At 47.4% G+C, this 66,737-nt stretch overlaps 1 protein-coding gene across 2 annotated transcripts; it reads right to left on the bottom strand.

The window, feature by feature from the left end:
- Positions 1–26,215: 26,215 nt before the first annotated feature.
- Positions 26,216–55,638, bottom strand: LOC147111294 (mitochondrial carnitine/acylcarnitine carrier protein-like). Of its 2 annotated transcripts, XM_086002055.1 has the most exons (10): positions 55,537–55,638; positions 55,257–55,417; positions 50,202–50,294; positions 45,801–45,928; positions 41,263–41,353; positions 40,123–40,240; positions 35,298–35,370; positions 33,958–34,067; positions 33,177–33,301; positions 26,216–30,301 (listed from the first exon to the last, which is right to left on the bottom strand). In XM_086002055.1, exons 2-10 carry the CDS (start codon positions 55,407–55,409, stop codon positions 30,239–30,241), a joined length of 954 nt encoding a protein of 317 aa, XP_085858181.1. In that variant the 5' UTR covers positions 55,410–55,417; positions 55,537–55,638; the 3' UTR covers positions 26,216–30,238. The 2 variants fall into 2 exon arrangements, with proteins under 2 accessions (XP_085858181.1, XP_085858180.1); XM_086002054.1 differs by lacking the exon at positions 55,537–55,638 and having other exon boundaries at positions 55,257–55,529.
- Between the last annotated feature and the right edge of the window lie 11,099 nt (positions 55,639–66,737).

The raw sequence follows: 66,737 nt of genomic DNA, 5'->3' as shown, positions 1-66,737 counted from the left end.
GAAGAGTTGTACTTCCTCCACCAGTGGATCAGTCTTGTGGCCTCTCACATGTCTGCGCAACAACACAGGGCCCGTGGTCGTCAACCATGTGGATAACATTACTCCATTAGTCGCTTTTCTTGGAAAACTAAACATCCTTTCATGAGGGGTGGCATTCATCGCTGTACACAAAAGAGACCATATGGAATGCAGCACGTCTGGCAGGACATCCTGCCAGTGAGAGGTCGGCAGGCCTCGCGATTTCAGAGACAGTACGATAGCTTTCCACACTGTCGCATTTTCTTTCTCGACCTGCCCATTACCACAAGGGTTATAGCTGGTAGTTCTACTCGTTGCAATCCCTTTCGATAGCAAAAACTGTCGCAATTCTTCGCTCATAAAGGAAGAACCCCTATCACTATGTATATAGTTAGGCATGCCAAACAAGGAAAACAGTTGGCAGAGGCATTTAATTACAGCAGCACTAGTCACATCCGGACAGGGGATAACAAAAGGGAACCGAGAGTACTCGTCTATAATATTAAGAAAATAGACATTACGGTCGCTCGATGGAAGGGGACCTTTAAAATCGAGACTCAAACACTCAAATGGTCAAGTTGCTTTAATAAGATGAGCTGGCTCAGAGGGCTTATAGGAGCGGGGTTTGCATTCAGCACAAACACGACAGGTTCTGGTCATTGTCTGGACCTCCTCAATAGAGTAGGGTAGATTGTGGGACTTAATGAAGTGGTTCATTCTGGTAACCCCAGGGTGGCAGAGTGCGTCGTGGAGACTTTGAAGCTTATCTATACCTAGACTAGCACATACTCCTCATGACAAAGCATCCGATGGCTCATTAAATACTCCAGGCCTGTACTGAATGTCATAGTCATATGTTGACAGTTCTATTCGCCATCTTAAAATCTTATCATTTTTGATCTTGCCTCTCTGCCTAGTGTTGAACATAAAGGCCACGGATCGCTGGTCAGTAATGAGCGTAAAACGTTGGCCAGCGAGATAATGTCTCCAATACCTGACTGCTTCGATAATCGCCTGTGCCTCCTTTTCCACTGAAGAATGTCGAACTTCTGGTCCTTGCAATGTATGAGAGAAGAAAGCTACTGGTCTACCAGCTTGGTTAAGAGTTGCTGCCAACTCAAAATCAGATGCATCACTTTCCACTTGAAAAGGGATCTTCTCATCCACGGCACATACCACTGCCTTCTCAATGTCCCGTTTGATATTAAGGAAAGCCTCCTGAGCTTCCGCCGATAGCGGAAAAGACGTCGACTTAATAAGAGGTCGGACTTTATCTGAGTAGTTAGCCACCCACTGGGCATAGTACGAGAAGAATCCCAGACACCTTCTTAAAGCTTTTACAGTGTGAGGTAAAGGTAATTCCTTAAGTGGGCGTAATCTTTCAGGATCTGGCCCGATTACCCCATTCTCCACAACGCAACCAAGAATACACAAACGTGTAGTATTGAAGGTACACTTGTTTTCGTTGCAGGTCAGGTTTAACCTCTTTGCAGTCTCTAGGAACTTTGCGAGATTTTGATCATGCTCCCGTTGGTCGCGCCCACAGATAGTAACATTGTCCAAGTACGGGAATGTTGCTTCCAACGCGTATTCATCCACTATACGATCCATCTCCCGTTGGAAGACGGATACCCCATTCGTCACTCCAAAGGGCACCCTAAGGAATTGGTACAGGCGCCCATTAGCTTCGAAGGCCATATAAGGTCGGTCTTCTATTTTAGTGGGGAGTTAATGGTAGGCAGACTTTAAATCAATGGTGGAGAACACGCGGTACTGAGCTATCTGGTTCACCATCTCAGAAATACGAGGCAAAGGATAGGCGTCTAATTGGGTATACAAGTTTATAGTCTGGCTATAATCGACCACAAGTCTTTTCTTTTCATTAGTTTTAACCACCACCACCTGGGCACGCCATGGGCTATTACTGTGTTCGATGATTCCCTCCCGTTGAAGCCTTTCCACTTCCTCTTTTATAAATGTTTTATCTTCTGAACTATACCGTCGACTCTTAGTCACTATAGGTCTACAATTAGGAGCAAGGTTCGCGAACAAAGAAGGCGGACTTACTTTTAAAGTAGAAAGACCGCAGACTGTGAGTGGAGGCTGAGATCCACCATACTTAAGGGTAACGCTCTCATGCTGACACTGGAAGTCCAAGCCTAAAATTAAGTTCACACACAACTGAGGTAATATGAGGAGTTTAAAGTCCTTATACTCCGTACCCTTAACGGTCAATGTGACTTTACAATATCCAGTTACCTCCGAAGTAAGGGACTTGGACGCCATCACAATTTCACTTCGAGTAGGATACACCTTCAATGAACAGGAGTTAACAAGGTTGGGGTGTATAAAACTTTCAGTACTGCCACAGTCTATCAAACACCCAGTAGGACGACCATTAATCTTGATGTCCATCATAGATTTCGACAAGGAACACGGTATGGTCTGGTCAACCGTAGCCGAGGCTAGAGTAAAATGATAGGCGGCAGCAGAGAAGACATCGGGTACAGGATTATCCTTACACACTTTACTAAAATGTCCCTGTTTCTTACATTTAAAACAGGTAGCCTCTCTGGCTGGGCATCTTTGCCTGGGGTGTTTAGATTGGCCACAAAAATAACACTTAGGCCCATGGGGTACAGCCACAACAATAGGATTAGGTGGAGGCTCCATTGGTGTTATGGATGCCTCCATACTCGGAACACACGAGGCTGAGAGAGATGCATGGGCTGATGCATACACTTCTAAATTCTTCTGGGCTACATCTAACGATCGAGCAGTAGCGATGACCGTTTTTAAAACTAACTAACGAGTCGTTCTCGAGGAGTCTCTGTCTAATATAATTAGATCGGAGGCCAGATATGAAAGAATCGCGGATGGCTTCTTCCTGATACACTATGGCAGAGACAGCCTTGTAGTTGCAATCCTTAGCCAAAGCCTTAAGGTCCTGCAGGAAATCATCCAGAGATTCCTCGGGTAATTGCCTGCGAGTAGACAAAAGATACCTGGCGTATACTTCGTTAACCGACTTAAGGTACTGGGCCTTAAGGGCTGCGAGGGGCTCTTCATATGTAGTAATATCTTCAATTATCGAGTAAGTTTGATGACTTACCAAGTTGGTTAGAAGACCCAACTTGTTAACCGTCGAATCGACCGATGCGATGAAGTGTTCAAAACATCGAAGCCAATGCGTAAATTTCTTCGACGCGTCTGCCAAATGGGGATCGATATCCAGATGCTCTGGTTTCAAAAATCGATCCATCTTCCAAAAGTTGTTACTTAATAAAATTGATGTGCCAAATAACTGCCTGAATCCATGAGGTTAAAGCTTAAAACTAAAGGCTTTTATTAAGTAAGAACATGGCATCAAGTTAACACAGTTCATCACCGACCCAGCCCTTGGTAGAACATTCCAGAAGAGGGGCGGGGCTAAGGAGGAGCATTAGTGGTTACACCGGTGGAACATTCCAGACATTAGCAAGTACAACAACAACAACAACAATACAAATGCCATCACAGCCCTCTAGTTCTAGACTCTCCAGCCAGGGGAAACAATCTCTCAGCATCTACCCTGTCAATCCCCCTTCAGAATCTTATATCTTTCAATGAGATCACAAATGAAATGAAAGGCCAGGCCTTGTAAGGCATTCTATTCCCAAGCCCATGTCCTTCCAATCCTGCCATGTGATACTCCAGCAACTAGGTGGGAAAGGACACATGAACATTGGCTGACACACAATGCAAGAATCAATTTTTTTGGTAAGTTAGTTTTTTTTTCCCTCTTTCCTCAATTTAATCACTCTAAGACCATACTCCGTATTACTGATAAAGGAGCCTACAGCTCGCAGGCTGCAAGGAGCTAAACTAGAATGCATTCCTCGGAATCCTATCACTCTTAGTCGAGCCTTCTCTGCTGCCACCACCTCCATACAGTGCAGCTTAGATTGAGAACCTTCACATGGGCTATCTCAGGCACAAATGACAACACAGTAGTGGAATATCAGCGCACCGGGTACATGTTGGCTGCCACCTCGCTACACGCCGTGGCCTTTCTGAAAGGTAAGAGGCAAATTGAGTAAATGAGGAAAGGAACATCTTGCGCGAGGCATACAGAGTGTGAGGTGCTGAAGTGAAAGGACACAGGAGAGAGGTGGTGAGAGTTAGAGAGAAACAACTAGAGATTAATTTGGAAACATGAAGGAAGAGTGATGTGTGAGTCATATCTGGCTGGAGTCAAACCTAGCACAAATGAATGGTTGTTGGAGGCCAATTATCTCAGCCCCAGGACATTGCTGTAGGAGTACGTAAGGGCAGTGTCCTAGACCCAAACATCTTCAGCTGCTTCATCAATGACCTTCACTCCATCATAAGGTTAGAAGTGGGGATGTTCACTGATGATTGCACAGTGTTCAGTTACATTCCCAACTCCTCAGATAATGAACCAGTCTGTCCCGCATGCAGCAAGACCTGGACAACAGGCTGAGGCCCTTGCCATCCATGAACTTATCGTGGATGATTGCATTGACATCATGGCCCTGACGGAAACTTGGCTGAGGAGTGATGACACTTTACCCTTAAATGAAGCCTCCCTGCCTGGCTATACCTTCCGCCACTTGCCCCGCCCAGACCGCCGTGGTGGCGGTGTGGCTCTCATTACCAAATCACACCTTGGTCTGTCCCCCTACCCCTCTGGCACTTTATCCTCCTTTGAGCATCTCACCTTATTCCACCCCTCTCACCTCTCATTTAACATTCTCGTTCTCTACCGCCCACCCAAGTACCATAAAATGTTATTATTGAGATATCTTCACTGCTTTCTTCCTTCAGCCTCTGCACTGAATGACTTCTTATCCTCAGTGATTTCAACCTCCATCTCAATTCATCATGCTCTCTCTCCTCTGAGTTCACTAGCCTCCCATCCTCCCTTAATCTCTCCCTCCATGTAAACTCCCCAACCCATCTTCACGGCCACTCCCTTGACCTTGCCTTCTCTCGTGGCCTCACTGTTCCCATCGTGTCAATCGCAGATAAGGCCATCTCTGACCACTTCCTCGTATAGCTCTCCACCCACATCCCCCTTCCCACCCCTCCACCCCCCACCCCCATCCCCACCCCCTGCCAACCCAACTCTTTTCCAACTCTCTTACAACTGCACTTATGAAATCCCAACTGTCCAACCTTTGGCCTTCCATTCACCACGACATTTCTGCAGCTACCAATCTGCTCAACCACACCCTCACCAGCACCTTGATGCCCTAGTCCCTATTAAAACATTTACCCTCTCTCACCCTGGCCATTCCCCCTGGTACGGCCCTCATCTTCACTCCCTTAAATCCAAGGGACGCAGACTTGAACAGATATGGCGGACAACTGATTTAGCCATTCACCACCAGATCTGGCTGGACCACATAAAGCATTATCGGGTCCTGCTCTCATCTGCCAACATTGCTCACTATTCCAGAATGATTCTGGAATGCAAAGATAAACCCCGGCTTATACTCTCCACTCCAACCGTCTTCTTAAACCCCTTTCTCCTGTCTCCTCCACCTCCTGCCTCTGCCACTTCCCTTCCTTCCCCTAGCCCACCAGGCAAACTTTCTCTAAGGTTCCCCCCACCCTAGCCCTGAACTCACATCTTTCTCCGGTTTATCTCTGATCTCCCCTCATCATGTCCATGAGACCCACTTCCTGCTCCCTCGCCCTATTCCCACCAAACTGCTGACCACCCAACTTCCTTTTCTGACTCCCATGTTAGCTGACATTGTTAACGGTTCTCTCTCCTCAGGTACTGTCCCCCTCTCCCTCAAATTTGCCGTCATCACCCCTCTCCTCAAAAAACCAACTCTTGATCCGTCCGTCCTTGCAACTACCGCCCCATCTCCAACCTCCCTTTTCTCTCCAAAGTCCTTGAACGTGTTGTCACCTCCCAAATCCATGCCCATCTTTCCCGGAACTCCATGTTTGAATCCCTCCAATCAGGTTTATGCCCCTGCCACAGTACCGAAATAGCTCTCATCAAATCTCTCTATGGCCTCGCCCCTCCCTATCTCTGTAATCTCCTCCAGTCCCACAACCCCCCGAGGTATCTGCGCTCCTCTAATTCTGCCCTCTTGAGCATCCCTGATTATAATCACTCAACCATTGGTGGCCGTGCCTTCTGTTGCCTGGGCCCTAAGCTCTGGAATTCCCTCCCTAAACCTCTTCGCCTGTCTACCTCTCTTTCCTCCTTTAAGACGCTTCTTAAAACCTACCTCTTTGACCAAGCTTTTGGTCATCTGCCCTAATTTCTCATTATATGGATCAGTGTCAAATTTTTTGTCTTATAATACTCTTGCGAAGCGTCTTGGGACATTTTACTATATTAAAGGCGCTATATAAATACAAGTTGTACTTGTTGATAAGTGGCAAGTAACATTCGGACCACACAAGTGCCAGGCAATGACCATCTCCAACAAGAGAGAGTCCAGCCACCTCCCCTTGACATTCAATGAGATTACAATCGCCGTATCCCCCACCATCAACATCCTGGAGGTCACCATTAATCAGAACTTTAACTGGACCAGCCACATAAATACTGTGGCAACAAGAGCAGGTCAGAGGCTGGGTATTCTGCAGCGAGTCTCTCACCTCCTGACTCCCTAAAGCCTTTCCACCATCTACAAGACACAAGTCAGGGGTGTGATGGAATACTCTCCACTTGCCTGGATGAATGCAGCTCCAACAACACTCAAGAAGCTCGACACCATCCAGGACAAAGCAGCCCGCTTGATTGGCACCCCATCCACCACCTTAAACATTCACTCCCTCCACCACCGGCGTACCGTGGCTGCAGTGTATACCACATACAAGATGCACTGCAGCAACTCATCAAGGCTTCTTTGACATCACCTCCCAAACCCAGGACCTCTTCCAATCAGAAGGACAAGGGTAGTAGGCACATGAGAACACCATCACCTCGACGTTTCCTTCCTAGTTACACACCATCCTGGCTCAGAAATATATCGTCATTCCTTCATAGTCCCTGGGTCAAAACCTGGAACTCCCTCCCTAACATAGAAACATAGAAGATAGGTGCAGGAGTAGGCCATTCGGCCCTTCGAGCCTGCTCCGCCATTCAATGAGATCATGGCTGATCATCCAAATTCAGTACCCTGTCCCTGCCTTCTCCCCATATCCCTTGATCCCTTTAGCCTTAAGAAATATATCCAACTCTTTTTTGAATATATTTAATGAACTGGCCTCCACCGCCCTCTGTGGCAGAGAATTCCACAGGTTCACCACTCTCTGGGTGAAGAAATTCCTCCTCATTTCAGTCCTAAATGGCTTACCCCTTATCGTTAGACTATGACCCCTGGTTCTGGACTCCCCGGCCATCATAAACATCCTTCCTGCATCTAGTCTGTCCAGGCCTGACAGAATTTTATACGTTTCGATGAGATCCCCTCTCAATCTTCTAAACTCCAGTGAGTATAAGCCCAATCGACACAATCTCTCCTCATACGTCATTCCTGCCATCCCAGGTATCAGCCTGGTGAATCTTCGCTGCACTCCTTCCATGGCAAGAACGTCCTTCCTCAGGTAAGGCGACCAAAACTGCACATAATACTCAAGGTGCGGTCTCACCAAGGCCCTGTACAACTGTAGCAAGACATCCTTGTTCCTGTACTCGAACCCTCTTGCTACGAAGGCCAACATACCATTTGCCTTCTTAACCGCCTGCTGCACCTGCATGCTTACCTTCAGCGACTGGTGCACAAGAACACCCAGGTCTCTTTGCACTTCCCCTTCTCCCAATCTATTGCCATTCAAATAATAATCTGCCTTCCTGTTTTTGCCACCAAAGTGGATAACCTCACATTTATCCATATTATAGTGCATTTGCCATGTTTCTGCCCAATCACCCAATCTGTCCAAATCGTACTGGAGTTTCACGACATCCTCCTCACAGCTTACCCTGCCACCCAGCTTTGTGTCGTCTGCAAATTTGGAGATATTGCATCCAATTCCTTCGTCCAGATCATTAATATATATTGTGAACAGCTGGGGTCCTAGGACCGATCCCTGCGGTACCCCACTAGTCACTGCCTGCCACTCGGAAAAAGACCCGTTTATTCCAACTCTTTGCTTTCTGTCCGCCAACCAGTTCTCTATCCAAGTCAATACCTTGCCCCCAATCCCATGTGCCTTAATTTTGCATGCTAATCTCTTATGTGGGACCTTATCGAAAGCCTTCTGAAAGTCCAAATACACCACATCCACTGGTTCTCCCTTATCTATTTTACACTACGGGAGAGGCCTCACCACATGGACTGCAGCGGTTCAAGAAGGAGGCCCGCCACAGCCTTCTCGAGGCCAATTCGGGATGAGCAATAAATGCTGACCTCACCAGTGACACCCACATCCCAGGAACGAATAAAAAAAACACAGAAAGTGGGAGACAGAGTAAAAGATAGAACCACAGAGTGAGACAGAACAGAGAAACTTTGTTTTATAATTTTGAAAACAAGGACTTGCATTTCTATCGCGCCTTTCACGTCTCAGGACGTCTTAAAGCACTTTACACAACCAATAAAGTACTTTTTGAAGCGTGGTCACTGTTGTAATGTAGGAAACACGGCAGCCAATTTGTACACAGCAAGCTCCCACAAACTGCAATGTGGGAATGACCAGATAATCTGAAAATGTTGATTGAGGAATAAATATTGGCTCCAGGACACCGGGGATAACTCCCCGCTCTTCTTCGAAATAGTGGCCGTGGGGTCTTTTACGTCCACCTGAGAGAGCAGACGGGGCCTCGGTTTAACGTCTCATCCGAAAGACGGCACCTCCGACAGCGCAGCACTCCCTCAGCACCGCACTGGGAGTGTCAGCCTGGATTTTTGTGCTCGAGTCTCTGAAATTTTGTCAGTAAGCAACTCGCGTAGCAGCTCAACTTGTATTGATTATCTCGTTAACAAGCAAATATAAGACACCTGGCAAATTTGCAAGGGATGTCATGACATAATATGAAAAATACGTTACATCCTATGTGTTCACCTGGATCTTATTTATTTCTCTGGGTTTTAGAGGTTGGGAAGCTGTCTGCCTGAGTGTTTTCTTGTAGATCTTTGCTGGCACCTAGTGGCACCGTTGAACTCCAAGGTTACAATTCCTGAGTCATAAGAACCTGAAGCTCGTCCACATTCCGAATAAATAAGTCACAGGCCTGCAGCTTCATTCTGATCAGCATGCCTTGTGTCTCTGACAATTGTCAGAACTTAATGGGCCTTTCCCCCTGCCCCCTGGGTTTTACTGGGAGCCCAACTATTACGATGCTGGTCTGCACAGCTGAATGCGGCAGTGTAAATGAATTGTACAGCTCAGGGTCTCGATCTCTGCTACTGAAAGCCTCTCCAACAGGGAGCCCATTTTACAAAGCTCTCAGCGGGTCCACAGGAATGTCCAAGATGCACATGTTCCCAGCTGCCCTATGTTGTCAGCTATGTCCTCAAAAAAAACAACCCTTCACCCCTCTGTCCTTGTAAACTACCGCCCCCATCTCCAACCTCCCTTTCCTCTCCAAAGTCCTTGAACGTGTTGTCGCCTCCCAAATCCGTGCCCATCTTTCCCGGAACCCCATGTTTGAATCCCTCCAATCAGGTTTCCGCCCCTGCCACAGTACCGAAACGGCTCTCATCAAAGTCACAAATAACACCCTTTGTGACTGTGACAAAGGTAAACTATCCCCCCTCGTCCTTCTCGACCTGTCTGCAGCCTTTGACACGGTTGACCACTCCATCCTCCTCCAACGCCTCTCCACCGGCGTCCAGCTGGGTGGGACTGCACTCGCCTGGTTCCATTCTTATCTATCTAATCGTAGCCAGAGAATCACCTGCAATGGCTTCTCTTCCCACTACTGCATCGTTACCTCTGGAGTCCCCCAAGGACCAATCCTTGGCCCCCTCCTATTTCTGATCTACCTCTCGGCGACATCATCCGAAAACATAGCGTCAGTTTCCACGTGTACACTGACGACACCCAGCTCGACCTCACAACCACTTCTCTCGACCCCTCCACTGTCTCTAAATTGTCAGACTGCTTGTCCGACATCCAGTTCTGGATGAGCAGAAATTTTCTCCAATTAAATATTGGGAAGACTGAAGCCATTGTTTTCGGTCCCCGCCACCAACTCCGTTCCCTAGCCACTGACTCCATCCCTCTCCCTAACATCTGTCTGAGGCTGAACCACACTGTTCGCAACCTTGGTGTCATATTTGACTCTGAAATGAGCTTCCGACCACATATCCGCAGCATAACTAAGACCGCCTATTTCCACCTCCATAACATTGCCCGTCTCCACCCTTGCCTCAGCTCATCCGCTGCTGAAACCCTCATCCATGCCTTTGTTACCTCTAGACGTGACTATTCCAAGGCACTCCTGGCTGGCCTCCCACATTCAACCCTGTGTAAACGAGTTAATCTAAAACTCGGCTGCCCGGGACCTAACTCGCACCAAGTCCTGTTCACCCATCACCCCTGTGCTCGCTGACCTACATTGGCTCCCGGTTAAGCAGCGCCTCGATTTCAAAATTCTCATCCTTATTTTCAAATCCCTCCATGGCCTCGCCCCTCCCTATCTCTGTAACCTCCTTCAGCCCTACAACCGCCGCCCCCCCCCCTCCCCCGCCACACTGAGATATCTGCGCTCCTCTAATTCTGCCCTTGAGGATCCCTGATTATAATCGCTCAACCAGTGGTGGCCGTGCCTTCTGCTGCCTCGGCCCTAAGCTCTGGAATTCCCTGCCTAAACCTCTCCGCCTCGCTACCACTCTTTCCTCCTTTAAGACGCTCCTTAAAACCTACCTCTTTGACCAAGCTTTTGGTCACCTGTCCTAATATCTCCTTATGTGGCTCGGTGTCAAATTTTGTTCAATAACACTCCTGTGAAGTGCCTTGGGATGTTTGACTACGCTATATAAATACAAGTTGTTGTTGTTGAAGAGAAGGCCAATTGGGAAGTGAATCCTAAACAATTCTCGCCGGCATTAGGGTTGTTGGCCAACCCTCCAGGATTGCCCTGGTGTCTCCAGGAATTAAAGGCTAATCTCCAGGACACACCGCCAGGAGCAAAAACCCGGGAGAAAAATCAGAGGGACCGTAAAAAATTGTGTTTTTGAAAAAAAATTCTTTGAACGTTTTTGTTTACTAGTAATAAAAATATTGGACATGGGGAATAAAGGCTGTTCGGCTGACAGTCAAGAATCATCTAATTGGGTAGAGAAGAGTCTATTTGCGTTCCAATTGGCTGTGGGAAGGCGGGGCACCATGGGAATGGACGTGTCTGTCACGGGGCCGTGCATTCACGGGGCCGTTATGCTAGGGTTACGGTAGTGGACCCAAGCGCAGGAAACCTATCCAAGGACTCGAGACCAGGTAGAACTCGAAAGATGCTTCACTTGACACTCGAAAACACAGAAACTCAAGCACGCCAGAGACACAGCAAGAGCTGTTACTTGCAGGCAGGCAAACCCAGGACTGAGCAAAGAGGACAGGAAACAGGAAGCTTAAATACAGGCCAGAGTGGTCACGTGACATAATTATTCAAATGAGACAGGAGACAAATACTTTAACAACACACAGGTGAGGCCAGAAGGCAGAGAAACAAGACAAGGACAAAACTGAACAACTTTATTAACTAGCCTAATTACTCTGATGAGGTCAATTACTCAAGAAACAGGTGAGGAGAGGGGCCCAGAAGGCACGGCAGCAGTGCACCGAGGCCTCAAAAACCGCCCTCAGGCGGCGAGCAGAGGGAAGTGCCGCTGCAGCCGTTACAGTGTCGGGCGACCAATGGTGGGAGTGTGGGGAGCGGGGTGGCTGGAGGCAGGCACTCATGTGATGAATCCTCCAGGGAATGGCGACCCTACCCAGCAGGCGCCCTCTCCTCCCCAGCGAGGAGAACCGGGTCAAGGTCAGAGGTTGGAGCGAATCAAGAGAGCTTTACCAAAATAACGTATCTTTTTGTAAATAAAATGTCAGGCAGCCTTAACCGTTTGCATGGAACAATTTAACTTGTTGTTCCTTTTTTCAAAAACGAATTTGTTCCATTTTGCACTCATCGGGGTACAGGTCCTGTGGCTGAGAAACGGAAGACACTTTGCAGGCAATACCAGCATCACAGAGACCTAGGTCAGCAGGCGCACAGAGCAGCACCTGGGCACGCCAATATGTTGCGTCACCAATACATGGCAACCTCAGTGTTTGCAACAACAACTTGCATTTATATAGCACCTTTAGCATAGTAAAACGTCCCAAGGTGCTTCACAGGAGCGTTTATCAAACAAAATTTGACACCGAGCCACATACAGAGATATTAGGATTGGTGACCAAAAGCTTGGTCAAAGAGGTATTAGTTACAAGGAGCGTCTTAAAAGAGGAGAGAGGTAGAGAGGTTTCGGGAGGGAATTCCAGAGTTTAGGGCCCAGGCAGCTGAAGGCATGGCCACCAATGGTGGCGCGCTTAAAATCGGGGATGCTCAAGAGGCCAGAATTGGAGGAGCGCCGATTTCTTGGAAGGTTGTAGGGCTGGAGGAGGTTACAGAGATAGGGAGGGGCGAGGCCATGGAGGGATTTGAAAGCAACGATAAGTATTTTAAAATTGAGGGCGTTGACAGCCAATGTAGGTCAGTGAGCACAGGGGCGATGGGTGAACGGGAATGTTTGCAGTTTTGACCAAGTGTCACCGTACGCTGACAACAATCAGCGTCTGTAGCACAGCCTCTTCCACGTTCTGCGGTTGCCGCGGAATCCCCTGCAGTTCTGCTCTGTGCCTGTGCACGTTAGAGTTTGCGTTCATGGGTCCCACCATACCTTGCAGCACCAGAAGCTGTTAACAGGAGCTCAGTAATTTGAGATGGCAATTGTTGTTTCAAACACCCAACTTAGAAATAAAGTATTTTGCTATTGTATTAGTGTTTGGTTCACTGCCACCTCTCTTCTAGGAATGCCCACCTTGAAGAAGTTCTGCTCTTCTCTCCGACGTGATTTCCATTTGTCTCTTCAACCTTGTTCATCTTCATTGCTTTCAGTTTCCCTTCTTGTGTTTGATCAGGTAAGTTCTGATGAAGGGCCCCAGACCTGAAACGTTAACTCTGTTTCTCTCTCCATGGATGCTGCCTGGCCTGCTGAGTATTTCCAGCATTTTCTGTTGTTATTTCAGATTTCCAGCATCCGCAGTATTTTGCTATTGTGTTAGAAATAAAGTACTTGGATATGGCTGGATGCCATTTTGGCATGAGCCAGTGCGGAAGCCATATGTTTGGGTGGTCATGTTCAAGTTCTGTGCGTGTGCCAATGATATTGCTGCTACATTCTGGCAGGAGCCAGGCAATGTGACCCACATGGACTTTTTGTTAGCAAGCACTGGCACACAGTCACACTACAAGAAGCACTGAGAGTCAGTGTAAAATGCTGATGATTGGAAGGTATGGAACCAGGGATGAGGGACTCCAGTTATTCGGAGAGACTGGAGAAAATGGGATTCTTCTCCTTATTGCAGAGAAGATTAAGGGGAGATTTAACAGAGATGTTCGAGTGCCCTTCATATCTTTACAGTGTCCGAGTTTTCCTCTCTACAGCTACCTGATATTCTTTGGAATTTGCCCTCTTGGTCACTCCTTGCTGCCTTTTCTCTATTCTAAGACAGCTGCACATTTCCTTATTCTACAGACATGGACACATACCAAATTCCACAAATACAGGTAGACTATCCTTTATCCGAAAACCTCGGGACCAGCCGAGTTTCGGATAAAGGAGAATTTCGGAAGGTGGGTCGGCGGGGGTCCGCGGGGGGGTCGTGCGCACGACTTACGCTGACGCTCAGCGTGTCAGTCGGGGTCGGCGGGGGTCGGGGCCGGCGGGGTCCGCGGGGGGGTCGGCGGTTGTCGGGGCCGGCGGGGTCTGCGGGGGGGACGGCGGTTGTCGGGGCCGGCGGGGTCTGCGGGGGGGACGGCGGTTGTCGGGGCTGGCGGGGTCCGCGGGGGGGGTCGGCGGTTGTCGGGGCTGGCGGGGTCGGCGGTTGTCGGGGGGTCGTGCGCACGACTTACCCTTTATCCGAACTTCCAAAACTGGAACCCTCTAAAAACCGAAGGTTTTTTCGTTCGTACGCACGACTTACGCTGAACGAAAAAACCTTCGGTTTTTAGAGGGTTTCGGTTTTCGGAAGTCCGGATAAAGGGTAGTCTACCTGTACAAGTGTGATCTGGGTAAACAGTTACTGGCAAATGTAGATGCTGAAGTTCTTAGAGTCTTACAGCACAGAAGGAGGCCATTCGGCCCATCGTGCCTGTGCCGGCCCTTTGAAAGAGCGATCTAATTTGTCCCACTCCCCCCTGCTCTTTCTCCCTAGCCCTGCAAATTTTTCCTTTTTATGGATCTATCCAATTCCATTTTGAAAGTTACTATTGAATCTGCTTCCGCCACCTTTTCAGGCCGTGCGTTCCAGATCAGAACTTGCTGATTAAAATTAATTCCCTTCATCTTCCCTCTGGTTCTTTTGGCAATTATCTTAAAGTTCTGACGAAAGGTCATCGACCTGAGACATTAACTCTGTCTCTCTCCCCGCAGATGCTGCCTGACCTGCCGAGTGTCTCCAGCACTTTGTTTTCATTTATTATCTTGAATCTGTGTCCTCGTTACCGACCCTCCCACCAGTGGAGACAGTTTCTCCCCATGTAACATAGAAGATAGGAGCAGGAGTAGGCCATTTGGCCCCTCGAGCCTGCTCCGCCATTCAATGCGATCATGGCTGATCATCCAAATTCAGTACCCGGTCCCTGCTTTCTCCCCATAACCCTTGATCCCTTTAGCCTTAAGAAATATATCTAACTCCTTCTTGAATATATTTAATGAATTGGCCTCTACTGCCTTCTGTGGTAGAGAATTCCACAGGTTCACCACTCTCTGGGTGAAGAAATTCCTCCTCATCTCAGTCCTAAATGGCTTACCCCTTATCCTTAGACTGTGGCCCCTGGTTCTGGACTCCCCAGCCATCAGGAACATCCTTCCTGCATCCAGTCTATCTAGTCCTGTTAGTATTTTATAAGTTTCAATGTACTCGAGCAAAACGCCATATAATTTTTGAACACCTCTATAAAACCTCCCCTTAACCTTCTCTGCACAAAGGAGAACAATCCCAGCGTTTCCAATCTCTCCACATAACTGAAATCCCTCATCCCTGGTTCCATGCCATCCAATTGTCAGCATTTCACACTGACTCTCAGGGCTTGTAGTGTGACTGCATACCAGTGCTTGCTAACCAAAAGTCAAAGCGGGTCCCGTTGCCCGACTCCGGCCAGAATGTTGCAGCAACTACGGGGGTGATTTTGCCAGCCCTGGAGAGGCGGGTATGGAGGCGGGACTGCTGGGAGAATGGCAGAATCTGGGGGCGGGTACCCATCCCGCCCCCAACCCGCCTCCGTGCCATCTTTCCAGGAGGTGGGTACCCGACCTGCGCCGGGACCCGTCTGCTGGAGGCGGGAAGGGGATTACAGCCACTTAACTGCCTGGTAACAGGTAGTTAACCGGCACTTAAGAGGATTATCCCCATTTTTCCAGCAGAGGCGCGGGCTTCCCGACGTCGGGAAACCCCGCCAGGGTCACCGAGGCGAGCAGAGGGTCTGTGGGGGTGAGGGGGGTCCAAAAGTGCGAGTGTGGAGAGGTAAGTATGTGAGGTGAGTGAAAAGTCTTAGAAAAATTTTCCTTACCTTTGTTTCTTCCTGCAGGCTTCAATCGTTGAGGATCCGGAGGCTCCGGTATCTCCACGGCAGAGATGACGGAATGGCTGCTGCATTCTCCGATGCAACAACCATCTGATTTCTGCTCAGAAAATAGGTTTGGTGAGTCTTGAGTACAAGAACTCACCAAAGAACAGAGAATTGTCAGTGTTTGACAGCTTCTCAAAGCTGGCAAACAATGACAATTCATCTGTCAAAAATGTTTGACAGATGAAACGCCATACACTGACGTTCTCTGTAATCGGCTTCTCCTTAATTGGCCTGCTGAGCCCGCTGGACGGGCTTAACAAGGTCAATCAAGGGAAAATAGTGTGGGTTGGCCACAAGTTGATGGAGGCGGGTCTGAAACCAGACAAGCAGCAGTCCCGCCTCCAACGCGCCCCCCCCCCCCATTGGCAAAAATCACCCCCATCATTTGCGCATGCACAGAACCTGAGCACGTGTGTGGTGCACGCATGGCCACCCAAACAGATGGCTCCCGCGTGATGAAGCGACCATGAAAGCTGCCAGATTGGAGGGAAAACCCAACTGGTTCACTGACGTGTTTCAGGGAAGGTGAACCAGCCACCCCTGCCCAGTCGGGGCTACACGTGACTCCGGTTTGTGATGGAATGGCACCCAGCAGTGTCCAAGTGCTTCAAGCCTGATCGTATAAATTGAGCGCCTAAGTGGTGTAAAATATAGCAAGGGAGATATGCAGCAGAGATTAATGTAAAACATACCGGGGGTGAGGGGGGGGGGGAGTTCTTCAATTTGTTATTTGGGATATGGGCAATGCTGGCAAGTTGTCCTGAGGGCATTAAGAGTCAACTACATAGAATGGGATTGGAGTCACGTGTAGGCCCTGACTGGCTCGGGGTGGCCGGTTCCCTTCCCCGAGGCAGGAGTAGTGCCGGATGACCGGACTGTTGCTAATGTTATTCAAGAAAGGGGAGAGGGATAAACCAGGAAACTACAGGCCAGTCAGCCTAACATCGGTGGTGGCAAAGTTATTGGAAACCATTATCAGAGGCAAAAGAAACTTTCATTTGGAAAGGCATGAGTTAATTAAGGAGAATAATTTGTGTAGAGTGTTCATTATTTTGTATTGTTACGTGAAGATAACTTGTACTGATTGAAGTGAATGAATTTGCGTACAGGCAACTCTCATAAAATATTAAGACGCTCTGACTGATTACGGGAGCTACTGGCACCACTGAACCGGAGAAGGTATCTGCAGCAAACCCATATTTGTAACACATCTTGAGAAGCAAGGGTCTTGCATTAAAGGAAACACTGGAAATTCTGGGTCTGAAGGGATAAATGTAATTTTTTTTTATAAAGAAATACTTTGAAAAGCTTGGCATGGTGATAGAGGGGAGAAATGGCTGAGATTAGTGAGGTTGGGTTTGGATTACTTTCAAAACAGCTGGAGTATTGTGTCCAATTCTGGGCACCACACTTTAGGAAGGACATGAAGGCTTTGGAGAGGGTAGAGAAGAGATTTACTAGAATGGTTCCAGGGATGAGGGATTACAGTTACGTGGATAGACTGGAGAAGCTGGGGTTGTTCACCTTGGAGCAGAGAAGCTAAGAGGAGATTTGATAGAGATGTTTAAAATCATGAAGGGTTCAGATAGAGTAAATAAAGAATGGCTGAAGGGTCGATAACTGGAGGGCACAGATTTAAGGTGATTGGCAAAAGAACCAGAGGCATCATGAGGAAAACTTTTTTTACACAAGTGGTTAGGATTTGGAATGCGCTGCCTGATAGGGCGGTGGATACAGATTCAATAGTAGCCTTCAAAAGGGAATTGGATAAATACTTGAAGGAGAAAAAATTTGGAGGAAATGGGGGAAAGAGCGGGGGAGTGGGACTAACTGGATTGCTCTTCGAAAAAGCCGGTGCAGACTCAATGGGCCGAATGGCCTCCTTCTGTGCTGTACTATTCTATAACCAGCATGGATTTGTTAAAGGTAAATCGTGTCTGACTAACTTGATTGAATTATTTGATGAGGTAACAGAGAAGGTTGATCAAGATGGTGCAGATGTATATATGGACTTTTGGAAGGCATTCGACAAAGTGCCACAGGAGGCTTATTAAGAAGGGGAAAGTGGTGGCATGGATACAAAATTGGTTCAGTGACAGGAAGCAACAGGTGGTGGTGGATGGATGTTTTTCAGGCTGAGGTGGTTTGCAGTGGTGTTCCCCAAGGGTCAGTTTTGGGTCCATTATTCGCTGCAATTTTTATAAATGACCTAAACTCGGGTGTAGTGACCAGCATTATAAAGTTTGCATATGATACGAAACTTGGCAAAGTAGTAGATCATGATGAGGATAGTTATAGGCTTCAGGATGACACAGACAGGATGGTGAAATAGGCAGAAGCAGGGGAGGTGGAGTTCAATGTGGCGAAGTGTGAAGTGATGCACTTTGGGAGGACCAATATGGAAAGGCAGTGTACTATAAATGGCACGATTTTGAAATGTGTAGATGAGCAGAGAGAGTCCTTGGTGTCTGTATACACAAATCCTTAAAGGTGGCAGGGCAAGTTGATAAGGTGGTTGAAAAAGGTTTGTAAATATCACAGATCACAGAAATCACAGAAACCCCACAGTGCAGATAGAGGCCATTTCGGCCCATCGAGCCTGCACCGACACATATCCCACCCTATCCCCGTAACCCCACGTATTTAATCCCCCTAACACTAAGGGTCAATTTATCATAGCCAATCAACCTAACCCGCACATCTTTGGACTGTGGGAGGAAACCGGAGCACCCGGAGGAAACCCACGCAAACACGGGGAGAATGTGCAAACTCCACACAGACAAATAGAGGAATAGAATATAGAAGAATAGAATATAGAAGAGATCATGATAGAACTTTATAAATCACTGGTTTTCAGGGCACCACACTTCACCAAAGATGTAAAGGCCTCAGAAAGGGGAGAGAGGAGGTTTACCAGGATGTGACCAGGGGTGAGGGACTTCAGTTATGAGGAGAGGTTGGAAAAGTTAGGATTGTTCTCCTTGGAACAGAGAAGGTCAAGAGGTGAACTAGTCGAGGTTTTCAAGATGATGAGAGGTTTTGATAGAGTAGAGAGAGAAAAATTATTCCCTCTGGTGAATGGATCAATCACCAGAGGTCATAGATTCAAAATCATTGGCAAAAGGTCTAGAAGGGAGATGAGGAGACATTTTTTCACTCAAAGATTTGTCAGACTCTAGAACACTACCTGGAAGCTGATTCCATTAATAATTTTAAAAGGGAGTTGGACGGGTTCTTGAGGATGAGCAACTTGCAGGGTTACGGACAAGAAGCGGGGATGTGGGGCCAAGCACGACTGCTCTTTCAAAGAGCCCAATGGCCCCCTTCTGTGCTATAAGTTTCGATGATTCTATGAAACACATCAGTGAACCGGTTGGGTTTTTCCGACAATCTGGCAGCTTTCATCTTCACTTTTTGGAACCAGCCCCTGAATTACCAGATTTGTTGAATTCCATTTTGCTGTGTTGGGATTTGAAATCACCATCCCTGGGTTGCTAGGGTACTGTGCCTATAGAGCAATGGAAGATGCACAGAGAGGTGATACAAATCAATTGGCAGCATTTGACTGCTGCTTTCGGCGGTGGTGGGGAGAGGCATGGCAATGGTTGGAACATGTGTAATAGCTGCCTTTTATGAGGCTGGTAAAGATGATTTTGTATTGGAGGCATGCATACCCGCATTGCTCCTGAGCAGTTGTGGCTTTTAGTGACAAGGGATTCTTGCGAGCTTGAAAACTACCAAAGAACCTGTGACATCGGCAGCTTTTAAGGTGCCTGTTGTGGTGTATATGTTGGACGCTACAGCGGTTGGATTGTGCTCCCGAGGAATATGTAGGGTAGGTTGTCGTTTTATACGAGATTGTAGAATGTCCGTAAGGCTGATGGAAGACCCACTAAGCTGCTTTCATCGCAACTACGGGAGAAGCTGGCTTGTACAGTCCAGGCCCAGGAGACTCACCGAACCCATCTCTCTCACAAGAGGGGTCAGGCGAAATTATCCGCGGTCACCCACTCCACGCGATATCTTAACAAGGGATGCTCGCGGAGTGTCTGTTCTAAGAATTTCTTAATCGCACTCCTTTCCACAGCTGATATTAATGGCCTGGAAGTTCCAGGGCCTGTGACCGCGTACGCGGCCGTAAGTGCACCGCAAGTTCCGAGTTTCCGCGTGCGATGCGCGAAAACCCGGAACTTGCGATCTGTCAAGTTTCAGCTCGACAGATCCACCGCATCCCCGGGAAATGGACATTCGCTGGTGGAGTTGGGCCATTTGTCCAACTACTGCCCAGTGAATGCCCGTGAAACTCTTGCTTAGGGCAAAAGGAGTAGTGCCGGATGACCGGACTGTTGCTAATGTTATTCAAGAAAGGGGAGAGGGATAAACCAGGAAACTACAGGCCAGTCAGCCTAACATCGGTGGTGGCAAAGTTATTGGAAACCATTATCAGAGGCAAAAGAAACTTTCATTTGGAAAGGCATGAGTTAATTAAGGAGAATAATTTGTGTAGAGTGTTCATTATTTTGTATTGTTACGTGAAGATAACTTGTACTGATTGAAGTGAATGAATTTGCGTACAGGCAACTCTCATAAAATATTAAGACGCTCTGACTGATTACGGGAGCTACTGGCACCACTGAACCGGAGAAGGTATCTGCAGCAAACCCATATTTGTAACACATCTTGAGAAGCAAGGGTCTTGCATTAAAGGAAACACTGGAAATTCTGGGTCTGAAGGGATAAATGTAATTTTTTTTTATAAAGAAATACTTTGAAAAGCTTGGCATGGTGATAGAGGGGAGAAATGGCTGAGATTAGTGAGGTTGGGTTTGGATTACTTTCAAAACAGCTGGAGTATTGTGTCCAATTCTGGGCACCACACTTTAGGAAGGACATGAAGGCTTTGGAGAGGGTAGAGAAGAGATTTACTAGAATGGTTCCAGGGATGAGGGATTACAGTTACGTGGATAGACTGGAGAAGCTGGGGTTGTTCACCTTGGAGCAGAGAAGCTAAGAGGAGATTTGATAGAGATGTTTAAAATCATGAAGGGTTCAGATAGAGTAAATAAAGAATGGCTGAAGGGTCGATAACTGGAGGGCACAGATTTAAGGTGATTGGCAAAAGAACCAGAGGCATCATGAGGAAAACTTTTTTTACACAAGTGGTTAGGATTTGGAATGCGCTGCCTGATAGGGCGGTGGATACAGATTCAATAGTAGCCTTCAAAAGGGAATTGGATAAATACTTGAAGGAGAAAAAATTTGGAGGAAATGGGGGAAAGAGCGGGGGAGTGGGACTAACTGGATTGCTCTTCGAAAAAGCCGGTGCAGACTCAATGGGCCGAATGGCCTCCTTCTGTGCTGTACTATTCTATAACCAGCATGGATTTGTTAAAGGTAAATCGTGTCTGACTAACTTGATTGAATTATTTGATGAGGTAACAGAGAAGGTTGATCAAGATGGTGCAGATGTATATATGGACTTTTGGAAGGCATTCGACAAAGTGCCACAGGAGGCTTATTAAGAAGGGGAAAGTGGTGGCATGGATACAAAATTGGTTCAGTGACAGGAAGCAACAGGTGGTGGTGGATGGATGTTTTTCAGGCTGAGGTGGTTTGCAGTGGTGTTCCCCAAGGGTCAGTTTTGGGTCCATTATTCGCTGCAATTTTTATAAATGACCTAAACTCGGGTGTAGTGACCAGCATTATAAAGTTTGCATATGATACGAAACTTGGCAAAGTAGTAGATCATGATGAGGATAGTTATAGGCTTCAGGATGACACAGACAGGATGGTGAAATAGGCAGAAGCAGGGGAGGTGGAGTTCAATGTGGCGAAGTGTGAAGTGATGCACTTTGGGAGGACCAATATGGAAAGGCAGTGTACTATAAATGGCACGATTTTGAAATGTGTAGATGAGCAGAGAGAGTCCTTGGTGTCTGTATACACAAATCCTTAAAGGTGGCAGGGCAAGTTGATAAGGTGGTTGAAAAAGGTTTGTAAATATCACAGATCACAGAAATCACAGAAACCCCACAGTGCAGATAGAGGCCATTTCGGCCCATCGAGCCTGCACCGACACATATCCCACCCTATCCCCGTAACCCCACGTATTTAATCCCCCTAACACTAAGGGTCAATTTATCATAGCCAATCAACCTAACCCGCACATCTTTGGACTGTGGGAGGAAACCGGAGCACCCGGAGGAAACCCACGCAAACACGGGGAGAATGTGCAAACTCCACACAGACAAATAGAGGAATAGAATATAGAAGAATAGAATATAGAAGAGATCATGATAGAACTTTATAAATCACTGGTTTTCAGGGCACCACACTTCACCAAAGATGTAAAGGCCTCAGAAAGGGGAGAGAGGAGGTTTACCAGGATGTGACCAGGGGTGAGGGACTTCAGTTATGAGGAGAGGTTGGAAAAGTTAGGATTGTTCTCCTTGGAACAGAGAAGGTCAAGAGGTGAACTAGTCGAGGTTTTCAAGATGATGAGAGGTTTTGATAGAGTAGAGAGAGAAAAATTATTCCCTCTGGTGAATGGATCAATCACCAGAGGTCATAGATTCAAAATCATTGGCAAAAGGTCTAGAAGGGAGATGAGGAGACATTTTTTCACTCAAAGATTTGTCAGACTCTAGAACACTACCTGGAAGCTGATTCCATTAATAATTTTAAAAGGGAGTTGGACGGGTTCTTGAGGATGAGCAACTTGCAGGGTTACGGACAAGAAGCGGGGATGTGGGGCCAAGCACGACTGCTCTTTCAAAGAGCCCAATGGCCCCCTTCTGTGCTATAAGTTTCGATGATTCTATGAAACACATCAGTGAACCGGTTGGGTTTTTCCGACAATCTGGCAGCTTTCATCTTCACTTTTTGGAACCAGCCCCTGAATTACCAGATTTGTTGAATTCCATTTTGCTGTGTTGGGATTTGAAATCACCATCCCTGGGTTGCTAGGGTACTGTGCCTATAGAGCAATGGAAGATGCACAGAGAGGTGATACAAATCAATTGGCAGCATTTGACTGCTGCTTTCGGCGGTGGTGGGGAGAGGCATGGCAATGGTTGGAACATGTGTAATAGCTGCCTTTTATGAGGCTGGTAAAGATGATTTTGTATTGGAGGCATGCATACCCGCATTGCTCCTGAGCAGTTGTGGCTTTTAGTGACAAGGGATTCTTGCGAGCTTGAAAACTACCAAAGAACCTGTGACATCGGCAGCTTTTAAGGTGCCTGTTGTGGTGTATATGTTGGACGCTACAGCGGTTGGATTGTGCTCCCGAGGAATATGTAGGGTAGGTTGTCGTTTTATACGAGATTGTAGAATGTCCGTAAGGCTGATGGAAGACCCACTAAGCTGCTTTCATCGCAACTACGGGAGAAGCTGGCTTGTACAGTCCAGGCCCAGGAGACTCACCGAACCCATCTCTCTCACAAGAGGGGTCAGGCGAAATTATCCGCGGTCACCCACTCCACGCGATATCTTAACAAGGGATGCTCGCGGAGTGTCTGTTCTAAGAATTTCTTAATCGCACTCCTTTCCACAGCTGATATTAATGGCCTGGAAGTTCCAGGGCCTGTGACCGCGTACGCGGCCGTAAGTGCACCGCAAGTTCCGAGTTTCCGCGTGCGATGCGCGAAAACCCGGAACTTGCGATCTGTCAAGTTTCAGCTCGACAGATCCACCGCATCCCCGGGAAATGGACATTCGCTGGTGGAGTTGGGCCATTTGTCCAACTACTGCCCAGTGAATGCCCGTGAAACTCTTGCTTAGGGCAAAAGTGTTTAAATAAATATTAAAATAATTTTTTAAAATTATTTAAACATATAAAAAACGTTAAAATTATTTTTAGCCCCTTTAAAAAATTTAATGTTTTAAATATTTAATTGCATTTTAATTAATTTTGACCATGTAATGATTTATTTTTATTTAACTGGTGTGTAATTGTGTTTTTTGGGAGATTCCTATTTATGCTTGTAGGGATTCTGTACGTAAATGGAATCTCCATAAGCAGAATGGGGATCCCCCCTTTTGATTGGTTGGTTAGCCCAGCCCACGTGATCCCAGGGGCGCTTGCAAACCGCCTGCGCCCCGGGATACGTGAGCCTTTACGTTTGCGTACACACCGAGGCCCAGGACCGCAAGTGTTCGAACCTCCGGGTGGGTTCGGACTTTTCTTGCGGTTCCGAAGCATTCGCCGGCAGGAAGCCTCCGACCGCAAATTCAGGTCCAATGTGTTGTTGATGGACTCACCTGGGGACCTAGTGCACTCCACTCACCATCACCATTGGCTTAAAAGCAGAACTACAGCAGACTCTAAAATGCTGGAAAATGCACCAAAAAAGTGTCAAAAATCAGTATTTCAAGGGCAGGAGGGTGGCATGCTGCAGACATTCTCCAAAGAAATGTACCCTTCCCCCTTCAGAAATTTGTAGGTCACAATTTTCCTATAATACTACTAAAGATTGGGTATGTTTGCAACTTTACTTCCAGACTTATGTTTCACTTGGATCTCTAGCCTAAAAATTAGACAGACCTTGCAGGAGTGAAATTAGGAAACACTTCTACACACAAAGGGTAGAAGAAGTTTGGAACTCTCTTCCGCAAACAGCAATTGATGCTAGATCAATTGTTAATTTTAAATCGGAGATTGATAGATTTTTGTTAACCAAAGGTATTAAGGGATATGGGCCAAAGGCGGATATATGGAGTTAGGTCACAGATCAGCCATGATCTGATTGGAATGGTGAAGCAGGCTCGAGGGGCTGAATGGCCTTCTCCTGTTCCTATGTTCAGTGTAATTACATACTTTTGCATATCATAGGTAAGGACTTCAGTTACATGGATAGACTGGAGAAGCTAGGGTTGCTCTCCTTAGAGCAGAGAAGGTTGAGAGGAGATTTAAGAGGAGTTCAAAATCATGAGGGGGTCTAGACAGAGAGTAGCTAGAAACTGTTCCCAGTGACGGAAGGGTCGAGAACCAGAAGACACAGATTTAAGGTGATTGGCAGAACCAAAGGTGACATGAGGGAAAACTTTTTTACTCAGCGAGTGGTCATGATCTGGAATGTACTGCCTGAAAGGTTGGTGGAAGCAGACTCAATCGTGGCTTTCAAAAGGGAATTGGTTAAGTATCTGAAGGAAAAATTTTGCAGGTCTATGGGGAAAGGGTGGGGGAGTGGAACTAGCTGAAGTGCTCTTGCAGAGAGCTGGCACGGGCTCGATGGACTGAATAGCCTCCTTCTGTGCTGTAACGATTCTATATTATTTGGTTTTGATTTTCAGACAAAAACTGAATCCTGGAACGCAATCCCCAACACATTGTTTTTATTAGGTGGGACTTTTACCAAAGGAAGTTATTCAGTTACCTTAAAGCATTAGCGTCATAGACTTGTATTCAGGAATGTTTTTGAATTGAGTTACATTTTTGAGCTGGAAGAGTTCCTGCGAGTGTACTTTGTCTGAAGTTATAGAAGGTAGCTGGGACCAGCATGATTAATGTTATCAGTTACTCCTGGAACTTGTTTGATCGCCTTTGGGGGTCAGAGAGGAGTTTCCCAGAGTTTTTTTTCCCAAATGGGTTTATGGTCATTGCCTCTCCGATAAGATTGCAAGGCTGGGGAGTTGGGTTGAACACACACAGGCTGGCTCTGGCTGGTGGGACCAGTTGGCCTTTTCCTGTCCCCTCTTTCCCATCTGCACATATAACCCATCGATGCATTTTCAGACAGGACCAAGATAAGGAGTTCCTGTAAATGTCCATATCCAGTTTATTAACACAGCTAAACAAAATGACATAACGGTTTATAACTAGCAGAGGTTTTGATGAAAAATATCTATCCAAGAGTGAGGACTTGAAGACTATCCTCGTTGGGGTTATGTTTAATTGGCTCCAACATGACATTCATGGTGATGGGAGGTTGGAATTGGGTCAATGATCTGGAGTGAGACAGGTCTGCAGTATTGCAGGATGCTGTTGATTAATTCTAGCTCAGTAATTGGTTCTGGAGGGGGTACTCTGTCAGTTACAGGGGTTGGGGGGGGCTTTGATTTTTCCAACTTGTCACCAGATAAACCTGACAAAGAAGTGCAGTCCTAGCTGAAGAGTGAGAAATTTGCCGCTGCTGTGTGATGGCAAGCTGTGTGGTTTTAGCTGGTGAAACTTCAGTCGCACCTCTCTACACTTGTGGGTAACCGAGAATTGGCTTTTGCCAACTTGTGCCCAAGTTCTCCGATGCGTAGGTCAAGTGGGATGCATCCCTATGGGGAGACTGCGACACCCTTCCGAACAAGCAAACAGAAACTCTACCTGCGTGGCTTTTTCCAGTCATTTACCTTGGGAGACTCTAAAGCAAGGGAATGGTTAGTCAAAACACACACATTAAATACATTGAAACCAGGTTTATTTGGGTGTGAAAGAGGGTATTACATGACATAAGAGACAGATTATTGACTTATTAATTCAGTATAGATGAGGTAATTGGTCTCTGCACAAAAGAATCCTGCAGACCTGCACTGGCACAATTCACTAGTTTTACAACAGGTCATTCCAGGGAGGCATTTTGTATACTGTGGTGTCCTTAAACCAATGTGTGTCAAAGATTGAATCCATTGTAACATTTATACAGATAATAGCACAATTCTTGTCACATGGCTTCAATTATAAAACATTAAAAATTAAGAAATCAGATGAATCTGAAACTCTCACCTCCCAGCCCCACAAATAAAATCTATTTATTTATAGGTACCCGGTCAGTTAAAAGAAATTGCATTTATATAGCACCTTTCAAGACCTCAGGACATCCCGAAGTGCTTTTGAAGTGTAGTCACTGTTGTAATGTAGGAAACGCACAGCACGGTCTCCAAAACAGCAATGGGATACATGACCAAATCATCTGTTTTAGTGTTGGTAAATATTGGTCAGGACACCAGGTAGAACGTCTTCAAAAAGTGCCAGGGGATCTTTTATGTCCACCTGAGAAGGCAGACGGGGCCCTCAGTTTAACCTCTTATCTGAATGACGGTACCTCTGACAGTGTGGCACTCCCTCAGTACTGAGGCCTGAGTAAGATAGCCAAACCTAGGGGCAGTTTTGTGCTATGGGGCTCTTATTTGTAAGCACCCGTCTTCACATGGGGATGTTCACTCTCGGGAGCCGCAAGCCTACATTTCGTTGTACTGCACTTGTGCACTAGCAATGACAATAAAGTTGATTATTATGATGATTAGTCCGTGTTAAATTTGAATCTAGGTATCAGAGGTGAACGAGCAGTGTCTAGCCCACTGCCAAACAGCCCAGTGTTTTTCACGCCTAGGTGGTTCTGTGCGTTTATGCACACCAATGCATTTCACCTTCTGGTGGCCGGACACTGCTTTGATATTCACCACATCACAGGATACCAGCAGGATCAGAGATCAGAGAGCAGGCACTGCACCAGCTGGGCGGGAGACGGAAGTGGGCAAGGTGCCCAGGCCACTTTCAGGCATCTCACAGTGGTCAGCTGTGCAAACATATAGCCTGGGCGGAGGTCACAGACTGTGGCAGGGGACCCTGGGGCAAGGGGAGAGGGGGCAAGACAGTTCCCTCCTCTCTCAAAGAAGGGAGCAATAACATATTCACCAGGTGGCTGTGAACAGCTACAATTCTGCACAAGAGATGGAGAACAATTTTGAGGTAATACGTTAGCTGGATCCTGCATGAGGCATCAAAATCAGTACTGCCTCTTCAAAACAAAAACGACATAAGGATTGCAGGCAAAATGGCTCCCAAATGTTGCCGAGTTAATTGCATGGATAGCTGCATTTTCCTTCTAAATATGCAATGCAAACATTCACAAGTGCTTTACAGGAATGGTTATTTCCAAGGCCAGTGGTATTGCATGGAAAATTTGGTTTCCATGAAAGCAAATGGATGGAGAACATTATCTCCAAAGCATTGGTAAAAAGCCTGGAATCTAATTGAAGCAATTTGACTTAAATCAATCACAGTGGCCCAGCAAAGAAACTCCCAATCCAGTGATTGTTTTATTTCTCCAATATTAAGAATGTAAAGCTAATTATCTGGATTTGTGTTCAAGAAGAAAAGCCTTTTGGTCCGTTCAGGTGCGATCCACAAATGCCGATTAATCCCCCCACCGTGTAAAGCACAGACACAGGGGCCGTCGATAAGATCGTAAATTATGGTCAGCACTTATAACAGAAGGCACAGATTAAAAAGTTGAAATAGTTCCTCAACCGTTCCATCAAAATTACATTCAAGTGTCACAGTTCCAAATGGTTTCATTAATGCATTTGAATAAAGAGAACGAAATCTCAGAGCGGGTAGCTTAAACCCAAGTGCTTAAATGCCCATAGTTTGGAAGATTGCACATTGATCTCTGGTCAGCACTGATCTCACTGAACTCGGTTCAGCTGCGATGGACCAAATGGCCTCAGTACCCCTCGAGCTTTTTGTTGGTGGGGTGGGAGATGATCAGCCAGGATTCCCGGTCACTATCGAGTAACCCCTGCTGGACAGTATGTGTACATGTGGACATCGGATGAGCACAGAATCAAGCTCAGCTCTGATTAACTCCTTGGTGAAACGGTCTAAGGACACACAGTCACCAGAATGGCCCCTTTAGGGATGCCACCGGAGGACTGCCAGCACCCATTTAACCAGGCCACAGTACCAGTTTGTCCATAGAAGGAAAGGTCAGGAGGTAAAACTGCAACACCAGTCCTTGGGGTCAGAGTTTTGAGAAACCTACACGCCTACCACTGCCAACGGGAGCATTTTCTGTGTGCGCACCGGATCATTTCCTCCTTCTTCCAACTTTCTCATCCCATTTTAATATCGTTCTCAACCTCCCTCTGGGCCTGGCGCTGTCCCTGACCAAAGAGCACCGCTGGAGCACGAGCACGACAACCATGGGTGACTACCGGGTGCCAATTTTCCCCTCTACCCGAGAGAAAGCACCTGGTTTCCATTCTCTGCTGCCTGACGTCACAGCTGAAACTGCGATTTCACATCCCATCATTCCACAGAACAGCTCGGTGTTATCCCCAAACATTCCCGATCTAAATATCCAGGCGAGGGAATCATCTTCCCTGTCTAAGCTCTAATATTCCACAGTGCCAAATGGACCCAGTGTCAAGATTCTAAATCAAAATTCAAGTATGTTAATGTTGAGCAAAAGTATGTTTAGTCAACAGTGTTCACAATATTAAACACAATTAAATCAACAGAAAATTATAAATATAGTAATTATCCAATATTATAATCACCCTCGATTTCTGGTGAGATCATCACTCTAAATCCAGGGAAACAGCAGGGTTGATCCGAACACCGGAGGCAATTACATTCTGAAACTAATATGTACAAGAGCAGGTTCCAATAAGGTTCTATTTTGCAGGTTCAGACCAAGGCTAGGCCAGGCCAAGTTGGATCAGCACTGAAAGACAGAGGGGCCGTCTGGCACAGATACGGAAAGATAGAGGGCCGTCTGGCACAGGTACTGATAGAGGGCCGTCTGGCACAGTTACTGATAGAGGGCCGTCTGATACAGGTACTGATAGATAGAGGGCTGTCTGGTACAGTTACTGAAAGATAGAGGGCCGTCTGGTACAGATACTGAAAGACAGCGGGCCGTCTGGTACAGATACTGAAAGACAGAGGGCTGTCTGGTACAGATACTGAAGCCCATACTAGAGCCAGGAGGCAATGCTCATTTCCTAGTCTGCAGAGGAGGAACGCATCTCTCCTCTCAGGCCCAACAGTGCAACTGCAGAGCATTCTTCTTCCAAGTGCAAATGTCTAACTCTTCCTTGCTGTCGAAAATCCATATCACCAAAAAAAAAAAGCAAAGCTAGCCATGTCAAAGGAAATCCAGGTCAACTCCACTTGAGCCCATTTGTTTCATCCCTAAAAATTACACTCAAAATAAGGTTTAATCATTGAAGGGCTGCACCCAAAATATTAACCTACCTTTCCCTTCAAGTACTGTGCACGTCCAGCATTTTCTGTTTTGCTTTTTGTTAACTGCAGGTTTGTGTTGCAGTGGGGAAGGTTTACCAATGACAGTAGACATCAGCGCAAAGTAAGACCCTGGGATAATGAGACTCTATCACCAAGAACTGCTTGATGCAGTTAGATCCATAATTCCCCTCGTCATGTGTGTACTGCGTTTAGAAGTTATGGCTCAAAGCCAGCTGAATGCCAAGGGTTCGGCACCGAACCCACAGACATCCGCTGAACATAGTTAAGGCAAGTGTAAATATATTTCTTTATAAAATTACTGAGATAAAATGTTAATGCAGCAACTATTAGGTAATTAAATCCCATTCCTGATTCAGCATGTTGAAAAACACGTCACACCCTTCTGTTAGCTACTTCAGAATTTCATCGTTGATCCATTAAACTTCCCCCTTTCACACGCCAGGTGCAACCCAGTTCAGAAACTTCATGGCAACCTCAAAGCCAAGGAAACAGGCCTGAAAGAGAAACGGGAAAAGGGACACAAAAAAAAGTTGGCATTTTGTTTGGAAATTTGGTTTAGTTTCATCATGGCCTAATGATTAAACAAAATCCCCAAACCCCTTTCAAATTCTGTCCAAGAATCCATCACATTATTCATGGTCTACTGTTGGATTTCTTGATTTGTTGGCTTACTAGAACACTGCTTTCTGTCTGCCAACCAGAAATTAAGAGTTGGAATAAACGAGTCTTTTTCCGAGTGGCAGGCAGTGACTCGTGGGGTACCGCAGGGATCGGTCCTTGGACCCCAGCTATTCACAATATATATTAATGATGATCTAGACAAGGGAACTAGATGTAATCTCCAAATTTGCAGACGACACAAAGCTGGGTGGGCGTGTGTGCTGCGAGGAGGATGCCGAGAAACTCCAGGATGATTTGGACAGGTTGGGTGATTGGGCAGATGCATGGCAGATGCACTATAATGTGGATAAATGTGAGGTTATCCACTTTGGGGGCAAAAAACAGGAAGGCAGATTATTATCTGAATGGCAATAGATTGGGAGAAGGAGAAGTGCAACGAGACCTGGGCATCCTTGTGCACCAGTCGCTGAAGGTAAGCATGCAGGTGCAGCAGGCGGTTAAGAAGGCAAATAGTATGTTGGCCTTCGTAGCGAGAAGGTTTGAGTACAGGAACAAGGATGTCTTGCTGCAGTTGTACAGGGCCTTGGTGAGACCACACCTTGAGTATTGTGTGCAGTTTTGGTCGCCTTACCTGAGGAAGGATGTTCTTGCCATGGAGGGAGTGCAGCGAAGATACACCAGACTGATACCTGGGATGGCAGGAATGACGTATGAGGAGAGATTGGGTCGATTGGGCTTGTACTCGCTGGAGTTTAGAAGAGTGAGAGGGGATCTCATTGAAACTTATAAAATTCTAACAGGACTAGACAGACTAGATGCAGGAAGCATGTTCCCGATGGCCAGGGAGTCCAGAACCATGGGTCACAGTCTAAGGATAAGGGGTAAGCCATTTAGGACAGAAATGAGGAGAAATTTCTTCACCCAGAGTGGTGAACCTGTGGAATTCTCTGCCACAGAGGGCAGTAGAAGCCAATTCTTTAAATATATTAAAGAAGGAGCTGGATATATTCCTGAAGGCTAAAGGGATCCAGGGGTATGGGGAGAAGGCAGGGACAGGGTACTGAATTTGGATGATCAGCCATGATCGCATTGAATGGCGGAGCAGGCTCGAAGGCCGAATGGCCTACTCCTGCTCCTATCTTCTATGTTTCTATGTTTCTGTTGCTCCACACTAGTGAGGACAGTTTCTGCAACAATAGCACTGTTCTCCTTTGGATAGCTAACTCTGCCTTTCACAATTTGGGGAAGAGGTTTTCAAGAATAGGAACATAGGGAACAGGTGTAGGCAACTCAGCCCCTCGAGCCTGCTCTGCCATTCAGTTAGATCATGGTTGATCTGTACTTCAACTCCATTTACCCGCCTTAGCTCCATATACCTGGATACTCTTAGCTAACAGAAATCTAGCAATCTCGGTCTTGAAAGCTCCAGCTGACCCCCAGTGTCTACAGCCTTTCGGGGGAGAGCATTCCACATTTCTACTGCCCTTTGTGTGGAGAAAATGCTTTCTGATATCCCTCCTGAATGGCCTGGCTCTAATGTTAAAATGATGTCCCCTCGTCTGTAGAAATAGTTTCTTGGTATTACTTTTGAATGGTAGTCATTGCTGTTCTGTAGGCAAAGGCAGCAATACTAACCAACAGACCTGCTTTCAGGTCTTGGGGCAGTGCTGCTTCTTCTTGGCTGCTGGTGGCGTGACTATCTCTCGGATTGTCTATCACTCCATGTGGGAAGTGTCGGTCCTAAACGCCTCCTTACAGCACAGTCCAGGATGAGAACGGACTGCCTAGCAAAGTGTAGGCACAATCTAGTGTGCGCCTACTCCGCGGTACCAAGAGCCAGAGCCCATTTAATCAAATTATTATTTGTTAACCTGAAAAAAAAGCACGTAAATCTTCCATAAGATGATAAATAGGAGCAGGAGTCAGCCATTCTGCCCTTCGAACCTGCTCCGCCATTCAATAAGATCATGGCTGATCTTCGACCTCATCACCACACTCCTGCACTATCCCCATATCCCTTGATTCCATTAATATCCAAAAATCTATCGATCTCTGTCTTGAATATGCTCAACGACTGAGCCTTCACAGGGTGGTGAATCTTTGGAATTCTCTACCCCAGAGTGAAGAAATTCCTCCTCATCTCAGTCCTAAATGGCCGACCCCTTATCCCGAGACTATGACCCCTAGTTCTAGACTCCCCAGCCAGGGGAAAACCATCTACCCTGTCACGCCCTTCAAGAATTTTCGATGTTTTAATGAGATCGCCTCTCATTCCCTGCCCTTGACTTCCTGCTGGTGCGTTTCAGTACTTCACCCAGTGGTCATGTTTCGGGCAAGAGCCTCGATGGCGACAATCAGCATTTCTGACTTGGGAGGCGGGAGGGTAATAAAAGCTTAATCTGATCCTCAACTGCTATGCGGCAGGACTTATTGGATAGCAATCGAGAGCAGGAACCTCGGCTGATTTTCCACTCTCAACCAGGATTGCGGAGGCCAAACTAAAATAAAAGCTGGGATAATCCTGCTGTGTGTGGCTCATCTACTGACTGCAGCCAATCAAATATTTCTTAAATGATTGCTAATCTCACAACAACCAGATCACAATACAGTACTTAAAAACATGGTTGCAAAAACAGTTAAGCAGGATATATAGTCTCCGCTTGGTGAGTGTTGCACATTTCCCTTCACAGTTCCATCAGAGAAAGAGTATTTGGCTCAGTTGAAATGATAATCACAGTTAGTCCTTACCGCATTGGCAGGGAAAGCTCGAAGCATGACAGCCGTGAAGCCTTTGTACAGAGAGCCAATACCCTCCTCCCTGACCAGCTCTCTGAGAACATCTCGGAATCCATTGGGATACAGCCCTTCAGGAGCTAGGAGTTGAGGGAAGCAAGGAAACTGCTTACTTATTAGAATTACATAAATTTACAGCACAGAAACAGGCCATTCGGCCCAACGCTGGTGTTTATGCTCCACACGAGCCTCCTCCCACCTTACTTCATCTCACCCGATCAGCATATTTTTCTAGTGTGTCCTGGATCCCAATAAAGAACACAAAACAACCAGAGCCTCTTGTTTCCTCCTTTTTCCCCTAATCTGAATCATGTTCAGTTTCACGGCTCCCAACAATCCTTTAGCGCTTCCCCCAAAAGGGCCATTCCTCATGTGCAAGTCCAGGCAAGAAGTAGCAATGTGCGATGTGACTACACATTGCCAAGCCCAATCCTGTCCTGAAGTCCACACACACGCACGCACGCAAACTTTCCAGCAGAAGTCACTGCATTGTGATCAGGAGCAGGATCCGCAGCCATGGCTGATAACCCCCGCTACCCCTCGCCTAAATACACGCAGGGCAAATACTACAGCCCCGGCTGAGATCGGACAAGGTCGCGGACCAGCAATCTAACCTGGGACCGCCTGGTCTGCATGTTTCCTGCTCCTGCAGGCTGGGCCTTCACCCACCAGGCTGTGCCCCATCCCCAAACCAGGTCATCGGAGGGACTAGAAAGGAACTTAAGAATAAACTGACCCGTCTGGAATCTGGACTTCAGCACATCTGGAGGAATTGCAACTGCCCAGTTGAAGATTCCAGCCATTCCACCAGCAAACAGGATTCGGGGAACACTCAGGTCAGTCGCACTGCAGAAAGAGCAAAAAAAGTGTGATTCACGGGACTAAATTCCTGTAACAACTCCATTTCCATCCCTTCCTTTCATACGATACACAGGAAGGAATTCAGCACCAGCCCACAGGCCTCTGCTTATGTCAATCTGGAACCAGTCATTGCAAAATGTCCAACAACAGCACAGGGCAGCTCTCCTGCTGACTTTTCACTCCTTTCTAGGAATGCATTTGGAACCACTCCCAGCACAGACACTCCTTTAATTTAATTTACCCTCCTTCCCTGAAAGGGAGGAAAGAACTTGTGTTTATACAGTGCCTTTCACGATCTCAGGACGTCCCAATGCATTTTACAACCAATGGAGGTCTTTTTGAAGTGTAGCCACTGTTGCAATGTAGGAAAAGGACTACATAGAAACACAGAAGATAGGAGCAGGAGTCGGCCATTCGGCCACTCATGCCTACTCCGCCATTCAATGAGATTATGGCTGATCATCCAAATTCAGTATCCTGTCCCTGCCTTCTCCCCATATCCCTTTAGCCTTAAGAAATATATCTAACTCCTTCTTGAATATATTTAATGACTTGGCCTCCACTGCCTTCTGTGGTAGAGAATTCCACAGGTTCACCACTCTCTGGGTGAAGAAATTCCTCATCTCTGTCCTAAATGGCTTACCCCTTATCTTTAGACTGTGACCCCTGGTTCTGGATTCCCTGACCATCGGGAACATCCTCCCTGCATCTAGTCTGTCCAGTCCTGCCAGAATTTTATAAGTTTCAATGAGATCCCCTCTCATTCTTCTAAACTCCAGCGAATATAAGCCCAATCAACCCAATCTCTCCTCATACGTCATTCCTGCCATCCCAGGTATCAGTCTGGTGAATCTTCGCTGCACTCCCTCCATGGCAAGAACATCCTTCCTCAGGCTAGAGGGAGTGAAATATGTCTGCTCACTCCTTGACCCCACCGCAACAGGCCAGCAGAGACCAGTAACTCATAAGATGGAGGAAGCTCACAGAAGTGCCGTCACTTTGGCGTAATGTGGTTCTGCACTCACCATTAAGACACTTCTCTCTCTGCTCCTCAGGAATATTAAAAACACTGAATATTGCATAGCCAACCAAAAGAATGAAGCAGAGCAAGAATATCCCAAGTTGCTTTCCTGAACTGGGAATCTAGAGGTAGGATCGCTGCACACTAACAATTCAACCCAGCCTAGAGTGGACACATAATACAGAGTTACTGACCTCTGTCCCTCAGGAGTAAGTGCATACTTCAGCCACTCATAAGTCATGAAGTACATTCCGCTTGCAGGGACATCTAACAAAACAAAAAAAAAGAGCGGTTGAAAATTAAAAAGCAGAATATTCATACAGCTAAAATAGCAAGACGAGGGTGCACCACCCTTAATATTTTAACAATCCCTCCCACATTTTTACCCTTCAACTTCTCTCTGCCCATCACTACCTTGATCGATACTTTTTTTATTCGTTTATGGGATCTGGGTGTCGCTGGCAAGGCCAGCATTTATTGCCCATCCCTAATTGCCCTTGAGAAGGTGGTGGTGAGCCGCCTTCTTGAACCGCTGCAGTCCGTGTGGTAAAGTGGTCCGTGGGGCGGGAGTTCCAGGATTTTGACCCAGTGACGATGAAGGATCGGCAATATACTTCTAAGTCAGGATGGTGTGTAACTTGGAGGGGAACTTGGAGGTGGTGGTGTTCCCATGCGCCTGCTGCCCTTGTCCTTCTAGGTGGAAGAGGTCGCGGGTTTGGGAGGTGCTGCTGAAGAAGCCTTGGCAAGTTGCTGCAGTGCATCTTGTAGATGGTACACACTGCAGCCACGGTGCGCCGGTGGTGGAGGGAGTGAATGTTTAAGGTGGTGGATGGGGTGCCAATCAAGCGGGGCTGCTTTGTCCTGGATGGTGTCGAGCTTCTTGTGTTGTTGGAGCTGCACTCATCCAGGCAAGTGGAGAGTATGGTCATTGCTCCTTTCAACTTTCCTTTCTTGTTCCTTGCAAGCTCCAAACACTCCTGCCGTACACAAAGTTCGTCTTTCCTACGGTGTTGAAATCAAGAATAAGAGGCAGGTTCAGAGCAGTAATGACCTTATTGTCACATGGATAAACAGAAACAGGAAAGGCAGTGATGAGTGAAGAGAGAAGTTGAAGGACTCATCCCACTATCTCCCACTAAATTATTTTCTCGGAACTTCAAGACTGTAGGACTTGTCGTTACATTTCCAGGCTTTACTCAGATATTGCTCTCATGTTCCAAGCCAGGGACCACTTCCACAAGTGAGCTCCTGCTCCCTTCAAAGCACAGTATCACCACCTCCAAGTCACACACCATCCTGACTTAGAAGTATATCGCCGATCCTTCATCGTCACTGGGTCAAAATCCTGGAACTCCCTCCCTAACAGCACTGTGGGGGTACCTTCACCGCACAGGACTGCAGCGGTTCAAGGTGGCGGCTCACCACCACCTTCTCAAGGGCAACTAGGGATGGGCAATAAATGCCGGCCTCGTCGGTGACACCCACATCCCATAAACAATTTTTTATTTATTTATTTATTTATTTATTTAAATGTAGCGCTGGTCAGGGACAGAATGGAAACACTCAGCAGGTCAGGCAGTCTCTGGAGAGAGAAACAGAATCAACGTTTCAGGTCAATGACCTTTCATCAGAACCGACGAAAGGTCATCGACCTGAAACGTTAACTCTGTTTCTCTCCCCACAGATGCTGTCTGACCTGCTGAGTATTTCTAGCATTTTCTGCTTTTTTTTCAGATTTCCAGCATCTGCGGTATTTTGCTTTTGTGATAGAATGGAAACCCTTGTCGCTGCGCTTAGTTAACTGACATATCACAAACCTTATCATCTCTTAGACTTTAGACAATGGCTGAAACCATAAACTACGGAACAATTTTATTTAATAAAAATAACATAAGCATTAGCAATAGACAATAAAGCAGATACAAACGTCTACCTACATCCTGATGCAATCCTTCCCTAAATCTTTCACTACCAGCATCCACAACATAATTTAAATGTGGGGTTTCATTGAGTTGCCAGCTCCTATCCATATGGCCTTCGAAGATCTGTTGGATTGGGAGCATGCTCCCCGAGATTTACCTCTGGCACCTTTTAAAGTTTAGACTTGGGAAACAAGAAACCAGCATGGTATTGTACCCAGATCATACAACTATCACTCAGTAGAGGTTTCAGAGACCACAGGACTGCACTTCCCAGAATCTGTCTCCTCGGTAACAATCAAGTGATCACCATCCGTAGGGACCACTCCCTCCGAGACACCCTAGTCCACTCCTCTATCACCCCCAGCACCCCTTCCCCTTCGCCTGGCACCTTCCCGTGCAAGAGCAGGAGATGCAACACCTGCCCTTATACCTCCCCCCTTCCCACTGTCCAGGACCCCAAACACCCCTTCCAGGTGAAACAGCGATTTACTTGTACTTCTTGCAATCTAGTATACTGTATTCGCTGCTCATGATGCGGTTCTACATTGGGGAGACCAAACGCAGATTGGGTGACCGCTTTGCGGAACACCTCCGTTCAGTCCGTAAGGGTGACCCCGAGCTTCCGGTCGCCTGTCAGTTTAATTCACCGCTCCATTCCCACTCGGACCTCACCGTCCTCTTGCATTGTTCCATGGAAGCTCAACGTAAACTCGAGGAACAGCACCTCATCTTCCGATTAGGCACTCTGCAGTCTTCCGGACTCAATATCGAGTTCAACAATTTCAGATCATAACCTCGGCCCCTATTACATTTATTATTTATCCACCCCTTTGCGGTTTCTCCATTCCCCCCCCCCCTTTCCTTTTATTCTCTCTCCCACATGGCAGCTGTCTCCCATTCTCCCAGCGCATTTCACACCTAATCTGAGCCGTCTTTTGTCTTCACTAGTCCGATCACCATCTCGTCTGGTTTTGAATACCTCTTAATATCTCCACTTCTTTTGTCCTGTCCCAGCCCTGCCTTTCGATCTATTTCATTTCCTTTCCAGTTTTGAAAAAGGGTTTCGACCCGAAACGTCGACTCTATTTTCTCTCCACGGATGTTGCCTGGCCTGCTGAGTTTTTCCAGCATTTTCTGTTGTTATTTTAGACTGATAATTATGCCTACAGCCAACAGGAAATAGCTGCAAAAGAACCGATTCAAAAATTGAGAGTTCAACTAGGAGCGGTTAGTTAAAAATCCATTTGTTACCCAGTAGCGAAACCCCTTTGGACTCTTCACAGAACAATGTAAATAATATAGCAATTAATGCCTTCCTGATGCAAAGTAAACAGTTTGTCTCTTAGTGCTGGTGAATATTGAGCCACTGACTTCTGCAGGAAGCAAAATCTAGTTGGAACAATCCAGTTTTAGAGATTGTTATGTTCTTATTTACATAAGAATTAGGAGCAGGAGAAGGCCATAGGGTCCCTCGAGCCTGCTCCACCATTCAATAAGATCATGGCTGATCTTCGACCTCAGCTCCACTTCCCCGCCTGATCGCCAAATCCCTTGATTCCCCGAGTGTCCAAAAATTGATCTATCTCAGCCTTGAATATACGCAAATATTGTAGATTTCCTTGTAATTCAAGATGTGATGAAGCTGGGTATTCACCACATCTCTTACTTCTCTCTCCCTTCCACCTATAACGTACAGGTTTGTAATACCAAAGATTGGCATCACCAAACTTCAACTTCTAGATTCACCTCATCTTCACTCCATCTTTCTCAACCTTTGATTGTGTCTTGTACTGTCCCCGCAACAGCCAACGGACCCGGGCGGGGGAGGGGGGCGGCGCTGGTTTTTTGAGACATTTCACAATTGGCACAAATCAAAACATTTACATCGGAACTCGAATCCGTTACTTTAGAATTGTCTTTTTCCTCAGCAAGAGCTACACATATTGGTGAGGGTTTAAAGGCTGGGTCATGGTAAAAGTTTACTGAATTACATAGGATATACCAGAAACAGGCCATTCCACCCGACCAGTCCATGCCGGTGTTTATGCTCCACTCGAGCCGCCTCCTGTCTTTCCTCATCTAACTATCAGCGTAACCCTCTATTCTCTTTTCCCTCATATGCTTCTAGCCTCCCCTTAAATGCATCTATACGTCAAGATGGCGTCCGTGGCGGTCGCAGGGTAAGCGCTCTCCCCGAGTCGGTCGGCCCACTCCCGCTACAGATGCTGTGCATCGGCGCTGATGAGTTCGGCGAGTCGGCAGGGAGGCAGCAGAAGCAGCGATGGAGGCCACGACGACCCGCTGTAGCACGGTGGCCGGCAGCTCCTTGGCGGGAGGCTCGGAGGTCGAACCGGTAGGAGTGGAGGCAGCCAGCGGACCGAGGGCGGGAAAAGCAGGCCCTGGAAGGTCGGACACCGCGGGAGGCTCGGAGGTCAGACCGGGTGGAAGGAGAGCCAGGGAGAAGCAGGCCCCGGGACGTCGGTACCACGGTGGCTGAAGATTTGTCGGGCAGGAGTGCGGGAAAAGGCGGAGCGAGGCGAGAGCGGACCCTATTGTGATGGCGTCGATGAAGATGGCTGCCGTCCTTGCGGGCTCCGTGCGTACCAGGCAGCCAAGTGTCCTTTACTGCTTGGTGCGCTCGGCTCGTTAAGAAAAAAGCATTTCACTGACTGGATTTCACTTGTTGTATTTGGTTATGTGACAAATAAAAATTGAAATACTACAGGCATTGACCCATCACCTAGTTCTCTCAAGCACTAAAACACAGAAACAAGCAAGGGCACAGAATGTGGGGGGATTCAGTGTCCAAGAGTGGCTCCAATAACCAAGTTGGCCGAGTCATGAAGGACACTGCTACCAGACTGGGACTGCATCAGGTGGTGAAGGAACCAATACGAGGGAGTAAGCTAGTTGACTTCATCTTCACCAACCTACTCAAACCCCTCTCAAAAATAATTAATTTCCCGTTACAATTCCAATTGACACATGAAGTTCAGGGTTAACTGGAGTCAAAACACCAAGAGTAGAAATGGAGAAATCTGGATCGCTCAATCGATAGATACATAGGAAAAGAACCAATGACGTTCAGTTACTGTACCTCTCATGAGGGTGAGAGCAGTCCCCTTGTAGATGCCCCTAATGCCAGACGTGCGGTAGATCTGTTTCGCGCAATCCAAAGGGCCCGCGTACTTCTTGTCACCAGTAGCAGCCTGGATCTGAAAAATTGTACAACCAGTTGTAAACATTGTTAAAAAATAAACAAGGAAAAACGTAATCCCAAGGAAACCAAACAAACAGTGGGAAAGAAGGACCACAAGACATTAACTACCACAACTCACACACACACACAAAACTCACACGAAAGAAATCGCCACTTCGGTGAGGTACCAGAGGGCCTCTGGCACCTGTGGAACATACTTCAGCATTTCTACTTCTGTACGTTTCACTTTCTGCCCATGTCCTCAGTGCATTTCAAGATGTAAAAACTTCTGTTGTGCATCTTTTTCTGCTTGCAGCATCAGACCTAAATAAAAACCTAGTATTTCTTAACTCGGCTAATACGTCCACCCCGCCCGCCCACTGTTCATTGAGAAGCAAAGGGGTGGGGGAGGGGCCTCATGACTGGGGGCTAAATGAAGGAAGATCACATTTCAAACAGCCACTTTAGAGTGAATATTTTTTTTTAATAATCGATTTTCCTAAAATTAGATACAGGATATATTTTTGGCTAGTCTTTCAATAATACAGGAAACTCTTTGGTATCCGGCACCGACGGGACCGGGATGGTGCCGGTTGATTAAAAATTCCGGATGACGGAGAGGGTTATCTACCGAGGCTATTTTTAAACAAACAAAAATAAAAAATTCAAGAAATGTGCAGTATACAGTAATTGGGTACTCACCTACAGAATGTTGTGTTAAATGGATGGTGGAAGAAGCTTGATTAGGTACCGTACTGCCAGTTGAGGGTAATCAATAACTCTTTCATGACTGCCGACAGCGCCAAGCCGCCGAGTAGTGGCAGTTTGGAGAACTACCCCCACTGACTAACTCGGCCACCGCGGGAGACTCGGACTCGGCAACATTGCCGGTTATTGAGGTGTTGTTTTTGGGAGTATGAATTTTGCCGGTTAATATAGAATTCCAGATATTTAGGTGCTGTTTAAACGAGAGTTTCCTGTATAGCCTTTTTAGGCCTTCGCCTTGGAGTGTTCCTTTGACTAGTAACCAATTCATACCTGTAGAAGACACTTGATCCTTTCTCCTGGTGCCATGATCGTAGTGGTGAAAACCCCAGACAGCATCCCTGCAGCAAACAGCTGTGGATACCTGTCCAGTAAAACACAAATGGGGAGACCCACAGTCACTCCGAATCACTTAGGTTAGAATATCACTGAGATTTCCAAAGAGAGAGAGAGACAGAGCATGGCTCGGCTGTGATTCCTGCCATGGCCGAAAAGCCTGTTGACGCTCAAGGTCCAGGCCCTCACACGAAGAACGGTCATTTGGGTGAAGTACCCGTCGGGATTTTGCCTGTTAAGTACCGGTTAGAAGGCTGGAGATGTCGGTTTCAGTGGACTGAAAAGCAAAGACAGTGTTTTAAGCTGATCAGGAGATTCAGCAAAGGCCTCAAACTGTTTTTGTGCGCTCAGCCTCGAGAACTTGAGATATCTATGGGCGTGTTTTGACCATCAAGTCGAGAAGCTATGGCTTCAGATAGTGACTCCCTCAAGGGCAGCTGTGTGACATCCTTGTCGAGGGCCTTTTATACCTGTAACGGTCTTCAGTTGAATGACGTGACGTGACCGTTCAATCCAGGCGAAGGCTTGAGAAGTGACTTGTTGAAACTGACGTTATTGCAGCTAATTGGAGGAGGTAATGTGGAAGCATGCAGATTTTAAAATGTGGGTGATTAGAACAGAATTCTTCAGAATTTGACATGGCCTGATCAGCCATTCCCCTCGAGCTCGAGAACTACAATGTGCGAGTTCTCCGGTAAATTTTATCATTGCAAGTGTGCTCTTAAGCATATGTGCAATTATTATTACGGAGTGACTGCTGCCAACGAACTGGAAGCTGCGCAGAGGCGTTCTATGCACGCACGGCTTGCAGTCCGCTACGTCACATGTGTGCGACCCGATTGAAAACATTTGCGCATGTCAGTCTGTCGATTTCTACCTCTCCTCACTCCTCCTTCCCTCACTCTCCAGGCCTATCATGCATCGCGACTGTTCGGAACAAACGAACCTTTCGTCACACGCGTGATATCGCAACGAACCGGAAGTGCGCAGGCGCAGAACGCTTCTAAATTCGTTGGCAGCAGTCGCGTCCGAAGAGTTATCATTGTGTGCTTAATTCCTACGAAAGCCAATAAATGTGTTTTAACCCTGTTATTTTGAGGAGTAACTTGTAGGATCACCCATTCCCTGATGAGAGCCCCAGCAAGAAATCAACACCTTCTGGAGGGAAGAGGAGAAATTGGTTAGTGGGTGGTTTGGGGGGGGGGGGGGAAGTAAAAAGGTGGGCGACAAAAAGGAAGACATTTTAAAAAAACTTGCTTAGTTTCTAGCACATACACAATGGGCCAAATGGCCTCTTGTGCTGCAAATTTCTAGGATTCTAGACCAACCCAACCTGCCTAATGCAGCAGAAAACCAGATGCTTTGTCTGTTAATATCTGCAGACAACATGTCCTATTCTGTATTCTTCTACACTGTTAAGTTGTTCTCGTAATGTCAGGTATGATTTGTATTAAGACGATATTTGTGTCTGCAATGTACTAATCAGGCACAGTATTTTCGTGGGGGGTGGGTGTTGTTGGAAGATCGCTGAAGCCTCAGTGGCAGCCACTGCTTTATAATCTTTCAGATAATAGTTCCGTACACAGTGACAGTCCACTGCTGCTTGGATCAGAACAGCAAAACTTGCAAGTTATTTGGAAATCCACACTTACAGCACAGTGGGATAAAAAGATATACACAGTTATAAGCACCAAAACGCCAAGAGCTTGCTGGCCGACAGTGACCTCTCACGGAATGGTCAGTCGGGAGTGAATCAGAATAAAACTCAGGCGTGCCTCACTGGCCCCATCTCTACATTAGTGAGTGAATCCCCTGTGAGAGAGCTCGCTGATACTTTTTGCTGAGTTAACAATTACCTGCAGTGAGCACTTGCTGTGACTGCCAAGGCCCAGTAATACATCCTGTAGTTCAGCAAACTGTTCAATTGGTAATATAGTTACGTTATGGGGAGGGAGGAGGCAGAAGTTGCTCCCACATTTGCTCTTTAGGTCCAACCAAGAAACATTTTTGATTTATTTTGTCTGGTGTTCTCCCACATTTTTAAAGTTAATTTTTTTCTAGACCATTCGACGTGCCCCATCAGCAGGGACAAGGAGGTAACCCGTTCCTAACTCTGTATTTAAGGCCCAGTCGATTTGGCTGTTCAAATGGGAGCAAAAATCACCCACTATAAACAAATCTGTCCTCGCCAGCTGTGGGGAAAATCCTGGGCCCACTCAGCTCTCTTCCTCTTGTGCACAGGAAGGTTCGGGAACCCTTAGGCAAAAGCCATGTGCTGAGGCTGAGGGGAGTCTTAATTGAGGTGTATAAAATGATGAGGGGCCTTGACAGGGTGGATAGGAAGGAACTATTTCCCTTTAGCAGAGAGGTCAATAACCAAGGGGCATAGCTTTAAAGTAATTGGTGGAAGGATTAGAGGGGAGTTGAGGAGAACTTTTTTCACCCAGAGGGTGGTGGGGGTCTGGAACTCACTGCCTGAAAGGGTGGTAGAGGCAGAAACCCTCATCACATTTAAAAAGTACATAATATGCACTTGAAGTATTGTGTGCAGTTTTGGTCGCCTTATCTGAGGAAGGATGTTCTCGCCACGGAGGGAGAGCAGCGAAAATTCACCAGACTGATACCTGGGATGGCAGGAATGACGTATGAGGAGAGATTGGGTCGATTGGGCTTGTACTCGCTGGAGTTTAGAAGAATGAGAGGGGATCTCATTGAAACATATAAAATTCTAACAGGACAAGACAGACTAGATGCAGGAAGGATGTTCCCGATGGCGGGGGAGTCCAGAACCAGGGGTCACAGTCTAAGGATAAGGGGTAAGCCATTTAGGGCAGAGATGAGGAGGAATTTCTTCACCCAGAGAGTGGTGAACCTGTGGAATTCTCTACCACACAAGGCAGTTGAGGCCAATTCATTAAATATATTCAAGAAGGAGTTAGATATATTTCTTAAGGCTAAAGGGATCAAGGGATATGGGGAGAAGGCAGGGACCGGGTACGGAATTTGGATGATCAGCCATGATCTCATTAAATGGCAGAGCAGGCTCGAGGGGCCGAATGGCCTACTCCTGCTCCTATCTTCTATGTTTCTATAAAGTGCCGTAACCTACAGGGCTACGGATCAAGGGCTGGAAAGTGGGATTAGGCTGGATAGCTCGGCCAGCACAGATACGATGGACCGAGTGGCCTCCCTCTGTGCTGTAAATTTCTATGATTCTATGTCCTACCACACTGAAATCCCACCAACAGTTATCCTTTATATTTCCTTAATTCCTCTTGAAAGCACAGATTCTTGCTGGGAGTACTTTTGCAGCCACTGGCAACTCTACAGTAGCTGGCCTAAATGTCCAATCTTCACAGGCGAAGCTATTCAACTGACTGGGGAATCACAGCCAAGTCTGATCTTGGTCTCGCCTCACTTCCACAGGCAGCACGAGACAGTGATCAGGAACAGGAACCATGCTCACTAATAACCCTCCCCGGGAGACAACAGCCTTGCAGGACAGCAGAGGGCAAGACAGTATAAACACGGGAGGGTGATGCACTAATGGCCAGTTTGGCCTCACTCTCTCAAAACCTGGATTGAGGTGTTAAAGTGCCGATAGTCATCATTATAGGCAGCTCAAACGCATCACCGGCAGACACATGGAAACAGATGGTCTTAGCATGCTCTTGTCCTTGGAATAAGAAATGGTGTGGGAAGACCCAAAGGGGATATAAAGCACATTCAATTTTTTTAAAATTAATTTCCTCCTCCTCTGTGCCCACCTACCTGTTGGGCACCATAATGAAAAGACAGACTTGCACGACCACCAGATGTCCCAAAGCGCTTTACAGCCAATTAAGTACTTTTGGAAGTGTAGTCACTGTTGTAATGTAGGAAACACGGCAACCAATTTGCACACAGCAAACTCCCACAAACAGCAATGTTATAATGACCAGATCATCTGTTTTGGTTATGTTGGTTGAGGGAATAAATATTGGCCAGGACACCGGGGAGAACTCCCCTGCTCTTCTTCGAAATAGCGCCATGGGATCTTTTACGCACACCTGAGAGCAGACAGGGCCTCGGTTTAACATCTCATCCGAAAGACAGCACCTCCGACAGTACAGCACTCCCTCAACACCGCACTGGGAGGGTCAGCCTAGATTTATGTGCTCAAGTATCTGGAGTGGGACTTGAACCCAGAACCTTCTGACTCAGAGGCGAGAGTGCGACCCACTGAGGCACAGCAGACACTATCAAAATGTCTTCTAACCTGATATCCACTAGGAAATAGGGTGTCTCTCAGAATCTGCCGCTCCACTGATTGCACATTGCTCTTACCCTGCAGATAGTTTAGCATTTTTCTGGTTTCCTCTCTGGAGTTGAATTTCACCCATTTCTGTTAATTTGTTTCATCAACAATAACAGAAACTGTAGGAAGCTACAAACAATTAAAAAAGGCTTGCGCTTCAGTCTCCAAGATTACTCACGTGAGGACATCGTCGGGCTTTTTCTGCTGTAGTTTTTTGCCCAAGCCAAAGCCAAAGAAACAGACAGCAAACATAGGTGCCACGCCAACAATTGGGGCGGCCATTCCCTTGTATAAACCTCGGATACCCTAAAAGGAGAATGTCACAGGACTCAATTAACAGACTGCAGCAATTTCATTTGAAGCTGAAAAATTTCCACTCAAAATAATTCTCTGACATTTTTTCCCTCAAAGGAGGATCTGCATAGTTGTCAACAGGCATATCTCACAATATGTATGAGATATATGATTTTCGGTCACACTTTTGTATCAAGATTTAACATTGAAACTACTTATGTAAACATTTATAATGGAAATCATGTACAGTACGTAAACAGCTGCCTGTAACGATGCAACTGCAGGCTTTGGTCAGTAGGGGGCATTGTGGAATGAGCTTCTGAAGTCCCTCCATTGCCAACTTGTATATAAAAATAATATATTCATCAACTAACCATATTTAGTATATTCGGGGAGAAAAATCACACTTAAGCCAGTACACTTCAATGCTGTAGGATACTCATATCTGTTACCACAAATTGATTCCATGCTACCATCACCAGTGATAAATCTGCAACTACCAATGCTTCAACCTACTGTTATTAAGTTCAAAATGCTCAGGTTCGAAGGTCAGCTCAATTTCCCCCCAGTTTAAGTGGACAAGGGAGGAAAGTTTCATATGCTCGCCTTGATAACTCACTGAAATCAATTAAAGTTCATTGAAATGTTAGTGTCAACGTCACTCTTTCAAACTCTTACCCTCCTCCCTCCTGATCTAATTTTTCCTAAATAGGAATTCCTGTATGTTACAAAGATTCATTACTGTAACACAAAGTGGGATACACTGCAGGTATACGAACAGCAACGCACAGCGCCTAAGTGCAACAAATCCAGAATCGACTACCTCACCTGCAACAATGCTGCAATCATTGGCCATGTTGTCTTCACCTCGTGATTAATTTGCTAAATAATACCCTCACTGACATCCCTACCTCCGCCGTTTGTAAAAACTAATCCAGAGCCCCGAGTCCTCGAGTTCAATCCAATGCACCAAACACCCTGACTCTCACTAAGCTCCAGGTTCCTTGTATCCCAGCCAATCTGTTTCAAGACCCCATCTTCAAACCCCTCCACACCCTTGTGCTAACTGATCTAGGAAATCTTCCCCAGCCCAGTGACTGTTCCTTTGATTTTAGATTGCTGCTCATTCTCTGCTCCACCATTGGAGACTGATCATTCAGCACTTGCACTCTGGAATTCTCCTCCACAATTACTTTGCCTTACCACTTCGCTTCGCCAACTTTAAAAAAAAAGTCTCCTAAAAACTAATCTCTTTGCACATTTGGTCTCTTTGTCCTCCTCTTGGCCCCCAGTTCCTTCCCTCTTCTTGGTGCCCAGCTCTTCCCCTGGTAATGTGTCCCGAGACATTTGTCTGCATGAGGAGCACTATATACAGTACATGTAAGTTGTAGCTTGTTGTATCTAATGCGAGTTTACAACTGAAGCGTCAATGGAGTTGTGTTCAGATTAAGCTATTTTAGTCTATTTGGTTCGGTGCTGGGCTCTTCATTCTTATGTCATTTTAACAGTGGAAGATCATTCTTTATAAATGGAGTTAAGGTACAGATCAGCCATGATCTCACTGAATGGCGGAACAGGCTCGAGGGGCTGAATGGACTCCTCCTGTTCCTGTGGGGGTTTTTTTTTACGTTCCTACGACCATCAAGACTATTATTTTTCTTTTCTCATTCGTCAAGGGTCTGTTTTTCTCGTACTGGTTATTTTCTATTTTCAATCAGTGAAATCATATTGTGCAAAAAACCTTTCTCCCCAATTACACTCCTTGATAAAACTGCTGTGGCCACAGTTAGTTCCTGCACTCTATGGAGTCAGCACAAACTTGCCATTCTCGCTGAGCAATGTTTAACCTCTCACCTACATTCCAGTTTGTATACTTTTACATCATCTCATGCAAGACAGCAACCACTGCTGAATATTTACACTAGGGCCAGAAAGTTAGAAAAGATCACAGCACAAAAGCGGTGAGTCACTTCAATTTTACGAGTCTCTTTTTTTCTCCCACCCTTAAAAAAATTGAAATTGTTTGCGAATTAGCTTTTTAAAAAAAAAACCTAATTCTTGTGGTCAAATGCTGCCATTTTAAAAACTTTCAGGCCCCCGTTTTTCTTTCTCGATTTGAGTGGATTTGTGGCTCTGTAGCCGAGAGGGCAGATGGACAGCCTTTTCCCAGATTTCTACCAATGCTGGTCAATGACTCGGAGGCACAAGGTTCCAACTGGACAGGACAGTCCCGTCGAATTCCGGCCCCGCCGAACCCTCAGCTTCAGCTTGAGGGCTCTCACCTCTAAAGTTCAAATCAGGAACCAAACTAAATTTTAGGAATCAAATCGGCGTTCTCCCAATGTTGTCCATTTGGTGCTTTCATCCTTAATCCAAAAACCTGTGAGGGACAACACTGAGAGACCTGCCAAATAACACACCAGAGAAGCCATGGTAAGAAACAGTACTGATCAGCAATCAGCTTAATGGGGTACAGAAATGGTGTACAGTAGGTTAGTGATTTGTTTTTATTATTGCTTTTGGGAGCTGGGTGACTTTTGAAAGGCCGCATTTACTGCCCATCCCTCATTGCCCAATGAGACTAAGAGTCAACCACATAGTGGGACTGGACTAGCAACCCAAAGGCACCCCATCCGCCACCTTAAACATTCACTCCCTCCACCACCGGCGTACCATGGCTGCAGTGTGTACCATCTACAAGATGCACTGCAGCAACTCGCCAAGGTTTCTTCAGCAGCACCTCCCAAACCCGCGACCTCTTCCACCTAGAAGGACAAGGGCAGCAGGCGCATGGGAACACCATCACCTCCAAGTTCCCCTCCAAGTCACACACCATCCTGACTTGGAAGTATATCGGCCATTCCTTCATCGTCGCTGGGTCAAAATCCTGGAACTCCCTCCCTAACAGCACTGTGGGAGCACCTTCACCACACGGACTGCAGCGGTTCAAGAAGGCGGCTCACCACCACCTTCTCAAGGGCAACTAGGGATGGGCAATAAATGCCGGCCTTGCCAGTGACGCCCAGATCTCATAAGTGAATAAAAAAAGAGTTCAAATCCCACCATGGCAAATTGTGGAAAACAACCCAAGTGGTTCACTAATGTCCTTCGGGGAAGGAAGCCCAACATTCCTCTGAAGTGGCCTAGGGATAGACAATAAATGCAGCCCTGCCCGCTGACAATTTTATTAAAAAAACACTTTTCAGAACATCGACAACAAGATACAGAATGTTAGCTGCAGTCCCCAAAGAGACCCATCTCCCCTGCTGTCAAACGTACAGACTTCAGGCCTGTTTCCCACATCTCTGCTAATGTGCACGTGAGATGCAGTGCGAGAATGGTCCGTGGTGGGTTTGTTCCGTGGCCTGGCCTGGCCTGCCCTGCGTGTACCAGCTGCTGGTTGCAGCATAGTTCGGGTCGTTGACAGGAGCCCAATTTCTACGACTCTGTGGATCAACACACTGCAGCTGCACCATGTTGACCGGCCTTCTTCCACCAGACTCCTGGGCCACTCCAGCCAGGTTTTCATGTTCCCTCCTCGCCAACTTAGCCAACCTGTTTGAACCAGCCACACATTCGCTCAGTCTCATAGGTCTTCTAGTTCTCTCATCATGCCTCCTTTTGTCTTGCACTGTTATCACTTCTGTCATTTAATCATCTCCTATTCGTTAACTCATCACTTCATAGCTCTCATTCCTTTTCTTTTAAGGATGTTGTTCCCCCCCCCCCCGCCAGATTTCCAGCATCTGCAGTGTTTTTTCCCCAGTTGCACCGTGTGTTGTGGCATTTAGAAGGCGTTAAAGATGCCTTATTTTAAACAAAGGTTTACAGAAAGACACATCCACTTACTAAAACAACTTTTGTGAAATTGTGAGGAGATTGGGTGACCTCTACTCCCATTTTTTTTCCCCAGACAGCAGGTGCTGGTGATGATTCTGCTGTTGCCATTTACACCTCCTCTAGGCCCAACTTTTGTTTCTTTACTTGTCCCATTATCACCCCCTTTCACCATCATCTCTCTTACCATTTAATCTCTCCTGCCTTCCATCCTATCACAGACCTTCCCTTTTGTTCTTTCCTCCCCTCCCTCTTTCCCTGCCCCCTGCACTTGCTTAAAACCTGTTACATCTCTAACTTTTGCCATTTCTGACAAAAGGTCATCGACCTGAAACGGTAACTCTCTTCCTCTCTCCACAGATGCTACCTGGCCTGTTGAGTGTTTCCAGCATTTTTACTTTTTTTAATTTGTGAAATTCTCTTACTTAACAAGCAGTGCATGTGTTACCTCTCCAACCAGGGTCTTGCGGAAGCAGTCGAACGTCCCTTTGAACTTGGGACGTTGGCCAGGGAAGGGCTTTGGTTGTGTCTGTAACCGCACCTAAACAGGGAGCAACCATGAGAAGGAAGCGATTAAGTTTCACTTCAGAGACATCTTTAGCTGATCTTACAGAACAGAAAAAGGGCAAAAACTCCAAAACAATCCAGAAGTGCTTGGGCACTCCAAACTTCCTTTTGTGCTTTAGTTATCACGACCCAACTTCAAACTGAGAAAATTAATTTTCACTTGTTTCTTCCCCAGTATGTGCTCTGACGAAACATAGAAGATAGGAGCAGGAGTAGGCCATTCAGCCCATCGAGCCCGCTCCGCCATTCAATGAGATCATGGCTGATCATCCAAATTCAGTACCCTGTCCCTGCTTTCTCCCCATACCCCTTGATCCCTTTAGCCTTAAGAAATATATCCAACTCCTTGAATATATTTAATGAATTGGCCTCAACTGCCTTCTGTGGGAGAGAATTCCACAGGTTCACCACTCTCTGGGTGAAGAAATTCCTCCGCATCCTCATCTCTGTCCTAAATGGCTTACCCCTTATCCTTAGACTGTGACCCCTGGTTCTGGACTCCCCAGCCATCGGGAACATCCTTCCTGCATCTAGTCTGTCCAGTCCTGTCAGAATTTTATAAGTTTCAATGAGATCCCCTCTCATTCTTCTAAACTCCAGCGAGTATAAGCCCAATCAACCCAATCTCTCCTCATACATCATTCCTGCCATCCCAGGTATCAGTCTGGTGAATCTTCGCTGCACTCCCTCCATGGCAAGAACATCCTTCCTCAGATAAGGTGACCAAAACTGCACACAATACTCAAGATGTGGTCTCACTAAGGCCCTGTACAACTGCACGAACACACTGTAATTGAAGATACTGGGGGGGGGGGGGAAGGGGGGAAAGAAACAGCAAAATAATTTCAACTGAGCTCCAACAAAACTGCCCTTAACTGGCATTAAATCGGCAGCTCTCAAACAGCCAATGTGGCAAATAGAAAAATGTTACTAAGACAGCAAGCGTGCTCTTCTGAAGTTGGGGCTGAAGAGGGTGGAGGTTGGCACTGCATCTAACCTATACTGTAGGCGATGCCAGAGAGCTCGATGCTGATACTGAAATAGGAACTGGCTTGCCTTCTCCATCAGTAACGTCCTTCACCTTGAAGGACACAAAAAAAAAACACCCGAGCCAAAAGTTGTTCTATTTTTAAAGGAGGCGGTCGGGGGGGGGGGGGGGGGAGGAGAAGAGGAAAGGGACATTTTATAATTGTACTTATTGAATGGGCTCGAGGGGCTGAGTGGCCCACTCATGTTCCTACCATGACAATGCAAGGCACAGTGAAACTACAGCAAAGCAAAAGTGATGGTAAAACTGCACCCATTTAACCCCTCCATTTCTTCTCCATTTTTTAAGAACACATTGGCCTAGAAATTCATTAAGGCGGTGCCAGCTTTGCGGCCAGTTACCGCCTAAAGAGGGCTTCTGCGCCAAAAAGGAGTTTGCGCTGATATTCAGCGCAGCGGTATTGGCGGCGGTAGCCGTTAGCGCTGCGCCGGCACCGATGACGTCATCGGTGTGCGCAGTGCCCCGGTTCCGCCCCGAAACCGGCCCGATCCCCATATTTAGTTGCAGCCGCCTCCTCCGCAGCGGCCGCAAACAGCGACCAGAAAACGGGGCCGTACTGTAGCCTTAGTGGGGCGCTTTAAGGTGGAGATGCGGCCGGCCGCTTTTTCGGCGGCCGCCTGCCCGCACCTTCTTCCCCGGCCTCCTCCACCCCCCCCCCCCCCCCCGCGGCATTGCCGGCTGCTTTCCGCGAACCCGGCACTTCTCCGTGGTGCCAGGCTCATTTGCCGGCACTATCCACTATCCAGCGGCGATCTCCCTGTTGCAGGCAGCTCCCCCTTAAGAGGAGGAGGCCTGCAGTACCGCAGCCTGCCGCGCCGCAGCGGCTGGCGCAGCGGCGCCAAGAGCGCTGAAATTCAGTTTCAGCGCCCCAAACGGAGGCGGGCACACCCTGGAATAGCGCCCGGTTCCGAATTGGGGCGCAAAAACTGAATATCTGACGATCGCAAATGGCTCCCCGCCCAGCGCTAACTTTTGGGCGCTAGCCAGCTGGCGGGGCCATAGTGAATTTCTAGGCCATTGTCTCCTAATGGGATACAGTCCCACAGACACCAGCAGCTCTCAGTACTTCAGTCAAATGGTAATTCTCTTTGTGTGAGTCTAGGCAGTCAATGTTGGTCGGCTATTGAACTATCGGATGTATCATGCCAACTCTGATTCTGTCATCCAACAGGGAGAAAAACGTTTTAATTTATTTTCTTGTATAATTGCCATGCATAGCTGAGCAACAAAGGATCTGCATAGTGATAAAAACATAGGTTTCAGAGCCTAAGGTTGCAGTTATCAGCTTCAGAACCTCCCAGGCTTAAATCAAGAGCCAACTCTCCCAACAATGCCTCACATTTAAAATAGTCATCCTTGTGTTCAAATCCCTGCTTCGGTTTGCTGTCCAATGACCCTCCCCCTTGCTGGAAAGCGGAGACAAGGCAATGACTGGATGGGGCGCCCCCTCCCACAGTCGAATAGCCGACTCGCGCATGCCGATTGCAGTCTGTGCTCTCGGGAGCAGAGGGGAGACTCATCCAGTGCATGAGCAAAGCTCGCGCTCAACCCCTAAATGGATTGGGGTACGGGGCGAGAGGGCTCCCGCTCAGGTGGAATATAACAGATCTCACGGCCACTATTTCGAAGAAGAGCAAAGGGAGTTCTTCCCGTTGTCCTGGACCTAATAGTTATCCCTCGACCAACATCACTGTTAAAAACAAAAGATGATCTGGTCATGATCACATTGCTGTTTTTGGGAGCTTGCTGTGCGCAAATTGGCTGCTGCGTTTCCTTACATTACAACAGTAACTACCCTTCAAAAAGTACTTCATTGGCTGTGACGTCCGTTGGTCGTGAAAGGCGCTATACAAATTCAAGTTCTTTCTTTATGGCCTTGTCCCATCCTATCACTGTAACCTCCTCCAGCCCTACAAACCTCCAAGAACTCTGCGTTCCACCAATTTTTGGCCTCATGCGCACCCCCGACTTCCTTGGTGGGGCAATTAAAATCGGGGATGCGCAAGAGCCCAGAATTGGAGGAGCGCAGAGATCTCGGAGGGTTATAGGTGACAGGGAAGGGCGAGGGCCATGGAGTGTTGCCGGACCGGAACTTGGCGAGAGTTAGGATACGGGCAGCAGGACCTTAAAAAAAAGGGGTGGGGAGTAGTTGAGGAGAACAACATAGATGTATTTAAGAGGAAAGCTAGATAAACACGAGGGAGAAAGGCATAGAAGGATATGCTGATAGGATGAGATGAAGTAGGGTGGGAGGAGGCTCGTGTGGAGCACAAACACCGACACAGACCAGTTGGGCCTCTGTCTATGCTGTAAATTCTATGAAATGTAATATGAAATAATCAAGCTCAGCAGTTTGTGATTTTTATGAGGAAAAAAAAGGGCATAATCTGAGGAATGCGATTCCCAAAAAAACCCAGCAAAAATCCCACACTCCCATGCAATAAAACAGATGGAGAAATTATGCAAGAAAATGTTAAAGGAAAAGACTTGCATTTATATAGTGTCTTTCACGACCACCGCAGCATCCCAAAGCGCTTTGTAGCCAATGAAGTCCTTTTTGAAGTGTAGTCGCTGTTGTAATGTGGGAAAACGTGGCAGTCAATCTGCGCACAGCAAGCTCCCACAGACAGCAATGTGATAGTGACCAGATCATCTGTGTTAGTGATGTTGGCTGAGGGATAAATATTGGCCCCAGGACACCAGGGATAACTCCCCTGCTCTTCTTCAAAATAGTGCCATGGGATCTTTTACATCCACCTGAGAGAGCAGACGGGGCCTCGGCTTAACGTCTCATCCGAAAGACGGGAAAAAATATATACAAATAAATAAATATAGATAAATAAAAATATATAGTAGAGTATATATTATGCATAAAATATAATGTGCAACATTTAAAAATAATTAACTGTTAACTATAATTTTTAAGTTGCATTAGTTAATTTAGTAATGTGTTTTTGTTATGCTGATTGTGTCAGCCGTGGCTCAGTGGGTAGCACCCTCGCCTCAGTCAGAAGGTTGTGGGTTCGAGTCCCACTCCAGAGACTCGAGCACAAAAATCTAGGCTGACACTCCAGTGGAGAGCTGAGGGAGTGCCGCACTGTCGGAGGTGCCGTCTTTCGGATGAGACTTTAAACCGAGGCCCCGTCCACCCTCTCAGGTGGATGTAAAAGATTCCATGGCACTATTTCAAAGAAGAGCAGGGGAGCTCTCCCCGATGTCGTAGCCAAATATTTATCCCTCAATCAACATCACTTTAACAAAAAAAACAGATTATCTGGTCATTTTCATATTGCTGTTTGTGGGAGCTTGCTGTGAGCAAATTGGCTGCTGTGTTTCCTACATTACAACAATGACTACACTTCAAAAAGTACTTCATTGGCTGTAAGGTGCTTTGAGATGTCCGGTGTTCGTGAAGGGCGCTATAGAAATGCAAGTCTTTCTTTCCAGTAGAATTTAAGTTGCATTAGTTACTTTAGTAGAATTTAAGTTGCATTAGTTAACTTAATTAGAATTTAAGTTGCATTAGTTAACTTAATTAGAATTTAAGTTGCATTAGTTAACTTAATTAGAATTTAAGTTGCATTAGTTACTTCAGTAGAATTTAAGTTGCATTAGTTACTTTAGTAGAATTTAAGTTGCATTAGTTACTTTAGTAGAATTTAAGTTGCATTGGTTAACTTAGTTAGAATTTAAGTTGCATTAGTTAATTTAGTTAGTAGAATTTAAGTTGCATTAGTTAATTTAGTAGAATTTAAGTTGCATTAGTTAATTTAACTTGAGACAGTATCTCCCTCAGGGTGGCATAGCCCTGATGCAGACTTGACCTGCTGCCTGAGAGGGGAGGGAGGGAGCACTGCCCCATCCCCGGGCCTGCCTGGGGTTCCTTACTTTGATGGTGTCCAGCGGGTGTCCGGCGAACACCAGGCACACCCCGCCAAAGCCGCCGGCGAAGAAATTCTTGACGGGGTTGACGGCCTGCTGCGGCGGCCTGTTGATCTTCTTCGCCGGTGCCGGTGCCGCCGCCGCCGCCGCCGACGACATTTTCCGACCTGAAGGGAGGGAGACAGAGAGAGACATCAAACCGGCAGCAACCCAGCTCAACCTTTGCCCTACATCAGGGAGGGAAGGAGGAGCTCCGCGGACCGCTTTCCGTGGGGGACACACCCACCTCAGCCGCGTCAAACTGACGCGCGGGGCACCCACCAAATACCGCCCCACGAGCGGCGTATTCCAGGGCTGGACAAATCACTCATTGACGTTGGATTGCCCCAGAGAGACAAATTTGCATCTGCCTCTTAAAAAAGAAAAAGGCTTGTATTTATATAAGCGTGTCCTAACTCGCACCAAGTCCCTTTCACCCATTGCCCCTTGTGCTCGCTGACCTACATTGGCTTCCCGTTAAGCAATTTTAAAATTTTTATCCTCGTTTTCAAATCCCTCCATGGCCTTGCTCCTTCCTATCTCTGTGATCTCCTTCAGACCCGAGATATCTGCGCTCCTCTAATACTGCTTTCTAGAGCGCCCCTGGTTATAATCGCTCAACCATTGGTGACCGTGCCTTCTGTTGCCCCGGCACTAAGCTCTGGAATTCCCTGCCTAAACCTCTCCGCCTCGCTACCTCTCTCTCCTCCTTTAAGACGCTCCTTAAAACCTACTTCTTTGACCAAGCTTTTGGTCACCTGCCCTAATTTCTCCTTATGTGGCTCGGTGTCAAATATTTTTGTCTCATAATACTCCTGTGCAGCGCCTTGGGACGTTTTACTATGTTAAAGGCGCTATACAAATACAAGTTATATAGCGCCTTTCACAACATCAGGACATCCCAAAGCCAATGAAATCATAGAATAGTCACAGCACAGAAGGAGGCCATTTGACCTGTCGAGCCCGTGCTGGCTCTCTGCAAGAGCACCTCAGCTCCTCCCACTCCCCCGCCCTCTCCCTGTACCCCTGCAATGTTCTTTCCTTTCAGGTGCTTATCCAATTCCCTTTGGAAAGCCACCATTGAGTCTGCCTCCACCACCCTCTCAGGCGGTGAAATACTTTTTGAAGTGTAGTCGTTGTTGTAATGTAGGAAACACAGCAGCCAACTAGCACACAGCGAGCTCCCATAAAGAGCAATGTGATAATGACCAGATAATCTGTTTTTGTGATGTTGTCAGGACACTGTGGATACCTCCCCTGCTCTTCTACAAAATAGTGCCATGACATCTTTTACAGCCACCTGAGAGAGCAGGTTCAAGATCTCATCCGAAAGACAGCACCTCCGACAGTGCAGCACTCCATCAGTACTGCACTGGTGTGTCAGCCTAGATGTTTGTGCTCAAATCTCTGGAGTGGGACTTGAAGCCATAACATTCTGCCTCAGAGGCGTGGGTGCTACCCACTGAGCCACTCGCTGACACTTAATTTTAAGGAAGCACAGCTAATTATGAGGAGGTTTTGATAAAGTACTCTGATTATGTTTCGTTGCTATCTCTTAGCAATTCCATAAATGCAATGCAATTGTTGGTCATTTTAAGAACAGTTCATAATAAATTAGTTCACTTCGATGTTTTTATGTACCAAGCTTTATTTTAATGTATTGGAGATCCAAAAGGAAAATTTGGAAAGATTTGTACCGTAGCTATGGTTTTCACCTCTGCTGTAAACTATTGTCTTTTTTATGCATGTTGACAAATATTTATCAATCTATCTTGGAACCACAACATGCTTGAGGGAAAGAGAGTTATTGGTAAGAGCTGGCAATTTTAACAAGTGGGTTAACGATTGGAGAAATATTTAACTATGGCACGAAACAAAGTTCAGACCTCTTATTAGCAACTTCTTATCTACCCCACTACGTGGCTGTGTAAACAGGAAGAGGCTACAGAGAACTTTGAGACTTTCAACAACAAATGTCATAATGGACAGACAGGGTAACGACAAGTTAAAGAACAAAGCAACTGCCATTAATCCGATTTACAAGATGACTGTCTCTCGATTGGTTAGGTCGTGTGATAAGAATGTAAAACTCCAGATGGCCATATCAAGCACTGAAATACCTGTAGTAGCTGAATGGAAAAGAGAAGTATAGAAGACCACCAATAACCCGGTAAAGCACTGCAAAGCAGGGCCTCACAGCAGCTGGCAGTGCAGCAAAGAGGGTGGAGTGGAAGAGACAGGTGCTGGCCTTATGTGCCGAGTCACAGACAAGAGGCACCCCTAATGAAACCAAACTATCTATGTTAGCTCAAATCCCGGCAGGAAAGTGCAAGGAAACTAGCAAAAGCTGACCAACAGCTTCAAAAATGTTGAAACAGACTCCAAAAAGCTGACAGCTCAGAAGTGGCCCTGAATGAAAGCCTGAGTAAAAGACGTATGACAGCAAATATTTGCACTGAAAGTGCAGTGGGGCATAGGCTTAAAAGTAAGGCTGTGGTATGCCCAACATTGTATCACTGTTAAGTACACAAAAGCCCAAAGGGGAAATACAAATCTACAGGGACAGGGTTTTACCTTCTAGGATGGTCTGGAGGCCTGCCTGGAAAATTTTGATTTTTGTCATTTTATTTGGTGCATTTTCTAGTGTTTTGAACTCCACAAGGTAATAAATCTGAAAACAAAAAGATTTTTAATCACTTTTATTGAAAATATACTCTCTGGTTGCCTTTGGAGCGAGGGGTGGTGAGCAGGAGGAATGCCATAAGCTGCATTTGGGGATGGAGAGAAAGGGGAAGCCAGGAGCTGCACTTAGAGGGGGAGGGGGGGGGTTAGCGGGGTGGGGGTGAGAGAAGAGGGTGGGGGGGGGAAGAGGGTGGGGGGGGGAAGAGGGTGGGGGGGAAGGGGGGGAAGAGGGTAAGGGGGGGAAGAGGGTGGGGGGAGAGGGTGGGGGAAGGGGGGGAAGAGGGTGGGGGGAGAGGGTGGGGGAAGGGGGGGAAAGAGGGTGGGGGGGGAAGAGGGTGGGGGGGAAGGGGGGGAAGAGGGTGGGGGGGAAGGGGGGGAAGAGGGTGGGGGGGAAGGGGGGGAAGAAGAGGGGGGGGGGAAGAGGGGGGGAGAAGAGGGTGGGGGGGAGAAAAGAGGGTGGGGGGGAGAAAAGAGAGGGGGGGTGGGGGAAGAGGGTGGGTTGGGGGGGAAAGAGGGTGGGTTGGGGGGGAAAGAGGGTGGGGGGAAGGGGGGGAAGAGGGTGGGGGGAAGGGGGGGAAGAGGGTGGGTGGGGGGAAGAGGGTGGGGTGGGGAAGAGTGGGTGGGGGGTGAAGAGGGTGGGTGTGGGGGGGAAGAGGGTGGGTGTGGGGGGGAAGAGGGTGGGTGGGGGGGAAGAGGGTGGGGGTGGGGGGGAAGAGGGTGGGTGTGGGGGGGAAGAGGGTGGGTGGTGGGAAGAGGGTGGGTGGGTGTGGGGGGGAAGAGGGTGGGTGGGGAGGGGGAAGAGGGTGGGTGGGGAGGGGGAAGAGGGTGGGTGGGGGGGGAAGAGGGTGGGGGGGAAGAGGGTGGGGGGGGAAGAGGATGGGGGAAGAGGGTGGGTGGGGGGGCAAGAGGGTGGGTGGGGGGGCAAGAGGGTGGGTGAGTGGGGGGGGCAAGAGGGTGGGTGGGGGGGGCAAGAGGGTGGGTGGGGGGGGAAGAGGGTGGGTGGGGGGGGAAGAGGGTGGGTGGGGGGGAAGAGGGTGGGTGGGGGGGAAGAGGGTTGGGAGGGGGAAGAGGGTGGGGGGGAGAGGGTGGGGGGGAAGAGGGTGGGGGGGGAAGAGGGTGGGGGGAAGAGGGTGGGGGGAAGAGGGGGGAAAGAGGGTGGGGGGGAAGAGGGTGGGGTGGGGGAAAGAGGGTGGGGGGGTGGGGTGGGGTGGGGGAAAGAGGGTGGGGGGAGAGGGAGGGGTGGGGGAAAGAGGGTGGGGGGAAAGAGGGTGGGGGAAAGGGTGGGGGGGAAAGAGGGTGGAGGGGGGAAGAGGGTGGGGGGAAAGAGGGTGGGGGGAAGAGGGTGGGGGGGGAAGAGGGTGGGGGGGAAGAGGGTGGGGTGGGGGAAGCGGATGGGTGGGTGGGGGAGAGGATGGGGGGGAAGAGGGAGAGATTAGAAATTAGGATCTGCATTTTATGGGAAGGGTAGGAAAGCTGACAGCATGGCTTTGGGGAAGCTGTGACTGAGTGGTTTCTTGAAAACCCAAATGTCTTTTTTAAGATTAAAATTTTTATCAATTGTGACTTTAAAATTAATCAGAATGCACCATTTGTAATGTAAAAATGCAAAACTTTCCAGGGGAACATACCATTGGTCCCTTCCCCATCTTTGAAATGCAAAGCTAGTTGTAGGCTGTCAGTATTTGGAAGGACCCCAACAGTTCTACATTTTTGGGCAACTGCCTTAAATGATCCTGTCATCAATAAGACTGGGTTTTAATCCCTTATTTGCTATTCGGCATTTTTTTTAAAGAAAATAAATTAAAACGTTTTTCTCCCTGTTGGAAGACAGAATCAGAGTTGGCGTGATACATCCGATAGTTCAATAACCGACCAACATTGACTGTCTGGACTCACAAAGAGAATTACCATTTGACTGAAGTACTGAGAGCTGCTGGTGTCTGTGGGACTATATCCTATTAGGAGACAATGTATTCATAAGAAATGGAGGGTTAAAAGGGTGCAGTTTTACTATCGCTTTTGCTTTGCTGTAGTTACACTGTGCCTTGCATTGTCATTGTAGGAATATAGGAACATGCGTAGGCCATTCAGCCCCTCAAGCCTGCCCCGCCATTCAATGAGATCATGGCTGATCTGCGACCTTTCTCCATATACCCACCTTTGGCCCATATCCCTTAATACCTTTGGTTAACAGGGCACAGAATGTACTCTGGGTGGGGGACTTCAATGTTCATCACCAAGAGTGGCTCGGTAGCACCACTAGTGACGGAGCTGGCTGAGTCCTGAAGGACATAGCTGCCAGTCTGGGCCTGTGACAGGTGGTGAGAGAACTAACACGAGGGAAAAACCTACTTGACCTCGTCCTCACTAATCTACCTGTCGCAGATGCATCTGTCCATGACAGCATTGGTAGCAGTGACCACCGCACAGTCATTGTGGAGACGAAGTCCCGTCTTCACACTGAGGACAACCTCGATCGTGTTCTGTGGCACTACCACCGTGCTAAATGGGATAGATTCAGATCAGATCTAGCAACTCAAAACTGGGCATCAGCAGCAGCAGAATTGTATTCCACCACAATCTGTAACCTCATGGCCTGGCATATCCCTCACTCTACAATTACCATCAAGCCAGAGGACCAACCCTGGTTCAACAAGAAGTGTAGAAGAGCATGCCAGGAGCAACACAGGCGTACCTAAAAATGAGGTGCCAACTTGGGGAAGCTGCAACACAGGACTACATGCATGCTAAAAAGCGGAAGCAGCATGCTATAGACAGGGCTAAGCGATCCCACAATCAATGGATCAGATCAAAGCTCTGCAGTTCTGCCACATCCAGTCGTGAATGGTGGTGGACCATTAAACAACTAACGCGAGGAGGAGGCTCCATGAATATTCCCATTCTCAATGATGGTGGAGCCCAGCATGTGAATGCAAAAGACAAGGCTGAAGCATTTGCAACCATCTTCAGCCAGAAGTGCCGAGTGGATGATCCATATCGGACTCCTCCTGAGGTCCCCACTATCACAGAAACCAGTTTTCAGCCAATTCGATTCACTCCACGTGATATCAAGAAATGGCTGAGTGCACTGGATACAGTAAAGGCTATGGGCCCCGACAACATCCCAGCTGTCGTGCTGAAGGCTCCAGAACTAGCCGCGCCTCTATCCCAGCTGTTCCAGTACAGCTACAACACTGGCATCTATCCGACAATGTGGAAAACTGCCCAGGTATGTCCTGTCCACAAAAAGCAGGACAAATCCAATCCTGCCAATTACCACCCCATCAGTCTACTCTCAATCATCAGCAAAGTGATGGAAGGTGCCATCGACAGTGCTGTCAGGCGGCACTTACTCACCAATAACCTGCTCACTGATACCCACTCGGCTCCAGACCTCTTTACAGTCTTGGTCCAAACATGGACAAAGGAGCTGAATTCCAGAAGTAAGGTGAGAGTGACTGCCCTTGACATCAAGGCAGCATTTAACAGAGTGTGGCATGAAGGAGCCCTAGTAAAACTGAAGTCAATGGTAATCGGGGGGGAAAACTCTCCACTGGCTGAAGGCATACCGAGTATGAAGGAAGATAGTTGTGGTGGTTGGAGGTCAATCATCACAGCCCCAGGACATCGCTACAGGAGTTCCTCAGGGCAGTATCCTAGGCCCAATCATCTTCAGCTGCTTCATCAATGACCTTCCCGCCATCATAAGGTCAGAAATGGGATGTTCGCTGATGACTGCACAGTGTTCTGTGCCATTTGCAACTCCTCAGATAATGAAGCAGTCCATGCCCGCACGCAACAAGACCTGGACGACATTCAGGCTTGGGCTGATAAGTGGCAGGTAACATTCGCGCCACAGAAGTGCCAGGCAATGACTATCTCCAACAAGCAAGAGTATAACCACTGCCCTTGACATTCAACAGCATTACCATCACCAAATCCCCCACCATCAACATCCTGAGGGTCACCATTGACCAGAAACTTAACTGGACCAGTCACATAAATACTGTGGCAACAAAAGCAGGTCAAAGGCTAGGTATCCTGCGGCGAGTGTCTCACCTCCTGACTCCCCAAAGCCTTTCCACCATCTACAAGGCACAAGTAAGGAGTGTGATGGAATACTCTCCACTTGCCTGGATGAGTGCAGCTCCAACAACACTCAAGAAGCTCGACACCATCCAGGACAAAGCAGCCCGCTTGATTGGCACCCCATCCACCACCTTAAACATTCACTCCCTCCACTACCAGCGCACCGTGGCTGCAGTGCGTACCATCTACAAGATGCACTGCAGCAACTCGCCAAGGCTTCTTTGGCAGCACCTCCCAAACCCATGACCTCTACCACCTGGAAGGACAAGGGCAGCAGGCGCATGGGAGTACCGCCTGTAATGTATGTACCTTTAAGGGGGGAACTACTTTCTACAGCTCATGTATACTGTAGTACCGGCAGTGACCACACCTGTATATAACGCTGAATAGTAATCTGTTGTTTCAGTTGCAGTTTGAACCACGTTGAGTAAACACCTGTTGTACCGTTCTCTGCAGTCCTTTTCTTATTATTACACGGACGTAACAGTGGCGACGAGCAAGTTTGAACCTACCTGCAACTCTGCATCACCTCCCAGGGATTCGCTCCTGGAGAACAGTGGAAGAAGGTCGAGTCCAGAAGAACGGACGTCGACCACGGGCAACCGCCCAGTCATCCAGCAGAGATTTGAGCATCGCAGGGGAGGCCGTCGAGAGCCAGGCTTGGCTTTCCAGTCACGGTGGTCCAGCGAAACGGGCTGGCAACAGGTACTGCGCAGACCCTTCCCGGACAGCAATGGGCTAGAGCCCAAGCGAGCGGCACAGAAAAAGGCTGAGCAGCGTCGACGGGGGAGAAAGAGAGAGCAGAGCGCAGCCGGTGGTCAAGGGCCGAGCAGCGTCAACGGGGGAGAGAGGCGCGCAGGAAAACGCGAGGTGCTGCCATTGCAACGAGGACCGCAGAGAGCGGCGTTGGCAGCAGTGCAGGAGCAGTGCATGAAACCCACAAGGCGTCGCCATTTGCCATGAGGACCGCCGGGAGCGGCGTTGGCAGCAGCACGGGAGACGCCATTTTAAGCCGCAGTGGGGAAGAAAGGAAAGCGCAGGAGATGCCATTTTAAGCCAGTCTAACCACACCCAAAAATACCGAAGAGTGGCAGTATCACAGCGTTTGACAATGAAGTCGAAGATTGGACGACATATGTCGAATGCATAGAAGTATACTGCAAGGCGAATGAAGTGCCAGATGACAAGAAAGCGCTGGTATTGTTGAATGCAATGGGTGCAAAAACGTATGGCTTACTACGAAACCTAGTAACCCCAGAGAAGCCAGTAGAAAAGGATTTTGAAAACATAGTGTCACTCCTACAGGACCACTTAAACCCCACACCGCTGCTGATAGCAGAAAGATTTAAGTTTCACAAAAGGAACCAGCATAAAGATGAAAGTAATGCTGAGTATTTAACGGAACTGCGCAAACGATCGAAACACTGCCAGTTTGGAACGGGACTAGCAGATACTTTAAGGGACAAGTTTGTGTGTGGGCTTCAAAGTGAAGGAACCCAGAAACGGCTTCTATCAGAAAAGGATCTTACGCTGGACAAGGCTTTCAGCATTGCAGTATCACACAAAGCAGCAGCACGGGGTGCTGCAGAGATACAATGGAGACCGCAAGAATATGGCACAAATGAAATGTCATACGGAACAGTGAAGTGCTATCGCTGCGGCAGAACAACACACAACCATAATGATTGCTGGTTCAAGGACAAAGTGTGCAGACAGTGTGGAAAAGTAGGACACATAGCAAGAGTCTGCAGGTCGGGAAAGAAAACCAGCAGCAAGAAATCTCCACAGGAGAAGTACACGAAGGTACATAAGGTGACGGAGAGTAGTTCAGACGAACAGAAGAGTGATACAGACTCCGGAAGCAAGGAGCTGGGTTGTCTGAAACTACATAATGTGATCAAAATGGAGGATCACCAAACTATCTGGGTCATGCTCAAGATAGCAGGAGTCCAAGTGAAAATGGAATTGGACACAGGATCAGCCCTAACAGTCATAAACCGAAGGGTCTACAAGCGGCTATTCTCACATATACCCTTGAGAGATACAAAGATTGTCTTGAAGACGTACACGGGGCAAAAAGTCTACCCCAAAGGAAAAATAAGGGTGAACGTTATATATAACGGCAAGCAAACACCAAAAATGGACCTATATGTATTGCCAGATGGAGGACCACCACGACTAGGACGTGAATGGATCCGGAAGATACAGCTAGATTGGCATTCCATACAAGCACTGACTGTAGATGCCAAAAAGGATGATGACGTCACACCTGGACGACTGTCAAAAATGCTAACTGGCGCAAAAGAAGTGTTCCAGCAGGGACTCGGAACACTAAAAGGCATAACAGCGATGATCAAAATAGAGGAAAATGCAAGCCCAAAGTTTTTTAAGGCCAGACCGGTACCTTATGCGATCCGCCCAGCCGTCGAAGCAGAGCTGGAAGGTTTGGAACGTTCAGGAGTACTGTCCAAAGTGGACTGGAGCGAGTGGGCTACACCCATCGTTCCTGTAATGAAGAGGTCGTTGAGTAATACGCCTGGGGAACCAAAGAAGGTTCGCATCTGTGGGGACTTTAAGGTGACAGTGAACCCAGTCCTTCACACTGTACAATATCCGCTTCCGCGGATTGAAGATATTTTCGCCTCGCTATCTGGAGGGAAATGCTTCACTAAGATTGATCTGGCCAAGGCGTACCTGCAAATGGAGGTCGAAGAAGCCTCGAAACAGTACCTCACGATCAACACTCATAAAGGTCTCTACCAATACAACCAGCTGGTGTTCGGGGTAGAATCAGCTCCGGCTATTTGGCAAAGGGCAATGGAACAAGTCCTGCAAGGGAGTCCAGGGACCCAGTGTTATTTGGACGACATCCTGGTCACGGGCGAAAATGACAGTGATCACCTCGCCAACCTGGAGCAGGTGCTCACTAGATTGAAGGAATATGGGCTCCGAGCTAATCGCCACAAATGCGAGTTTTTCCAGAAGCAGATCTCGTATTGTGGCCACGTTATTGATAAAGAGGGGTTACATAAGTCCCCTGAAAAGATTGAGGTGGTAGTCAAGGCTCCAGCACCGGAAAATGTGTCACAACTGAGGTCGTTCCTCGGGCTGGTGAACTACTACCATAAGTTCTTGCCGAATTTGTCCACCGTACTACACCCACTGAACACCCTACTGCAAACGGGGGTACCATGGAAGTGGAGTGACGAATGTAAACGAGCTTTCCAGAAGAGCAAAGCATTGATCACATCAAAAGAGGTGTTGGCTCATTTCAACCCAGCACTACCAATTCGGTTGGCGTGTGATGCATCAACCTATGGCATTGGAGCGGTGCTGTCGCACAAATTCCCGACGACTCAGAGAGGCCAGTAGCCTTTGCGTCTCGGTCACTAACCTCAGCTGAGCGTAACTACGCCCAGATTGACAGGGAGGCCCTCAGCCTAGTGTGGGGAGTGAAAAAGTTCAATCACTATCTGCACGGGCAGAAGTTCACCTTGCTGACTGACCACCAACCACTTGTCTCCATCTTTAATCCAAAGAAGGGCATTCCGGTGATGACTGCACAACGGCTACAAAGGTGGTCCCTTTTTCTAGGGGCGCACCAATATGAAATCGAGTTTCAGGGCACGAAACAGCATGGAAACGCTGATGGGCTATCACGCCTGCCACTGCCTACTGCGGAGGAAGCACCAGCAGTGGATCCTGTCAAAATATTTCATTCGACTATAATTGAATGCTTGCCAGTAACTAACGCTGGTATAGAGAAGGAGACCCGAAATGACCCGACACTGTCTCGGGTATATGATTTGACGGTGAAGGGATGGCCAGCACATGGCGACTCACTGTTGCCAGCATTCTCATCCAGAAGAGGACAGCTGTCAGTATGCCAGGGGACCTTGATGTGTGGATCCCGAGTGGTAATTCCACCCAAGTTAAGGGAGAGAGTGCTCAATGAGCTTCACGAAGGTCATCTGGGAGGGATGAAAATGAAAAGCCTTGCTAGGGCTTATGTGTGGTGGCCGGGGATCGATCAGCAAATCGAGGACCTGACAAAGAGCTGCTCAGGATGCCAGAAGGTCCAAAATGCACCACCACATGCCCCTCTACACCCATGGGAGTGGCCCTCATCTCCATGGCAACGGGTGCATATTGATTTTGCTGGTCCATTCATGGACTCAATGTTTTTAATAGCCGTGGATGCGCACTCGAAATGGCCTGAGGTGATCAAAATGTCCTCCACCACCACGGAGAAAACTATTGCAGTCCTACGGACCATTTTTGCCAGGAACAGCTTGCCAGAGCAGATTTGCTCTGATAACGGACCACAGTTTGTGTCCGAAGAGTTTCGAAGATTTATGAAAAGGAATGGGGTAAGGCATTACACATCCGCCCCATATCATCCAGCCACAAATGGATTGGCTGAGAGGTTCGTACAAAGCTTTAAAAAAGCAGTAAAGGCCATGTGCGATGACGACATTCCACATGCGGCATAAGGTGGACAATTTCCTGTTAGCCTACAGAAATGCGACACATGCAGTCACCAACCAGGCCCCGGCCATTATGTTCTTTAACCGAAGGTTGAGGTCTCGTCTGGATTTGCTCAGACCAAATGTACGAAGAGATGTTGAGAGTAAGCAATTCCAGCACATCAATGAGAAGCCGACAAGGAGCTTCAAT

This window comes from Somniosus microcephalus, chromosome 11 (assembly GCF_052327205.1).
Source record: "Somniosus microcephalus isolate GS21.2 chromosome 11, FLI_Smic_1.0, whole genome shotgun sequence".
NCBI classification, from domain to species: domain Eukaryota; kingdom Metazoa; phylum Chordata; class Chondrichthyes; order Squaliformes; family Somniosidae; genus Somniosus; species Somniosus microcephalus.
The sequence above is the reverse complement of the archived record's forward strand: the minus strand, read 5'-3'. Positions and strand labels throughout refer to the sequence as shown.

Excerpts from the sequence above, each read along its gene's own strand:
- LOC147111294 (XM_086002054.1), bottom strand. The coding sequence starts at position 55,445 with ATGTCTCTCTCTGTCTCCCTCCCTTCAGGTCGGAAAATGTCGTCGGCG. Across the intron at positions 41,354-45,800 it reads AAGCCCGACGATGTCCTCAC|GTATCCACAGCTGTTTGCTG; the intron begins GTGAGTAATCTT and ends TTTACTGGACAG. Across the intron at positions 40,241-41,262 it reads GGATCAAGTGTCTTCTACAG|ATCCAGGCTGCTACTGGTGA; the intron begins GTATGAATTGGT and ends ACAATTTTTCAG.